General features: G+C 42.3%; 1 protein-coding gene and 1 long non-coding RNA gene across 3 annotated transcripts; both read right to left on the reverse strand.

Annotated features, from left to right (window-relative positions):
• Positions 1-24,253: 24,253 nt before the first annotated feature.
• GPR39 (G protein-coupled receptor 39) lies at positions 24,254-27,201 on the reverse strand. The gene is made up of 4 exons (XM_068196788.1): positions 26,032-27,201; positions 24,943-25,957; positions 24,742-24,746; positions 24,254-24,319 (listed from the first exon to the last, which is right to left on the reverse strand). Exons 2-4 carry the CDS (start codon positions 25,808-25,810, stop codon positions 24,254-24,256), a joined length of 939 nt encoding a protein of 312 aa, XP_068052889.1. The 5' UTR covers positions 25,811-25,957; positions 26,032-27,201.
• A 4,288-nt stretch (positions 27,202-31,489) lies between these two features.
• LOC137476854 (uncharacterized) lies at positions 31,490-42,982 on the reverse strand. 2 transcript variants are annotated; one of them, XR_011000663.1, is made up of 3 exons: positions 41,566-42,982; positions 38,762-39,054; positions 31,490-32,131 (listed from the first exon to the last, which is right to left on the reverse strand). It is a non-coding gene; the product is annotated as an uncharacterized lncRNA (long non-coding RNA). The 2 variants fall into 2 exon arrangements; XR_011000664.1 differs by lacking the exon at positions 41,566-42,982 and adding an exon at positions 39,370-39,883.
• Positions 42,983-53,100: the final 10,118 nt, after the last annotated feature.

The raw sequence follows: 53,100 nt of genomic DNA on the forward strand, positions 1-53,100 counted from the left end.
TAGCAGAAGTTTATGGTAGCAGAACCATAAAATCAAGCTTGGAGCAATATATAATTGCAGGAGACTATATGCTTGAGACCACTGATTTAAGCAGAACCGAGTAAAACCTTAGTGCCTTCAATTACAGGCACTTGAAATGTCCTGCCTGTCGCAAGCATTTCCAGGGAGAAATGAGACAGAAGGGAAGCTTTATCATTACAGCCTTGGCATTTACTCACAACAACATCATCATACACCTCTCCTGCTTATTGCCAACAACACTTCAGTGGCTTCTGGGAGTGCTGCACCCCCAGAGACAAAAGGGAAATTTCACCCTCGCAGCTGAAATGACTCAAGGACCTCGTATCACTCAAAAGGAGGCTGGGGGAAAAAAGGAGTAAAAAGCAGCTTACTCTTGTGCTGAGCCCTCAATGAACCTCTGGAGGGTTTCTTACTGCTAAAGAGGAAAGGGTGCTGCAAAAGGAAGGTGAAGAGGAGCAGTGCTGACTTCTAGACTGGGAACTTCAGGGTAATCTATTCTAGCAATTCCTCTCTCTCCTCTTCACCAGCTCACCATTAATCTGCCTGGTCCTCCTTAGTCAAGATGGCAGAGGGAAAAGAAAGTTTTAAATCACATGTCCTTTCCCCCAGCAAGGCAAATGAAGGCCAACCACTCTAAATAACTGTGTTTTATTTATAGGATATTTACAACACTTAATGATGCTTTAGCATTTTTCTGTAATGGTCAACACATTTTGTCCCCTGGAAGACTTTTAAATTAAGCCACATTTTTTGTTTTGCTCTGGCTTCCACCTGAAACACTCCTCTGGGTCAGGGATATTTACAACACGGATGTTTAGAAAACAGCTTAGAAGGAATAGGCAGGTGAAGAATAACACTTCTTCTAACCTGAGCTTTAATAGGTTTTCAGAGGGCTTTAATACATTTTTCCAAGTGTGAATGTGAGTACACTCCTTTGGCCTCGCTGACACCGTGCTCTATCAGGCGAGGCAGGTGAAGGGGAACAGAGACATAGAGAAAGCAAAGAGCACCATTTAACCCAACTATGCAAGTTATCTTTGAGTAAGCTTTCCTTGGCTCTCAAGCTCTATCAAGTCCGCAAAGATTCTCCGAGCAAGAAAAAGGAAAGGAAGACTCACCAGGAGAAAACCTCAGTTTAAGTGATTTGATTTATTCATAACAGCCAGCCCCACCATGGCACACAAAGGACAATGCAAGGGCTCTGTTATTGCTGCATCTTTATTTTCCATTAATTTTCCTGATCACAGAAGTTATCACAATAAGAGAACAGATTTTGCTCTTATGCTGTCTCTTCTTCTCCCAGTGACAGGAATAAGATGGGCAAGCCAGAAACTGTGGCCAGTGTTAGAAAGTGTAGCCACACCCAGGAAGGCCCTTAACCAAGAAAACATCACAAAATTAGTGACAAAAGCACATTTCATGTGGGAGCTGTTGGAACTCAACGATAGTGCAGCAAATGCATTTCAGAGATCAGTAAGGAACAAATAAAGGTGACCAGAGCAAAGCATCACCACTGGGACTCCACCTGCCTCTTCAAGGCTGAAGCATCCATTAACTGCAGGGCTCAGGAAGATGCCCAGTAACTTTCCAGTTCCTGCTTCCTGAGGTCCATGATGTTGCACATTAGGTGCCCAAATTGAAGGAAGACTGGAATGAGGTTAAAGCTATTAAGCTTCAAAGACGTGGTAAAGTCTAATCACAAATCTGGAGGAAGAGCAGGAGAAATTAGAAGGAATAGAGTAGAAGTTGTTTCCTATGAGTTTCTCCCCTGCAGAAGTACCTGTGATATATGAGGTTGTAAAAGGCTCCTTCTAGATGGCAGACAGAATTTTTATCCTAGTATGAGAAAAACCAATATAAGGCATGTTTTTAAATAAAGTAATTGATTAAAGTTAGTTTTTCTTTTATACCTGATTAGACCAAAAAGCTACATCTGAGAGGTTTGACAGCGCTTGGATCTCATGAGCAGCACATCGATTGGCTGCATGTTAAATTTAACAAAATAAAGCCAAGTTCAAAGCTCTGCAGACATGCACAGCAAGGAGCAGGGCTGCCAGAACACCACCTGTGGGTGAGCAGTCCATGGGGACCACATCCCTGTGTACACAGCACACCTGGGCACCTGAGAGCCCCGGCAGCACTCTGCTCTGCTGAGCTGCAGCACCTGCAGCCCACAGTGCTTGTTTTGTTGCATTTATGCAGGCAAAGATATACACGGCACTAATAGCTAGAGATTAGCATAATTTCTCAGTATTCAAGACTGCTGTCTTATGGCTCCCAGCTTCCAGAGGGAAACTCAGCCTGCAGCCATGAGATATGCCAGGAGCAGTGGATTTTGATCACATTCCCAGTATTCAGGCACGAGGCACTAATGTCTTCTTATTCAGTGATTATGCCATCTTTTGTTGTAAAATCCTAACTTGTACTTATTCAGCAATTCTGTCGCTCACTTTGTGCCCAGCCTGAGCCCACCCAGTGGGAGCACCAAGGGCACTGTAGGCCCTGAAGAGCTCGTGCATTAGAGCTTTTGCTATGTTACTCATTAATTTGGTGATGCTTTCTTGGTTAAGGGCTTACCTGGGTGTGACTACACTGTCCAACACTGGCCACAGCTTCTGGCTTGCCCATCTTATTGCTGTCACTGGGAGAAGAGACAGCATAAGAGCAACAGGGGATGAGCCAGCAGGTGCCTGCTGCAGGCCCCCAGGCTCTGCAGAGCTGCAGTTGTGACAGTGATGCACTGAGATCTCCAAGGCAAGCTAAACATCCACCCGTTCCTCCAACAGGAAATCTGAAATCCACCCTGCGAGGCATGGGGCAGAAACTGCTTAATTCTGCAAGGAGACTCAGTCGTTGCTGGGAGGTGCCAGCGCTGAGCAGCCACAAGCTCCTGCAGCCCAGAACTCAGGCTGGCTGCTGCTGGAGGCATGCGAGGGAGAGAGAGAGGAGCAGCCAGCCCCGGCTCAGGCTTTGCCTGGGACAATGTCAGCGTTTGCATTTAACCCCTTTCTGACCTCTGTGTGAAATGAAGGTGCCTGGAAGCAAAGCAGAAATAGTAATGAAACAGTTCATTGCTCAGTTCACAGTAAGCAAGGACATCAGAAACTTTCACTACAGAAGGCAGCAGCCACAGTCAGATCAGTCTATTTGATGTTTGAATTAGAGGTTAAGGGCGGAGGAAAAGGAGACTCTCGTTGTTTGTGATAAAACTCATCCTTCTCTCTGGATACTGCTAAGCCATCCCTGGCAGGGATGGACTTTCATCCCTGGCTCAGACTTCTGAAGAACAAATCTTTTTGCATTTTGAATGCACCAGATGGTATGCCTTTACAAAACTGGCCTCCAGGGAAGATACCTCTAAAATCCCTTCCTGCGAGGACTTCACTCTCTCCCGCCTCCCCCCCAAATCACTCAGTCCAGGCTCTGTGTAATGTGGGACAGAAGCATCTGCCTTTCCTTTGGCAATTGCATTGTGTTATGCTATTAAGAAATATGCCCAATCTGCCTTCTTTTCAGCTCAGTATATTGTACTTCTCCTAGATTGATGGATACCTCAGACCAAATAGTTCTGCATGGCCTAGGCTGGGGTAATTGGATTACATTTATGTGAAACCCAGACATTCTCAGGGGTGATTTTCTTTTTCAGACTGCCATTAGAGTCCCAAGGAAAGCAAGTACAAAAGACTAAACTAATCTCACATTAAACGGGATTTTTTTTTTTTGATTGAGTTGCACAGGGCAGTTGACTTTTAATAGGAATTCCACATCTAAGAGACTAAAAAAATCCCCAAACTCCCAACCCCAAAGGAAGGACTTCAAACCATGAGAAATGAGGAAATCTGCATTAATGCCCACACAAGTGCTCAGGGTCACCCTGCTGTGCCCATGGGTGCTGGCAGCTGGTAATTCACACAGTGGCAAAATCCAGGGTAATTGACTCTACTGTAACAAATAAAACACACTTCGAAAGAGTCTGAAATTATTATCACGATGGTGTGGAAGTGTCTGAGGCACAGGGAGAAGGCACAGCTCGGAGAAGGTCACTCAGTGAGGCCACGGAGGAGCTGGGATCAGAGCCTGAGTCTCAGACCCTGAAGCCAAGGGCAAATGCATTTGTGGCTGGCAAGATGTGCTGGGAAGATAAGCTGGCAAGGTACTGGCAAACTCACTGTTCTAACTTTGCTGTGGCAGTGGAAGAGGAAAAAGCCTCAATCTTGAATATTAAAAAAAAAAAAAAAAAAAAAACCAAAGATACTTGTGACACATTTTGAGTGAAATATTTTGAATGGCTGCTGTGGCCAAGGATTCATTTGGATGTGCCTGCAAGGACACACAGGGCACAACCAAACCTGCCAGTGAGAAAGTGCAGCAATCACTCCTCATTCCCAGCAGAGGAGTGTCCTCACAGCACCTGGATCTGCATCCTGTGGCTGGCCCAGGACCAAGGAGATTTCTTTGAACTCTGTGATTTCCAAAATGTAAATAACCATTTTGTCCTCTGACAGGATTTTGTTAGTATTTCCCAAGGGAGAAGATATTCTTGCTTGAAAATGCAATTCAGAAAACACTTTCAAGGCTACTCTGAAGCAGAGGGGAGAACATTCTTTCACAGACATGAGGGGTATTAACTATTTTCCATTATCTTACTAATTGTCTCATAACATCCCAGCAGCATTTATTTTTCTTAGTGCAATGCAACTGAATTACATCTGAATGGGGAGTAATTAAACTAGTTAGCTCTTTTTATTTTGCCTCCCTTGCAGACACAGACCTAATTTGGGTTCATCTTGAATGCTGTTGCTATAATGTGAGCTGTACTTGGAGCTGAGCAACAGAGGACATGGAGTAGTAGTTCAACCTGCAGGGAAAAGAAACACGGAAAAATCCAAGATAAATGGAATCAGAAAGGCTCCTCTGATTGGATTAGAATCTTTTCCTTCAGAGCACAAGACCTTCAGCAGGGAAATATGGATTGTGTCTCAGAAATTAGCTAATTTGTAGTTTTTTGCCTGTGCTCGTAGCCCTGGCCAGAAGCAGTGATGGAGCCTGCAAAGAGAGTAATCAGGAGGGGGGAATGAGCCCAGAAATGGATGCAGAGATCTCACAGTAGTGTCACAGGAGGCAGCAGGCTGAGAGCCAAACCACACCGCACAGGTACCTCCTGCTGTGGGTGCAGGCAGCACCAGTGACCAGAGCTCAGCTTGGCTCAAGAGCGCAAAGAGGCGCTGATTTCAGCCAGGTCTTACACTGCAGTGGAAGGTCACTCTGCTCAGCTGCTGGCCCTGGGAGAGCCCCAGTGCTGGGAGCAGCTAGCTCTTTTCCTTCACCTCTCCTCTCACACAGAGGCACTTTTCTGCTCCCCAAGCACCCAGGGACCAACGAGCACTCAGTGAGTGCCTGTGCTGGCTGAGCCGCCCCACGTACACACGCCGAGTTTGGTGTGGCTTGGGGCACCCCCAGCACTCGCACAGACTTTTCCCTGGGAGGCTGTGACATCTTCCAGCCTGGATTTCTTTTCCCTCTTGGCATCACCGAGTTTGTCATTCAGTCAATGGTTGATGTCATTTTTATGTTTGGAGAGGAAATTAGTCAGAGCTCAAGGATAAAACAGCAGTGATTTCTGGTACCCCACAGGTACAGAGAAATGACATTATTGTGTATTTGTGGGAGTTAAGATGTGTCACCACGGATGTGTCACAACCCTGAGAGCCTCAGAACTAGGCTGTGCCCTCAGTTCTTCCTTCTCTCTGCCCTAGATGGATTTGCTATTTATGGGGTGGGAGGAACAGGGCACACCTCAGCTGTTGATTCTGCAGATAAGAAAATACCTCTTGGCTTTATCTCCTTGACATACTTGAGGCTTCCTTTTCCCAAGTGATCAACTATTTTGTGACTAATCTTTGTCACAAAATAACTAAACAATAAAATCGTTGGTATAAATACCTCTTGCTTGATGAGGAAAAAAACCCCTCCCCACTCCCCATCTCTTTCCTTCCTGCTCCCTCCCTATAAGTGCCTGGTCACCCCACACTCAGCCCCACTTCAGATAATAAGAGGGAATAGAGAAACACAGGAGGAAGCACAGGACAAGAACTAAAATGCTGAAGAAATGGAAGAAATTACTTCTTTCATCAGGAGATTTTCTACCAAAAACAAACAGAGATTTTATTTTTCTTTTTTGGGTTTTAAGGACAGCCCTTGAGCTCGAGCCTAGAGCTTTAAAAAGAGTCAAGGAGAGCTGTTTTTAAATCAATCTGTTAAAATCCATTCCAGAATAAGCTGCTTACATGGTTTGTACAAGTCATGTACTAATGGGAAGAAGGAAAATCTAGCACTGGAAGTCATAAGAAGAAGCTTGTTGGACCAAGCATACCTTATTGAAAAAACAGGATGTAGAAAGTAACTAGCCCAGAAAATTACTTTTGGTTTAAATGTGGTGTTTCTAAATTTGCTCCAAAATGAAAAAAACCCTGTTAATTTTAAAACATTCTTCTTAAAACTGAGCAACAAAACAAACTCAGTCTTACATGGAAAGATATATAGCTTGGAACAATTAAGAATATTTTCTGTAAGAAATAGAGCAATATGACAGTGAATGTATCATTGACAAATTTACCTATAGATCTGTATTATGACAAACATAAAAATCTATCTACACTACAATACAGCTCTTCATAATAGGTTTTGATAGCTGAATATGTAGAAGCTGTCATGAATACAAATGGAGGGAAACTTGCTTTCCATCTATTCTGCAACACAAATCTTTTTGTGTGTCACTGAAATAATTTCTGCTGCTTTTTAAAAGAAAAGAAAAAGATACTGGGAATGTACTCCTTTTTCCAGCTACACCATTTGAAGCTCTCATCCAATTTTTCTACAGCAAAAGCACAGAGAACCTGAGGGCAGAGTCTCTGAGTGTAAGGGCTACAAATTTAGCAAAGGTATTGCTAGTAAACATGTTTATTTCACAGGGTGTAAAGAACAGAATTTATATTGTTAAATATAATTGTAGTGATGGTGTCATTGGGACAGAACAACTTAAGGTAGGGGCTGGGGGAATTGCATTTAATCCTATTTACTTTTTATTTTGGGTGAAGAAGGAAGTAGGAGTTTGCTACTACTGAGCAGTGAGAAAACTGCTGTTCCATAACTGTGAAGGGCTAAAAGTAGTTATTCTTTTAGAACCCTCATTACAAGCAAGTTAAATAAAAAATAAGCCCGGCCATACTGTAAGCAAAATATATGCATACACTTTGGTGTGTGGTGGTGAGGCATGGAAAAAGTGTTTCAAAAAGAAAAATCTTCACTGGTTCTCCAAAAGAAACAGAGGCAGCTGGACAGCAGGATAAAAATCTGAAGTTGTAAAAGCTTTAGTTGAACTCAGAATCCAGACTTATGAAAGGAATAAAATCTTTACTATGCTGTGGATGGGCAATTTCCCATAAAGAAAATCTTCTCCTGTCCAGTGCTTTCTGTTATTAATCCTTACTGTGTCTCAGATTATCTTCATCTGTAACCCTTTAGAAGTAATACTGCTTTATGAAGCTGGCACCTTTTTTTCTAACCAGAGAATTAAAAACTCCTCTTAGGCTGGGCTCCAAAACCAGAGTGCTGACAATATTAGCCCTTCCTCAATCACACTGTGCACACACCTCTGGTCAACAGACTTGGGGATGTTTTCAGGCAACTGTCCTGCCTGCTGAAGGAAGAGCACAAGAGCCATATAAAACCCCATTATGGCTGGGATGTAAGAGAGAGCCATAGATTTTATGCACATAATACATTCCTGGCTTATAGCATTTTATAAGCTACAAAGAGGATGTTGTCTTTGAAGCATAAAGTGGTGGACACTTGGCTGTCACTTTTGGTTTTATGGGCATCCAAGGGGAAAACAACCTCTCTCAAATTGAGCTGGTTGTCAATTGGCTGATGAGAAGCTCAAAATTACCCAAAAATGTGTGCTTCCAGCCTAGAAAGCCCAAACCACATCCCAGGCTGCATCAAAAGAAACATGACCAGAAGGGCAAGGGAGGTGATCCTGCCCCTCTACTCCACTCCCATGAGACCCCACCTGGAGCTCTGGGACCCCAGCACCAGAAGGATGTGGAGTTCTTGGACTGATTCTAGAGAAACACAAAGAAAATCAAAGCATTTTGGTTTTCTCTGTAACCTGGTTTAGTGCTGGGTGACCCTGCCCATAGAGGACAGTTGAAAAGAGATTGTCTTTAAGGTCCATTACAACCCAAAACATGCCACAATTCTATGAAATCACAGCCTATATCCAGCCCACAGCCCATTTTCCACGAATAAACAATGAAATTAAAGGCAGGGGAGACTTCAAAGTAATTCCTTGTATTATCTGCAGGTACGTACCCATACACTGCTGTTCAGACAGCTGGGGAGAAAAAGATTGCAGGTAGGGCAAAAAGGAAGACCAGTCTCCAAAAACTGTTTAATTACTCATTTTTTGGACTCAAATCAAGTGCCATGAGTAAACTGCATGCCTTTATCCCATTTAGAGATCCCACATGTTTGTTCATTGCTGATTGCCCTAGAACTGGCATATTGCTGGGAGACAGAAAAAGGAGGGGAAAGGAGAGAGAGGTTTCAGCTTAACTTCTTCACATATGGATATCATGGGCTCAGAAAACCTGCACTTCAGATGATGGTCTTTTCAAAAGTCCAAAGTATGTGTGCAGCAAGCATTGAAGTGACACAGCACTCCCAGAAGTGGCTGTTCCTGTGGAGCAAGGGGTGCCTGAATTAAACTGCGCGGTTTCTCCGCTCTCTTAATTCCATCACGTTCCTGTGCACATGAAACTGCATATTAGGAATTATCCAACTCAGGATACTCTATGATTCTATGATTCCATAAAGCCTACACTCCACGTGCCATGGGATGCTTACCCTCCTAAATGCAGAAAGTTTAATGCACCGGTGTGTCTGGATGTGCAGCTCTATGAACAAACAAAGCTGCAGGCTGTCCCTGTGTTATTCCAAGAGACAATCACACAAAACAGACTCACCCAGGAGAGCTGCAGTCAGTCCATTTGGAAATACAACTGCCCATCAATGACAAACCAGGGACTCTCTACAGCAAATAGTTGGCTCAAGTTGGGAAAAAAAAAAGCCTCCCAACAGCTCCACGCTCAAGTGAAAGAGAGGAAGTGCTTAAAGCAGAAAAGTCCCATATCTAAAAGAGATAAAAATGAAGACTCTTCAAATGCAGATCAGGGAGAGATGAGGTTTTGTAACACTTCCAAGGGAAAAATACAAACAGACTGCACTTCAGAGCCTCAGCACAAGTAATATTAAGGAATTTTCTTCAGAGAAGCAAAGCCTTTGTCTAGTCTAATCTGCAAATACACAGAAGTTATTTTACCTCTGAGCAGCTACAAGCTGGTGCAAATAATCCTCTTCATCTTCCAACACCAGCATCAGAGGTGGCTGACAGTGAATGTCTACTAGCAGCATTTCTTGCTACTCAAATCCATCTGCCTTTGACAGCTTACTGCAGCTCATTTTCATCTAGTAACCCATGATCAACATCGTAGAAAATGCAACACATGTTGGAGCTCCTGGTAATCATGAGCTCCTCAAATATAAATAATTGCTGTTACAATGAAGATTCATGTATGTGCATTTTTGGGAAATGCTAAAACTTGCTACACAGTTGTCATGGAGCCTCTGGTTCTCAGAAGCAGCTGGGCCATTTTTGTAAATAAACATTTCTTATCTAGTTTCAAAATATTTGGTACATGCACTTAAAATGTAACTGCTCTGTTAATAAACGTTAGAGGAGATCAACTTTATGTATCAAATTTCCTTCTCACCATTTTTTCTGACTCTACGTAGATTTTGTACATTTTGACATAGAAATTATTTGTTCTTGTCTGCACAGTGCATCAACAGCAGGACCTGGTCTCAGATTGGGCTCCAAAACATTGTTTTGTGATAAATAATCTGCCAGTTACATCACTGAAGTACCCACATTTATATAACTCAGTGCTGCTTCTGCTAATTCAGGAGAGGCTGCCCGATGTCGTTGTTCTCAGAAGCTGGTGGTTCTAAATGAGGAGCATACAGGTGCTTTGAATTTTTTTAACTTGTTATTATGGCATAATTGGTTGCTTGCAGATTTAAATTTTATTCATGAATTGTCTGCACACCTGCAAAATGTAGGAGATTTATTTTAGCTTGTCTTTTTACAACTGGTCTGAGGATGAAATGCAACTCTGCCATAAAGTTCACCAGCTGCAGAATTTTTCTTCTGTCCCATAATACTCCTTAGATGAGGTTCAAGTGCATTAGCAGGGAAGTTTCAGAGCAGATTCTTTTTTATTTTCCCCCAGCTTTTAAGTGGTGTATGTTCCTCCCTGGGTATCTACACAGAACTTGCAAATACTAATGAGAGGTGCGTGTTGTTCCTGTGGGAAGGCAGACCTAATACTGAAACTCTGCTCTGCTAGGTGCTCATGTCAACAATTTCATTTGTTTTGGCTAGAGGTGTCCATGATTTACTCATTAATCCTGAAATAGAATTTTCACTAGTTAGTTAATCTAAATGGTAATAGTTAATCTAAAATGGTGCTACTACATTTAAAATAATAATAATGTGTTTAAGAATCTCACCATTTCTTTTCCTCCACACACGGTTTTACACACCTTTAGGAACGACTACCAAGCATGAGGAAATAAAGTGCTCCCAGCCCAAAGAATACTCCAATTATACCTTAAATTATGTAAACCTAGTGAGTAACTTTTAACCAGGTTAAAGGTGTTTCTGTCCAACAGCCAGCTTATTAAAGTTTTAAAAAGGGACAACAAGGAACAAGCCTGAAAAATCTCCACACCCTCGCAGCTCCTGAACACCTCTGACTGCAGCCAGAGTCAGCTCACTTTTCTGCCTGTCCTTCCACGCCGTGAGGACAGGTGGTTGGAGAAAAAAGAAGATGCAATTTTTGCAAGGATGGACCTAGAGAGCGCAACTTAACCTGCTTGGCATTACTAACAACACAGCCTCTACAGGCAAATGGGGAATAAATTCTCATTAGCCCAACATAACACGTAAGGCTAAAGCATACAAGTCACTTTATGATGATCTGCTGGAAAATAACTGTCAGCCATAGCACCCTGATCCACCTGGTGTCACAATAAAAAAAGTGGCTTCACCCGTGTTAAATTTTATATGAAAAACAGTTTTGTTCTGCTCAAGCTATCAATTTCTAATTTAATTATGCTGAATATTGAATTTTACTTGTGCAAACACAAATTGTCAATACATTATTTCATGCCTAAGGATTTTAGGTCCTTTCCTCTAAGACAATGCATCACAATTTATTGAATATCCATAGCATTGACCAATTTTTCTTCTTTGCCTGTATACCAGAATTACTTATTGTAAAAAACTTATTTTAACGCTCAGATGATGACAAAGATATGTCCCCAATGTTATTTCAAGGATATACTTAAAAAGCCCCCAAACTTTTAGTAATAAATAAGTTGCACGTTCATAGGAGAGAAAGCAGAATAATCACTCAACTGCTTTAAATAAATTGTGGTACCCTAATGCTAATCAGCTTTAGTAACCTCAGAAAAAAAGGAAGTGAATGTACATTCATTTATATTCATTAACTAGGCAGGTTTTCTATTTCAGGAAAGCAGAAGGGTTATCATGAGACTTTTGTTTCTATTCCTCCCATAGAACATCAGTCTTTGCATCAAAAGCATGATGTTTCACTTTAAACAGATTTTTTCATGCCTCAGAATTTTCTCCTCAAAACCACATTGAGCAAAAATGATCAGAACCATTGATACATTAAAACAGTAGGAAAATTAAATACAGAAGATTTGAACCCTAGGGACACTTGGATTTCTTAGTGCTGCTTCAAGGGATAAAGAATTTGAAAATCGTGATGTAAAGATGGCAATTATTTCTGACCTGAAATGACTTGAAAGCAGAGTTCAGTAGAGTTCAGTCAGCAAGATTTTTGTCACCCAAAGTCTGAAATGCTTTTAGCCCTACTGAATTCAGTGTGGTGCTCTCCAGTGAACACTGACAAGAGTGATGTTTGCCCCACTCTCCGGGCTCTTGGGGCTTTTGCTGGACAGGTCATTTCCCAAAAGGTGCCTGACTCTGCTCAAAGACTAAAGCAAGCAAGCCAAACCCCACCCTGCTGCTCAGTGAGAGCGACGTGCCCTGAGATGTGGCAAGTGGATTGGTGAGAATGGCTACCCTAATCAGTCAATACTCCCATGTAAATATGTTTATATACACACATCTGGGGTATCTATAGACATGGACCATTTTGGCACTCCCTCATGTCAAAAAGTCACATTTTGTGGCCACATGAGCCCTGAGGGAAGCAGAGATGATGTATCTCTCAGCTGGCTGCTTCCTTTGAGCTGACTCCAGGTACTGGGTGGGCCTTGCATACCAAGGTCAAATGCCACAACGTGTATACTCTTAAGGGAGGGTTTCCTGATCAGTGCCAGAGAGTAAAATATTCCTTCAATGCAAGAGGAAAACCCAGGTCATCTTGGCTTCTCTTGAGCCATTCAGTGCAGCTGACCAATCGCTTTCTTCTGCAGGACAGGCTAGTGGGCAAGAGAGGCAAGGCGCACACCATAAATTCACTTTCAGAGTGAGAAAAAACCCTTCCCAATGACTGCTTTGTGTTCTAAGGCAAAGAGAATGAGAAAACGAAGCATCACAAGACATCACAGAAAAATACATATTTTCCTCTTGTCTCTGTGGTTCTTAATTTGGGGAGTGGAGGGGTGCTTTGTTTTGGTTGGTTCATTTGGTTTCATTTGGTTTGGGTCTGGGTTTTTTGTTTTGGTTTGGTTTTTTTTTTGTTATTTTTAAGGCAGTTCTTCATTAGAATATAGCAGAGCATCCTGCTATGGATGAAGCACAGTGGCCAAGGGGTCAGGCTATCAGCTTCCAGTAATATAAGACAATTCAAGTGAAAAGTGATATATCTGAAAGACAGAAAATAAAATGCAGAGCTTTATTACCAAGAAGGTGAACCAGAAAATAGCATACAAAGAAATACAGGCAATTCAGTAGTAAGGAGAGAGGGAAATTCACCTAAGCACTGCCATGGACAGGAGTCTCAGCAGGGGCTCAGACATAATGAGAAGGACTATTCCCTAAGACTACTTGGACCAACATCAAATACCTTTAATTTTCACTGATGCCTATTAAATTGAATTAATGCAGTGGAGCTGTCTCATACCCCAAGAGGCCCCTGGCACAAGTGCCAGCTCCAAGAGCAGAGAATTCCTCTCTGGTTTCCATTCCCAAGCAGAAACATCAGTGTTTCATGGAAGGCTTGCAGGAGCCCGCTGTGGCTCCCTGACACTAGCCATGCCGTGTGGGCAAGCTGCCTTCCTCCTGACATCTTAACAAATTCAGGAGCAATTCTTCACCTTGATTGCTAAAGACTAAAAGCAAAACAACCATAATCAATTACAGCATGCAAGGCCTAGGAGGAAATTTAAAAACGAGCTCTCAAGGTCAGCAATTCAATGGAAATAGATCCTTGCTGACAAGAGGCAGAGCTTCCCTGAGCTGGTGGCTACATCTGCAGGACAACTGCACCATGTGCATTTTCAGCATGTCAGAGAAGCAAACAGGAACATGTGGAGCTGATTGGCAGCACACAGAAGGGTTAACCCTCAATTCCACGACAGAACTTAACCCAAATAAGGTCTATGATATCAAGTCTGAAGGGAAAAGAAATCAATTCTGGTTCCCATGGGTAGGATTTCACCGCTTGATTAGAGAAAGAAATGAATCTTTAAAGCATACTTACAGGAAAGGTATCTTCCATTTTCATGAAAGATGGGGATGGCTGCATCCCAAGTTAATGAAATCAAGTCTTCTGTGCCTGTTTGAGGATTTAATCTATTTGAATTATGCAAATATCAAATATAACTTCATTGTATAAAACTTCAAAATGAGAACACTATCCATAATATCCATGGGGGCCAAAATTATATCCCCACTTCCCAAACTTAGCATTATTTCATTGAAGGCCAGAAGGAGGTTGTGAGTTTGTCCTACAGCATTGTGTTCCAGCTATGACAGTCAATTTAGAGGACATTCCTGCCTGTCAGCAAATAAACATTAATTCATTTCAAATTTCACCTCCATTTGATAAGGTTAAAGCAATTCTCTCGTGGAGATAGGGGCTCAGAGGCAGGGTTTTGAGTGGCAGTCATCAGGCACAGGGTGGCTGACAGCCACGTGGGCTGGGAGGAGGGCACCAGGGCAGCCTGGCAGAGTGCATCTGGGCGGCAAGAGGAGGAGCAGCACAGGAATATCTTACCACGATTCAGAGACAAAAACATGCAAGAAATGGCTCCTTCACCTACAGGCAGAGATCTGGATGTGCACCAAGGGAGACTTGTGTGGTCCCAGGCCACCTTTCTCAAAGCTCCCTTTTGGAAAAAGATATTTGAAAGGTATCTGAAATGTTCAGCTTGCATAGGCTTGCTGGACCTTGCAAGTTCATCAGTCTCCCAAAGAAGGACACAGAGACACACAGGCCACATCAAGGAGCACCAAACATGACTTTTCCATTCCAGTCTTTTCCTTCCAAACCAGCAGAGTCCTTGGCTTTATGGCCAGAGACGTGTCTCCACTGCCAGCACAGGCAACCACACCACAGACTTGCAGAAATGATCACATTCTGTACCCCAAAAACTGAATGAGTTCGGTCCCACTCTCCAATTGTAAAACTGTCCCTGGCCATGTCCTTCTCATGATTAGAAATTTTCTCATTTCTGTCTTTGCTCATTCATGGTCCCTGTAGACCTATTAGTTCTTGTGCCAATGCTCTCATTTAGATCAATGCAGAGAACATGGCAGTATTTTGTAATATCAGAGTGTTTGCACTGTAGGACAATGTTTCCTAAATTGTCAATATGTTCTTGGTAATAGAAAAGAATGCATTCAGATGTTGGCTTGGACCAGGAGACAAATAGAAAGGGGACATTTAAATTCCAAGTTGCTATCAAAAAGCTTTTTAGAATTCAGTAGACGTGTACATGAGCAGGAGGCAGGAAAAGGGAAGGGAATCCAGCCAATGGAAAGCTTCAGTCTCCAGACATTAACTTCAAACAATGAGTTCCCAAGGCTGCCTCCAAGTACACCAGGTGGGGAAAAAATTCCAAGAAAGAGCACAAGGGAAGCACTGAAGGGAAGAAGAGGAATACAGTCACAAACCTCCCCAGGCACAGACACTGCTCCAGCTGAGGGAGGATGGCCCTTTGTGCCCACCAGAGCAGCTGTTTCAGAAGAACTTTCTCATTTTCCTCTTCTATTGCTGTTTTTTGGTTGGTTCTTTTTATAGCAAATCTATAGTCAGCATGGATTTAAAGCTCTTTAAATGTGGACTTAATCAAGGGTACTACAACTTTCAGACTCAAGTCTCTAAGCTGAAGAGGAAGGTGCACAGGCTGGAGGGAGCGTCCTTGCTCTGCAACTGTAGGCAATTGCAAACTGCTTGACATAACCTGACTTAAACAGGCTGGGCTCCTTGGGCAGTGTCTGAACATGCTTAACCTGCCAGGCTTAACCCATTGCACAGTGAAATCAGACTGATTGTGCCCAGAGTCACTCTGCATATGGCTGTTTCTCAATCCCTTTTGCAGGGTTTTCAAACGAGGGTATAAACCAGATCTTCCTCTTTCCTTGGCACTCACTGCCCCACTGTACAGATAACTCAGAGCCAGCTGAATTCTTCTGTTTGCCATGTTAAACGATGCAACCTCTTTTTAGCTTCTGTTAAAGATCTATCTCTCCATTCTCCAGCCACCTCTGTAGCCTTTTTTTCCTCCAACCTCAATATGGGTAGTTACACATTGCATTTTTTCGAAGTTCAAGTTTAAAAATAAATATATTCTAAACCATTAAGATTCACTTAGCTACAGAATCATCATTCAAGATTCAAAAGTTTGTGTATGTCTGAAAATGCCAATACATGCTTTTACGCACTTTGGCAGAAGCTGATGCCATCATTATTAGCACAAAGGCTTAGGTATTTTGGCTTTCAAGACAAAACAATCCCTTAAACACCATCTTATGGACACCTGTGACACAACCCATTTCTCCCATTTTAGACAAACATTTCTTTGAAGCAAACAGAAAGGTCTGTTGAGTAAACCTGTGACAGAGAGTCAGAAGGCTTTTAGCAATTTCACTGTCTGAAGGACAAGGGCAAGCACCAGCATGCTTGCTTTTGACTTCTCTTTGACCTTCATCACACAACACTGGTTCTTATCTCATGGTTAAAACCTGACATGTTAACAGTTGTGTTCACAAGAAAGACCGTTTGAATATCTGTGTACTCTGCTGCTGGCGTACTGCAACCTTTAGCTACCTTAAAAGTTTTATTCTGATTTTTGGTTCAGTGTTAGCAGATTCAAGAACTTTCTTCTACAGAAATCTTTAAGCATTACTAAGAGATTCAACTGGTGGGGACCTTCATTCTCAGTGTCTTTAAGGGACAAATGTCAGCTTGATTTTCAAACTCAGGGAGCACAAAAGTTGTCTTTATTGGTGAGAGAGACAATGTGAGGCACAGGAATTGTAACATCAGCAAATACTGGAGCTTATCAAACAAGACACATTTTGGTGTACACACAACAGAGGTAAGTAACACTCAGAAATGAACACCTTTTTTTCTTTAAAAGTTTACATTTTAGGGGCAGAAGGATGTGGGGAAAAAATAACCAAAATTTGAGGGAGAGCATTTCAATCCCTTTTTTTTCCTCCTGTGTACTCAAAATTTTTGTTCTACTATCTTAAAAAGCTCACGTTCCTGTGCCTGGCTGAAGGCAGACAGATTGCATGCCTGGTTTTGCATATACAGAAAGTTTCATATTGGAAGCAGACATACTGGGACAGACCTAGGACTCACCTGCCCATTAATTTCTCTCTGTGATGATCCCACATAGAGATCTGCAGGAGGAGGAACCAGGGATTTTCCTGTTCTATTCACACCAAGGTCTTGGCAGTATCAGGAGTTTCTAGAGTGGAGATTTTATCTTGTTCTTGTCAGCACTATCCTTCAAGGTTATATTTAACCTCTTTTAACATCTCATTTTTACATCTGGCTTCCACAACAGCAAGTTTCACAATTTAAATTTTGTGCCTTAGGGTAAAAGGGCAGTTACAGCAGTAACTGCAATTACAGCAATTAGAAGAATTATATAGATTATTATATTATATAATTATTATATAGAAGGCATAGGTATATACTGAACTCCAGGGATTTGGTTATGAAGGAGCAATCAATAAAGTTTTCTAATATTTCTTCAAATCAAAATCACCTTCAGCAGCACCATACCAGACACACCACGAAAAGCCTGGGCATGAGGTAGCTGCTCATTTAGCTGTGTAAGACAATCATTACACTGAACAAAAAGCAAGCTGGCAATAATATATGGAGGAGCAAATCGAGGTGGATTTGCAGAAATGCTGTGTGAGCAGTGACAATATATTTACACTACCCTCTGAGAGGGGCTGAGCTCCTTTGCAAGGTTCAGCTAGAGATTGGAGCAGATGCTGCCTAATCAAACACGGGAAAAGAAAACCATTTACACCGAGGACAAGGATAGATGGCTAAGAAATGTTATCTTCTCTAATGAACCCCTGTTGTTTTTATACTGATGATTAAAGTTTCGTTTCCTGTTAATTGTTACACCTGTGCCTCTGTTTGCAGGTGGTTGTCAAGTGCTTTCTGAGCACTCACAGAACTCTCCCTGCATGCTTCTGTAACAACATCCACCTGCTGATGGATCCCCAACTCTAACCTCATATCTGCATTTCAACTTAATTTCCCTATTCCAAAAATTGATAAGAACAAAAATGCTGGGTGCTTTTAAGAGGGAATTAATGCAACAACAAGAAACTCAGAGACAGCTGAAGAGGAAACATGGAAAAGTTAGCTCATCACAGTACCAGACCTCTTTCTCAGTTTCACCTTTCCTTGAAAGTCACAATTCATAAGATTAAAAGGTTCTTGGCAGACTCATTTAATCCATAATATTCTGGCCTTGATATTACTCATCCATGAATAGCAGAGATCAGAAGGATAACTGCTTTCTCACCTAAGCAGTATAAGCTTATGATACCCTCAGAAAAAGGCTGGAAAACTGCTACAGCACATTGTGCCAAATAGAATTTGAAATCTCTGTTTATCTTCAATGGTTTAGGAACTCACCTGCTACAATGAAAGAGAAGAAGTCTTTAAGATACTGGTCAGTTCTCTGTTTCTTACACAAATGTTGCCTCCAGTAAACCAAGAGGTTATGTGGGATAATCACAGAACCACAGAATGATTTGGGTTGGAAGGGACTGTAAAGCTCATCTTGCTTCAACCCCCTGCATGGACAGGGACGCCTTCCATCAGACCAGGCTGCTCCAAGCCCTGCCTAACCTGGCCTTGGACACTTGTCCAAGTCCTTTGGAAGGCATCCTGTCCTTCAGGAGTGTCAGCCACATCACTCAGCTTGGTGCCATCTGCAGATGTGCTGAGGGTGCACTCAGTGTGACACCCTGTGTCATTAAGATAATAAATAACAAAATTGAAAGCTTCACTAACAAATGCACAGATATTAAAGTTCTTCCCCATTAAAATTCACAGGCTTGCAATCATTGTTAAAAGATAATGGCCCCAACATCAGATAGGAAAACAAAAGATTTAATTACAGGAGCTGTGGTATAATTTGAATATGAAACAACAGAGGATTAGATAATGCATTTAGTTTTCACAGGTGAAGATTCCAATAAATTATCTGTAAACTTCCCACAAATGACTCCTACCTACTGAAACTGGGGAGTTGCAAGAGCAATCTACATTTGAGATGACATCTTGCTCAGAAGAGAGAGCAAGAAAATAGAGAAACTGGGAAATTAATGCTTAAGACATTAATCTCTTGACCAAAAAATAAGGGCAGTAGAAGTTAATCCACTTCATACCTGTAGCAACATCTGTATTTCTTCACTTCGAGAGAAATAAATCTTCCTGCTTTCTTATCCACTCAGAAGAAAAAGACATTTTCCAAGGTTTCTACTTGTAAGAAAACATGTCTTGGGGAGGGTTTGCCATGATACAGAGTGTATTTTTCAGAAGCTGAGGTGACATAGCCTGTCCTCAACTCCAAAGGCAGCAGTCCCCGGCCTGTTTCTTGGCTTAGGTTGCCACAGTGAGGGATATTGCCTGAACTTCCCTAATTCCTTCTCTTAGCATTTACCTAGGAGTGCCAGAAGAACCGAGGGCCACTAGGTTTATTAACTACAGCTTGTAAGAGAGAAAGAGAGAGATTAATAATATTAAATTTAGGGCCAACATGGGTAATGGTCCTTAATGAGGCTTAAAGACTTTGGGCAGCTGTAAGTATAGGGCAGAAGTACTTCAGGAATCTTAGCTGGGCACTTATTCTCTGGGCAGCACAGATGCTGAAGCACAAAGAATCAAAGCTGTAAGTCCCTACAGAGCAGGGGAAATCCCAGCTTCCTTGTGGGCATAGGGTGAAAGACAGAAGCATGGCCACAACTCTAACAAAGCACCAGTTAAGCACTCATTGTCCTCATGGGTTTCCCATGCAAAACAAGAACTCAGGTGTCCCCAGACACCCTATCTGCCAAGGTATCATATATGGGGAATTATGTGAATTACATTAGTGGTGAATCTGCTCCTCTGACTACAGTATTTGCAGGGTGAGGTTGTTTTCAAAGCTGCAGACTTTTCATGATGAAGCAATTTTTAAGTACTCTAATGCAAAGTGTAATCACACATTGATTTTTCCATTAAAACTACAAAAATCTTAAATACCTTGGGGGTGCTGGCCTCAATTAGTCCCTATTCTTCGATTCTATTTCTCTTGGTGTTGTTTTGCCATCCCTCAGTGTAGGAGGAAAGGAAGAGTGTCCACTTATGCCAAAAGCACAATCTTCTATTACATGAGTCCAGTTAAAAGCAGGAGTAGATAAATTGCTTTCTGTACAATAGGGAGGGAAATTATGCTGGGCTCTCCATATGTTCCTTTTTAAATTGCTGTGTGGGAAACCTGAACATACAGATGTCAGATGTCTGGATTTTGGAAGTTTGCCTTGAGTCTATTTTACTGTGGTTTTTTTTTTTTTTAACTGACAGAAGTTCCCCCGCTCTTCAGAGGAGATTATTTGTACACAATTGGCCTGAGAAGCCAACATCCCTCAATGCAGCTTTTCCATTGTCACCTGTTGAATAGCTGAGCTTCAGTTTTGTGCTACCAGCATTCAACAGCACTGATTGGTTTTGCCACTGACACCAGGTTAATGCTTTTGCAGAGAAGAGGAAGACAAATTTTACTGAACACCAGCAGGAAAATAATTTGCTTTTATCACTTTTCCAAGAAGCAGGACCTAAAAGAAAAAACTTACTAGTTACAGAGGGTGGATGCCCCAGACCCTGGTCTGTTGGTCTAAGTGTCCACCCATGTCAGTGCACTGAGCCTTCTACTTGTCTTGTGGAATTCAAAGGCCTGCTCAGGAAAACATATGGATGGAACCACCATAGAAAACACAGAGAGATTAAAATCATATCCAGCTTACTTATCTTCAGACACATCTGCAGCAAGGTGCCTGAAGAAAGGCAGCTTGATGGAATGATTAAAGAAATGAACCAAGAGGAGTCAATGAAGCTGAGTTTAAAGAACGTGGGCTGGAGCTGTGTTCTGGAACCTCATAAATTAGGTTATTCTTTTCATTGTTGTTCTATCCCTAACCTTTAGCTTTTTCAGTAGGGAAAAACCCAAACAAATTCCAGCCTATGAAGAAGCATCTAATTTTCTTGTAACAGAAGTCTATTGTCGAATTACAGCGGGCCTGAGTCATATCTAGATGACAACCATGCGTTTTTCACAACTACTTGAAGTACTCTGAAGTAATTTGCCAAGTGCCTTACAAAATACACTTCTTCAGTGATCTTTGGAGAGGCTATTTCTATACAAAATACCTTTATTCTGAGCAGAGCATTGAACTGCCAGCAGCAGTATATGGGAAGAAAATGGTGCTCTATCTGAAGTTCTAAGAGATCCTTTGAAGTTCTGAGTCAAGGTTTTATCTAGATTTTTTTTAATCTATGTAGATTTTTTTTTTCTTTTTACTTAGAGACAGGGACTCTCTCTCATTCCATGGCACTCACCAGTGTCAGGAAACCTCTGGCTGCTCTTGCCCTGTAAAGCAGACCTGCCCTGAAGCTGGCTGTACCATACCACATCACAGGAAACCACCACTGCCACTGCCTTCAGGTTGACACTCAGTGTATTTGACACACTTAAGTGTTACACCACATTATAAAAATTAAAAACCTCCACAACACTGCCTTTCTCAAATGAAGGCACTGCTGTAGGTTATAACAAATTCCCTGGCCTTCTTATTAAAAGAGCTGTAGGATATCTGGTGTCCAAGCAAAATTCGTCCTTCATCAGATGGTCCCAAGGCAGAAAAGTTGCAGTTCTGTATAGGTGGGAAAGAGGGAACAGTGGGAATTTCCTGCCTCACATGTCCCAGAGGAGCTGATGGTGCTGGATGGTACCAACAGGGCCTGCAGCTAGGCAGGTCCAGCATCAGCTCTGGCTCCTGCAGACTGCTGCAGCTACAGCAGTGCTTTAATTCACCTCCACCAACACTTCCATAGCAGCCAGATCACTTTGATATTTCTTTCTTCTGGATGGAACATCTCAGGAAGGACAGATGTTGCATCATGGGCAGGAGATAGAAAAATGCTGCCTGGATGTCAACTGGCAAAGCACCCACCACGCCCAGCAGCCCCACTCAGCAGATCTGTGGAAACAGAGGAGTGCTGCTCCAAAGGGCCAGATGGAAGTGTATAATACAGAGAAAAAGGATGTGGCAGCACTAATGGACTCTTATTTCAATGTCTGTGCTGTGGTAGGCTTGAGGCTGCTTTATGCAAAATGGTCAAGGCTTTTAGCAGAAGCTCAAACTGAAGCTGCCAAGGGAAACATCTCTGAAGCTTTAGAACCGAAACCTTTTTCAGCTGAGATCATCAGAGCTCACTTTGTTGTAGAGTCAGGCCCAGTGTGATGACAAACCACACAGCTGGTTTTGTACAAACGTGCCTCTGGACAATGACCAGATTGGTGTAGCCATGGCCAGTGAGCAGGCACTGCTGGTGGTGCCTTCCCTCAGCAGCTTGTGTAGCTCCAGCAGCTCATCCCATACTGCTCCCCTCTCCCAGTGTTAACACTTCCTAAAGATTCTTAACTTTCAGCTATGGAAGCATTCTTTTTGTAATATTTATAATTATTGCATTAGTTGGTGCTCTTTTTTATGGAATCTTTCCTTTACATTCCCTTTCTGTATTTGCTACAATCCACTTACAACATTTATAATTATAAGATATATGCTCTCCAAGCCCACTTTTTCTTGAGAGCTCTCTGCTACAGTGCAGGGGCCTCAGTTCAGGTGTTGGGGCAGCAAGAGGTCCCCAGTGTCACCTTGTGACCATTTAGGCGGTCACTGCCTTCATGGCCATAAGAGAAAGACAAGATCAAGTAGCCACAAAGACTAAATTGATCCCTGTCAGGGTGGGTCAAGCATATTAAGAGGTTTTAAATACTGTTAAAACTTGCATTTCATGAAAGAGCCAAGTGTTTTCAGACTTATTTCAGCTACCCAGTTTCTGCAGTGTTGTCACCCCATCCAGAGCCCCTCCTGCAAGCATCAATACCATCTGTGGCAAGTAATCTTTCACTTTCAACATTTACAATTGATTTCCATGAATGTTCTCGAGTGCCACACAATAACACGACACTAAAAAAGCATTAGTTCCTCCCGGTGTCATCCTCTACTTAGCTTTTTCTCATAGTCAGATTTATGATTTTAATCTCTGTTTTATAGAACTTATCACTTCTAACAACCAGAAGAAAATGCTAAATTGTTTTTATTGCTGTTAGATGTACAAAGACACGATGCTATATACTGTCATTTACATTTCACATTAAAAGTGAAATATGCTGTGAATGTGCAAGTATTGGTTTTAATTTGACCCATCTGTTAAATGAAAAACAAAGAGGACTTCTAAATCACAATATTTAAATTTAGCAATTTGTAAACAATTTATATGTTCATTTCTTCTGGGTTAAAACTGCCCTAAAGCATCACTATTATGAAATCTCCAAATTAAATTGCTTTGCATTGTTCTTAGAAATGCAAGGCAGGGTTTCTTCCTCCTCAGTTTACGAATTTATTCCCCAAGCCAAGTAAATTAGCAAGACTTGTATTAAGAGTCTTGCCACTAAAATAATTTTGGGGAATTCACACAAGTATCTCCTGCCTCCAGAAAGCTGAGAGTACAGTGGAAGTGTCAGATACACTGGGTGGCAAATTCCCTTATCATAAAGGGCAAACCAGTTGCTTTCATTTATTCAGCACTTTTCCAAGTAACACTGCATCTCATATTCCATGCTAGAGTACTAGGAAGAATAATCAAGAAGGGGAGGAAAAGTCATGGCAATTTACCTTCCCCTCTCAACCTAGCCAGGACTTGGAACTTAGGTTTGGCTTTAATGTAGCTGTGGTAATGTACGAGGGGAGGGAGATCCACACATATCTAAGGATCCCCCAGGCAGCACTTCAAGAGCAGATCTCTTCTTCTGCTTTGTGCCACAGGTGTTTAGCTCCACTGCTGAGCCTGAACCCTAGAAATCCATACTGTCACTGGAGTGAGGGACACAGAGCTCTTTTAACAAACCACAGATGGGGCCTCTGCACACCTTGTGAGAGGAGATGATTTCTTCATTTTCATGCCAGCTTCATGGCCTGACACAGACCATGGCAAAAGCAGGACTAGATGAGGAAGCAGAGAATCCTCAGGAGAAAAAAATATTGAAAAGGAAGAAAAATATAATACAAAATCGAATCTACTTAAAGTTGTAGAAGAGGACAGATGCACAAATTTCAAGTCCTTCTCTGCCATATCAGTCAGAGCACCAAAAAGCAGCACAGAAATACTGGGTCTACTGTGCATTCCTACCCTAGATGGTTCATTTATTAAATCCAGCATCACAATAAGCAACCCAACAAAACAGGGACTAACAGTAATGCAGGCAGGACATGATTAAGGGTGCCTATAAGACTATCAACAAACGTGGAGACTGCATGGATCACTGCCCAGAAAGATTCCAAACTGGTGGAATGACAGCTCGATTAGGTTTTTGTCTGATGAATGTGGTGAGACAGATCAGAATCAAACATAATTTCAGGGTTACAGGCCTTCAAATAAAACCAGAGGAAAAAAATTCAAAGAGGGCAACCACAATTTGTGAGACCACCAAATCAACTCTCCAGTCCAGCTTCCTTAATGCTCAAATGCAACACAGCCACAAGTGCTGAGGCTGAGAACTCTCCAAGGAGCATCCTGAATTAACAGGGAAATGCCTTCAGAGAGACGAGCTTGAGATCTTGCAAGACAGTCTTCCCTCCCATCAGCAGCCTTACTAAATACACTCATATTTGTAATTTAGTGGGAAAACATCCAAGTAGAGCTACTTTCTATCCAGGCAACTGTTGCTTATTCTTACCCCAAAGGTCAAGCTGCAACAGCCTGTCACCCATATTGCTGCATGTAGGCATGTAATAAAATCTATCAAAAATAGCAGACAGTAAGTAGATTTTTCTTCCTATTTCCCTCCCACCTGTTCTAATGACAAAAAGAACCAAAAACATACAGAAACATCAGGCTTCTTGAAATGCATCATCGCAACCAAAAGTATTACCCCTCATTTTGTACCACTTTCAAACCCTTTGGGAGAGCTTGGTGAGATAAAAACGGAGGTTTCTGGAAAAGTGGAAAGGGGGTAGGGCGGGAGGGGAGGAGAGTAGGACATGGCTCTTACCCAGGAATAAAGTGATCTGTTTCCTGGAGCTCTTGCCCTCTGTACTTTCATTTTTCCTTAGGTACTGCTCCTGGTGCTTTAGTCCACCCTTCACTGCCACTGTCCCTTTCTTGTGGGTCATCAGGGCTTGCATCATGCTGTGGCACATGAAGGTGACAGATCCCAGCACGACAATGTACACAGCAAAGGCGCTGAAGATGCTGGCTTGAAACAGAGACCACTTGGAGGAGAGGCAGGTGCAGATTGTCATGTTGTGCTTCAGCTCAGGAATGTAGTGCCTGGGAGTAGGTTTGACACAGGAACTCGTTCTCTCGTAGCCCTCGATGATCTCCAGGGGATATTCTGTGCCCATGGCAAAGAGCAGGGGCAGAGCCACAATGACAGATGTGCCCCAGACAAAGGCAATGAGCAGCTTCACCGTGCGGGGTCCGGACACAGCCTTGAACCTGAAGGGGTGGCAGATGGCCACGTACCTCTCAAAGCTGAGCGTGGCCACGTGCAGCACGGTGGCATAGCTGCAGGCTTCGAAGAGGAAGTAGTAGAGCTTGCAGGCAATGTTGCCATTGGGGGTAGAAAAGGGGCTCCAGATGGCACTGAAGAATTCCACGGGCATGCCCAGGAGGATGACCAGCAGGTCAGAGCAAGCCAGGCTCACCATGTGGTCAGTGACCTCCTTCTGCAGGTAGCCTTTCCTCTGCAGGGTCCTGGTGACTTTGATGGTGATGCTGTTGCCCAAAAGACCCGCGACAAAGATGCAGATATAGATTAAGGCCAAGGTGATCTTGACCCACAGGGCCACCTCAAACTCTGGGACATGGCTGTGGTCAATGAGAGGAGAACAGTCTGAGGTGGGTGTCTCTCCTGCCATGAGCAGTCCCAGGGTAGAGGAGGTGCTCTCCTGCCCTCTCCAACTTCCAAGTTCTCAGCAAACAGATCCTTCCTCACTTTGCCGCTCTCCCTGAGCCACACATGTCCGAGCAGTCAGGTATAAGGAGTGTGTCTCAACCAGCCACACCTGTGGGGGTTGTTGGTTTGTGAGCAACAGCCTCTGAGTCAGTAAGTTAAACAGGAAAATGTTTCAGCTCTTACCTTTCTTTATAGCAAACACCTCTTGTGCTTTTTGGATTTTCCTCCTCCTTTCTCCATAGGGTGAAGCCTCTGTTCTCTAGCCCTACGTGGTGTGAACTGCTCTGCTTTCCACGCTTGCCTGTTCCCCAGCAAGCAAAGCAGCTTTTGGTCCTGGCCCCAGCAGAAGGAAGTCAGAGTCTGTGTGGTTAACTGTTAACCATTAACCAAAATCTTGGCTATCCTTAGTCAATGGCAGCACAGCAGGTTTCGAGAGAGGGAAAAAATAAAAAAAGCAAGCCCCTCATATCTGAAAGTCACTTCCTGTTAGAGGAAAAGGTGTTTGTCCTAAAACTGTGGTTTGGTTGTCAGGCTGAGTGTGTGAATGGCACTGAAGAGAACGTATCTCCTCATGAGTTTAACATTCCCTGGGCTTCAGACTTCACTGCTGCATGTGTTACTGCCCACATGCTTCACTACTTCACATTTCCTTTAATGAAGACCTCAGCATCTGCAGCACTGGTTATGGAGCCTGTGCAGCCACTGACTGATTTACATCAACAGGAGGTTCTGGTTTTCAGCTGCTGCTAATGAACTGGTAGCTTCTTAAAATAACTGCTTAGACAGATTCTAAAGAGGCTTCTTGGAAGTTATAAAATAAGATGAGCTCTAGATTTAGACATGTGGATTGTTTCCCTTCAAGTTTCCATCGTCTCTGTTAGATAACAGAAATAACCAAGTCAGTAATCCCAGTCATGCCAATGCTTTCAAATAATCTGGAGTAGCAGGGATGCAAATGTTCTTCCCCCTCCTGTGTCTCACCCAGGGAGATAGAATTGAATGCAGTCTTTAGTTTTAGTTTCAAACCATAGCACTGAAGGCTCCCAAGGTAACCCCTGGAAACATTTAATTAGAGGGTGTGTATATAGATTAGGAAACCTTTAAATTACAATGCAAAACGACAGTACAGCTTTTGCAGCTGTAATAGAGAGAGGCCCAGAAAAGTGATCTGCTCCAGTGCCAAATCTAAGAACAGTGGGCTCACAAAGTGATTTTTATTAACTAGACAAGCTCATGTGACACTTGCAGTTCATGATAAAAGAGAAACATTAGGAAGTTGTTATTAAACAGTCTCCTCACATTCAGTGGTTATCACTGTACCTCAGCAGCCCAAGTACGCAATGAACAAAAAGATGCCCCAAACAGGATAATCAGCACCTGTTTCTGTGCATTATTTATGCACTTCTGTTTCCAAAAAAATCACCTCAAACCTGGCAGAACTTCAAGCTGTGTAGTCCCAGTCATCTTTCCTTACCTTGGATAATTCACATTTGTTCTGCTCAGACAAGCTTTCTATTATTACCCCATTTCTTTCACTTAATTTTACTTTATAAAAGTGTGAACAAAGATTACATATGCATGACTGAATTGTGGAAATGAAGCTAATTAAAATTTGCTGCTTACCATCAAAAGGGAAAAGGGAGAGAGAGAGAGCAAAAGAGAAGGCCCAATAGGATTAGATCTCCCCCTTTTTTTTTCCCACACCAATTATAAAATGCAGAACACAATTTTACGTTTTCAATATTATCTTTAGAACATACACAAAGTTTATTAAGTTTCTAATAAAGAGCTGGTGCCACAAAGGGGATAGGAAGGAAAGTGACAATTGTGGATAATCATAGATGGAGACCATTAAAAATAAAAAAAATCCTCCATGGGTTACTGGACTAGATAAACCAGGAGTGAGTATTCCAGAGTAAAATGACTACTGTGGGTGATTACAGAAAGATATATCTTCCTGGAGAGAGACATTTCTCCACAGTTAAATATGCTTAATGCCTCTTTGTGGCCTGGAGGTTGAGAGCTCAGTCTTTACCCCGGTGGATGTGATACCAGTTTATAAACTTAGGATTTTTGTAATGGTCCCACCTTAGGCATTTCATTAAGTTTTCCTTGATATTTTGTAGCAGTGAATACCATGAGTTAATTTCTGTGTTGTTGCCTTTCCCACAGCAGTTCTGAAGGTGAATGTGGTCTGTGCAGTTGTACCTGGGAGAACATTCCAGGGAGTCCCTCCTGACCCCATTTGTTGCAATTGCACACCATGACTTCAGCTGCTGAGGAGGAGGCAGGATCATTAAGGACAGAACCCACTGTATTTCCCTCTCAAATCAGCAGCCATGGATGCTGCACACTGCCAATCACCTGTCAGCCCCTTGGTGAGAGAGCTGAGCCTCCTGGGGATGCAGATCCCACGGGCTTGGGGTGCAGCTGGCTCTGTGTGCCACGCACTCAGCCACTCCATGCTCACACAAATGTTTGTAGTGATGCAGTTGTTGGTAAGAGATGACTGGGAATGGAGCACAGAGCATTACTGAGATGGAGCACAGATTGCTGTTGCTGTAGTGCAAAAGCTGATTTTTCACCTTCAAAGATAACAAAGCTGCTGTTTTATCCAACACAGTGTACAAGGTTTCCCAGAGGGCTGTTTTGCTTTCTTGCTTGGTCCTTGGATACCACCATGGTGAAAAGCCTTTGGGGCAGAAGAAAGCAGAGCTTTACCATCCACACCCTGTGTGATCCATCCATCCAAGCTGCCCTCGTGCACCTTGCAAAGCTCACCCACCGCCTTGCCCCTCACCGTGCCCGTGGACCAAACTTCCCAAGAGGAAAAACTGTCAGGTAGCAAAAAACCGTAGCTGGAATGAATGTTGGAAAAACAAACCCATTGGACAGGTGCTGTTGCATTTGGGTAAGCAGGTTGCAGATTAACCCTTTCCAGCGTGCAGGGCCAGGCTGCTCCTGCCTGCCCAGTCTTCCCCTGCCCGGCTGCGCCAGGCTGGTGCAGCATCACCCCGGGGTCACTGCCCAAGCGCCGCACAGCACAGTGCCAGGCTGCTCTGACTGGCACTCAGGCACTGCCACACTCCGTTATCTCTGCAGAATTATTTCTCGATAGCTGCGTTGTGAATATGCAAATCCACCTTAATTGGCTACGCTAATCACACTGCTCCGACTGGTTTCTGTTCTCGAACTGTTCAAGCTACTTGACGGGAACAAAGGAAATATCTCAGTTTCTTGCTTCCCTTAGCTTAAAACTCTAAAACCTAAATGAAAAAGGAGAGCTATCTCAAAAGCAAAGAAAATGAGGCTGTGAAAAGGATTAACTTTTTTTCAGATAAAAACACATTGACTGTTTTTTTCTTGCCAGTCTTTACCATTTCCCATCTCAGCGAACCTCTTGTCCCCAGAATAGCTGTGATACCTTTGTCTTGCCAGTATTTGTTTAGAGAAAGTGAATCCTGGGCTTGTTCGATTCCCTTTGAAACACAAAGTAAACAAAATGAGATTGCTGTTCTGCAGTGACAGCTACTCTGATCTGCACAAGCAGAGGGGAAAGTGCTGCAGGAATGAAAGGAAGAAGCAACACAGACAGAAGTGAAATGTCTGAGTGATTTTAAATGTTTTAAGAAATCAATTTGCTTAAGACAGCCCATGTTGGCTTTGTAAATTATTTTTCATTAGAAATTTAAATAATTAAAGACAGCTCTCAGATAAGTTGTGGCTTCTTTCTATTTTCTGGAATCTAAGAAGCCTCTTTACCCTTAAGACCCCTTTCTATTCTTCTGGTGAATTATTCTTGAATCATATTTTTCTCCTTTGGAAGATTATTGTGATAGTTCATAGTATAAATAAATACAAGCCTTTTGTGAAATTTATTTCTTATTAATTTCCCTGGGAGTTTGGGTTTGCGTGAAACAGTTTAGCAATTGTTCTGTTAAGAGCTTGGCTCCTTCTCTTCTGGCAGCATGAGAGACTGGTTTATGTGAGCTGGGCAGTGGATCTTCCATGTAATCTGAATATCAATAATGAATTCTAATGGAATTAGATTACCTCCACAAAGGTGGCATGTGGAAAGCTGGCATCTTTTATTCAGCTATGTGCAGTGCTACCTGCTGTAATGCCATCCTCTTGGAGCAGTGCATTGTGAGTGTTTGCTTATTTGGAGGAAAGAGACAGAATTTCAAGAGTGCTTCCAGGATACACAGTGAAAAAGGTCTCTGCTCCAAATCATTCCATCTAAATAAATAGATGAAAGCACTTCTCTGCTTGCAGTGTATTTTATAAATTGACAAGCAACATGAGAAGAAACTGGGGACAGTGAGAATAAATGGTTTATCCAAGATACAGAAAATCTGTGCAACACCTGAGACTCCTCACCAATACACTGGATTCCTGCTAACTTCCTCACATGACCTACAGCACCCAGACTGCTGAGCAAGAAATGCACTTCCACATGCCTTCACTGGCTGCTGTGGTGCTTTTAACTGATGTTAATTCATGGTAATTAAAGCACGAGTACAGCACCAAAACACATAACACAGTCATATCTGGAACTGTTGAACAATGCACCACCTGCTGTCTGATCTCCCTGGTAAATCAAAGACATTAAAGCTGTTCAAAGCCTTCACTCAATTGCAATGCTGTCTGAAGTAAACCAAATGCACCAGGAGGTCTGTACTTTGCTGTGATTAGGTGGAAGAGCACTTTGCCTGGCAGGGAAGTGAAAGGGTTAGTGCTCCACTCTTGGAGTAAGGAAAGAGATGCCCTTCTCTGTCCCTTAACACAGCAGGAAGTGTTAGCAGGCTGAGAAGAGGCCACGAGTCCTGGCCCTAAATGGAGAGCAGCTGATTAAACAGGCTGGAAAGGGCAGGTAAATCTGGAATGAGATGGTCCTTTTTGCATCCTTTGGGCATGAGGCACCAAAGGAAATGAGTTTATTTATATCCCAGGCCTGACAATGGAGCTGTAACTTACAACCAAACCGAACACATACACTAAGCCCAGATCTCAATAATCACTAATCAACTGTATTGAACTCATATCCTGAAATATCTGTCAGACTTCCCTCTCTCTGAAGCACAGTGGCACCAAAGCACAACATTTGTTTTAACAAATCTCTGTCTTGGGGAACAATCCCCAGCACACGGAATCAAATCCCATTTTTCTCTGTGTAGCTTCTAAAGTGCCACCTCGTCCAAATAGATGTTAGTGGCTGCAAAATACAATTCAAAGCTTCTATTTGAGAGCATACTCAGTTCCTTGTGCCATATTTTAATTGAAACTCTTCTGTGCAGTGTACTTTTCCAGCTCAGCTTTTAACAGAGGTTCATGCTTTTGGGTGATGCTATACTACTCCCCTAGAAAAAAAACCTTAAGATTTCTTTCTCTGAATGTAGCTCACTGCTGAAAGTGACAAGACAGAGAGAACTTCTGGAAAAATGCATCTCACATCCTGAATTGTCCATATATTTTTTTTTTAATATCTGCAAGGTCTATAATCTGTGAAAATGGTTGTCACATGCAGGTACCAAAACATTGCAGATCAGAGCTTAAAAAATGTTGATGGTTTAATCCCATGCTCCTGAAAAAAATCTTTATAGAAATACTAAACCTTATCATTGGAAAAAAGGGCAAAAATGATCTCCTTTCTTGCTTCCTGTGCTTGCCATTTTGTCACTGTCAGGACTTGCACTCACGTGCCCAGCTGAGCTATGACAGAATAATTTTGCCTCTTTTCAGAACTCAGTTGATGAGGGTTAGCCTGAAGTAAACCAATGAGAGCTTTTTGACCCGATTCTAAGGAGTCCTAGCAGCACATCACCACAGCAAGGACACTCCTGTCACCCTGCTCCTTCTCATTCACAATACACATGATGCCAATATCCAAAATATCTAACTTCTCCCTTTAAGAATCTTGTGTTTTACCATTATATAGTTCATTCCCTTGCAGAAACATCAAGAAATTAAATTTTAAATAGCTTTTAAGAAAAAAGGCAGAGTGTTTCACCTGTTGCTGTGATCTGGGCTACAACAGGTAGCAACAGTCACCTCTGGATACAGCAGGAAAATTAATATTATACAGTAATTTATGCATCTAGGAGATGCCACATCTAGTTTCTAAGTAAAATGTGTAAATTCTGACAGAGATGAAATCTGGCCAGAATGCAGGACTTCCGTTCTTGTTCTCAGCAAAAACATTAGGTGAATTTGGCTCCAGGATATGCTATCACCACCAGTGTTGACTCATGGAGGATTGCATTTTTTCTTCAGTGCATTTTAGCTGTCATTGAAAAGCAGAGGCAAATATTAACAGTGTAATGGGATTGTTTGGCAATTTAGTCCTTTATTGATAAATGCAAGTCAAGCAAGGAAAATATAAAACAAACAAACATGCAAGTGAGTTGATCTAAATTAAGAGCACACACTCTACCTCAGAGTTAAGGTTTGTATTGCTTGCAGTGCTTATTTCTGATGGCCTTGCACAGTGTGTGTGTGGTTCATCATTTGCTTTGGGCATGCACTTTATCTGTGTAACTTCCTTTATTCCAGAAATTCTATTAAACAATGACATGGGAAGTGGCTGCTCACTGTCCTACAGATCTAAATCCCAAAACTGAACAGGGAAAATAGGAAATGGGATCCCAAACTGTTTATTTCATCTGTGTTTATGTGGTCCTGCATTCTCTGCAAGTGATTGTTTAAGCACAACAGGACCACCTATCAGTACATACCTATGATCAATAAATTGTTATGACTTCACACACCAGGCAAGCAGAGCTCTTCTGTTGGGGAAAAATACAGAAACACCTTTGTCTGTAGTGACCTGAGTGCTTTTATGTAAATTTTGAAGCATGAATTATATAAAGTTAACATGAAAGTATTTTAGTTAAGCCTTTTTTCCTCTTTGATCTCTGAATCTCTAATTCTCTCCCCCTCATCCCCAGCCCTGTTGACAATAGTTTCTATCTTTGTTCCGTGCCATGCTATTCCTACTAAGAAAACATATGCTTTGAACAGCTGGAAATGCCAACCTGCTGCCACAAGGCCTGTTGTGACACCTGACACTGTCACCCCAGGAGTGCCTGCTGGCAGTGAAGATCTTCCTCACTGGAACCAAGACCTGATTGATGCCCTCCTAAAGCAAATGTGCAAAATATTCCTGTTGCCCTGGGAGTCTCTCTCATCTCTGTTGACGAAAAGGGCTCCCAGCACAAACACAGCGTGGAGACAGCATGTAAAAATCTCTGTGAGTGCATCAGCTGGCATATCCCACACATTTTGTGAATGTTGCTTTGATTGCCCAACTGTTGGGCAACTTCTCTTTGTTATTGTAGCTCCCAGTCTTAACTTCTCCTTGATTTAAGAGCCATCAGGAAGAATCACTGCATGCAGAAACCAGCTAGCAATACGGACTGCTCAAGAGTCATCAGTGTTACAGGAGATCCATTCAGATGAATAAAGGACTCAGGTCTAGGTCAAAGGAAATAACTCTTCCAGAATGGATTTGCCTGGTTTCCTCCTATTGGTAAGGGATAGAAATTATGTGGAGACACTGTCCACAGTCCACAGATAGTTTCTCCAGATGCTACCCAGAAAGAAGAAACTGGAATTTGTAAAAATATAAAGTTTTAATTCAGACTTGTATATTATCTACAGGAAGGAAAGGCTTTCTAGGGCAAAAAAGAAGAAACCTGCAACTGTCAAATATCAACCAAAATCCTAAAGGCATGATAAGTCAGGAAGGTCTTCTAGAAAATGTTTTGTGTGTATTGGCAAGATTAGAGTTGGTCTTGGGTTTTGTCTGCATGTCTACATAAGCAAAGTTTAAAAATGCATTTGTAAACTGCATTTGCAAGTGCAAAACATGCATTTGTGTGAGACTTGCATGGAGCTCTGCAGGTGGATGACTAGCTCAGGGCCTCTGCAGCTCCACTGCAGCTCTGGAGGCTGCACAGGACTTACAACAGACCCCACTCCAATTTTCAGCACTCATCTCCAAAACAAATTCTCAGTAGAGGACCTGCACCCGAGGATACACTTAGAGAGACAGAGCTGAAGGGCACCTTCCACATAGGAAACCTGCAGAGTGCAGGTTCATGAACATCCTACTCTCCTCCTAGGGTGTATGTACACAGCTTGGCAAAGGAAAGGAAATAAGGGAGCAAACCAAGAGACAGGTCTGAGGATTGGTGAGTGCCAGAGGATAATTGTTCTCTTGCTTGGATCAGGCTCCACAGCCTTGCAGTGAGAAACTCCTTTCTGCTGAGGGTTCTCTCTCCTCTTTTGGCCCTGAATTGACAAAGTCTCCTACTACCAACACGGAGGTCTAGCTTGACTACAGGGGTTGTAGGAAGCCCAAGACAGGGGACTGCTGCTCTGGAAGTTATGTAGTGCTACCATAAAAATAAATGTCAGTCTGAAATCTAAGATTTCACTGTGTGGTGAATTCAGTGAGAAGGAGCTGAGGAGCCACTAAATGTGATCAAAACAGCCATTCTGCTTTGTTAAGTGAAAATACAAGCTCTTTTATTTGCTTCCTTTGCTACTGGCAGAGATAATTTGCCTCCCACTCTGAAACAGTTTGGAATAGAGTATCACACCCATTGTCTGTGCTGTGTAAAGCACCATTGTTTCATTCCCTCTGATTGCAGCATCACCTGTGAAAAATGCTGTTTCCAAGGCATTGCACCTCTTACCTGGAAGCTGTGAGAAATGACAGACCCAGCTTCTCAAACTGAGGGGTGTCACATCCTTCCCAGGGAACTTGGGATGTGTCCCTGAGAACTGCTTCTCTTTGCTCTGTGTGAAACAGAAGGAAGCACCTCCCATGAGCAGGGAGAGTTCCCTCTCCCTGAGCAGGTGGCTGTAAAGCCCTTCCCCCTTTTATCCAGACTGATAATTCCTGACTATTCTAGCCTTCCAAAATATTTTCAAGTAGTGTAACCCTTGGGAAACAAGTTATTACAGATTTCTACAGTATGCAAGCTCCAGCAAGTCATTGCTCTTTTTTTCATTCATATGCTTTTTGAGACCATTTACATCACTACTATGTTACAAATTGCTTAATAATTGTTTTTGACAGGTTAAACTGGTAGTGAGTATAAAAGAAAATAATCCCAAGATAGTAAACTGAACAGTTCAGTTCTCTAACACATTACACTACTGGAAAGCCTTAAGGAGCAAACAGGATGGGAATCCCACAGACCAGGGTTAGATATAACACAGGTTAAAAATGAACATTATTCCCTAACCTTATAGCATCCATAGGAACCCAAAACTCTTGTGCAGAATTTTAGATTTACAACATAAATAGAATGACTGCATTAGAAGGCCATGATTTGTGTTACCATTCCATAGAAACACTTTAATTCCTTTTTATCTCCTATGAGATCCTTCCCAAAAGGATTTCTCTAAATTATACCTTCTGTCCTTCAGTGTTGTGGATTAATAATGCTTCGCTAATGAGGATTAAATAGCTCAAGAACTCTGTGATGTGTGCAAACAGCCTTAGCAAGATTTGTATTCAGAATCAAGAACTTTGTTCAATTTTCAAAAACCTGGAATTATGCTGCAGAACTTCTTTAGGCAAAATTCAACTGCCTTCAATAAAAGCTGTGCTTTTTCACTCTTAGGCTCATTACATTGAAGACCAGAAGGGAACAGGCTGGTTGGATTCCATGACAATCCCCCAGTCCCCCCACAGTGAGCACATTAGCTTCTGTTTGGCTGAGATATCTGTACCCTTCTTCACCCAGAGATCTCAAGAGATGGAGGCATCATCATTTCTTGTTGTAGTTCCTTAAAATGTGAGTACAGTTTCTTATTTGCACTTGTTTGATTTCTGCCTTCAGACTCTACATCTTGTTGTGACTCTAATTTAAGTCAAACAGCCCTGAAGAAGGGACTTACACTCTTTTCCAGTCACCCATTTACTGTCACCTGTGTGTGGTCTTCCTGATTATTTCTTCCTCATACCAAGATATCTGGCCCTGGTCATGGTTGTTTGTTTCCTACCTGGAATCCAACTTTTTTCACCTGTCAGGTTTCCCGTGAAAGGCTTTACTGCCTTTAGCCCCACCAGGGTGGTTCACCTGGGAGATACCTTCCCAGTCCTAGCAGATATTTCTCAGCTAACACTTCATTCTTCCTCCTCCTCCTCCTTTCTGCTACAGAATCACCTTGGCAAATGGCACTGAGTTTCAATTCATCTTCTAGAACATCTTCCAAGCTGCTGTTTTCCAGGGAATTCTCCCTTCTGCAGAAGCATCTCTTACAGGTTGTCTTTTGGTTGCATTTTGTGCACAGGCTCAGATTTATCGACTAAACTGTAGAGCAAAATGGGATACCCTGCCCTCATGCTGACCACTGCCCCAGGCTTTAATCCATGTACTTGCAGCTGGATCATTGATGAAAATGTTCAGTAGTTTCAGATGCTGTTTGAAGTGTGAAATATATCCAGGTTTTTCTGTTTCCCAGAGGGGATGCCCAGTTCCAGCCCATGATTAGCCCGAGCTCATCAGTGGATCTGCTGCATTTTGTTTAATGTTCTCCCAGCCAACCTCCCTGGAGCAATTTAAGAGTTCTGGAATAATTACCAATGATATCTCATTTTTGAGATCTGCTAGCTCATTTTCAATGCATGGTTCACTGAGGCTGCAGAATGCAAAATTTTTCATCAGAGTATAAGAAAAATATTATCAATATGTATATGACAGCCATTATCAACACATTTATAATCTCATTCAAAACCTGTATTCCTGCACAAGCTATATTTTTCAGAAAAACTCTGCTGATTAATATTTATTATATTTCTGTCCTTTGAATCTCTATCATTTAAATCCCTTATTAACTTTTCCATTATTTTGCCAACATAAGGATGAGAGTATAGATTCTTACCCATGTCAAAATTTTTAAATCTTTGGAAAATGCTATTACATTAGCTATTTTACCCCACATTTCATGATTTTAAAAGAGTATCACAAGGCCAGAGATACCATCTAAAAATCCTCTTTTCAGTTTTGTAGAGTGCAAGACAAACAGGTCTGATGCTTTGTTTAAGTCTTCCTGCTGTGATATCAACCAAGAAACTTCATTGAACATTTCTGAATCACTACAGACAATTTTACTGGAAACAGCCTAACACTTGAGTTGGGTCTGGAGGATTAGGCTGTGATTTGACTGGAATATCCCATTGCATCACATGGCTGTATTTAATTTCTAAGCTCTGCTGAAAATTAAATTTACTCTGCTCTGCCTGCATAGCAAATGGGTGGATACCACAATCCTACTGCAATCAACTGCAATAGTTCTTCAACAGGTTTGGGTCCAACCCCAACTGAATTATGAATGAAAAAAGCTGCTGAGGTGAGCTTTCCAGCTCCCCCACATCTCCTTACTATTCCTGACCTAAGAGCAGGGAGCCAGTGTGTGGAAAAGATGAATCACTTCCATCTGCAATTTGAGCAAACTGGTGTATTAGCTGTCCTGAAGGCTTTTGGTACTTGGGCAGGTGTGGATCTGTTTTACAGGGTTTTGGGAGGAATGCAAAGAGGTAAAAGCAGGCTGCAGATACTAGATTTCTACTTTGTGTTACTAAAGTCCTCCTAGTTTAGCAACATCTGTATAAATAAACACTGAGGCACAAGTGGGTAACCTGCTACCCAAGCACTGCAGAGACTCTGTGTGGAAGGATTCTTCTTGGAGCTCTGTTGTTCTGGCTTAGGCTGCTCATAAGGACAGTTGTTTGCTTTTACAGCAATAAAGGATTAAGCTTTCATGTTCTGCTGAAATAAGCCTGCAGTCTTTATGCTGCAATGCCAGAGCTCTTCATCAGAAGCACAGACTTAGCAAATCACACAATAATTATCAGTTTTACCTTATCAGAAAAGTTAACATGAGCACACTGCTAGGAAAAGTCTGGCTGGTTTTAGTGGTACATGGGCTGTGTTTTCCACACCAATTCTGATCCTGAAGTATTCTGTAATGCCCAAAAGGATGTCATGTAAGTATCTCATTTATGATAGTGTCAGTATAAATTCTGAAGCAAAAATTGCAAAGCTGGATTTCTTGTTTGACAGTAGATTTCCAAACAGTCTTTGTACTGTGGTCATGTTTCAGTGCTGAGCTGTACAATTTATCCTAGGGATGTTATTGCACACTCTCAGATTACTGTGAACTTCAGACATTGGTATAAACATTTTATTAAGTTGTTCTAACACATTGCTGCTGTGACGAAGGTCTGGAAATAGAACTGATTTGGCTTGAATGTTTGAGTCAGATATTCCTCGATGGCCTCAGAGAAAACTTTCAAAAGCCAGCCTTTAAGGGGAAATGAAAGTTGTGTGGAGATTTTAGACTCAAAGCTAGGCACATAAGAACTGAAATTCCTTGCCACACTGGGACAAACAGCAAACTGTGTGACACAAGCTCCTGGCCCCAGGCAGCTCCCTGCCAACAGAGCTGGGCTGGAACTCTTGCCCTGCCTGTCACTAACATTAGAGAGGCAAAAACCAGAGGCAATCCCCTGAGGCAATCTCCTGCCCCTTGGACTCACTGCACAACACAGACTAAAGCTGCTCTTGAGCAAGATTCACCACGAAGCCAACTGGGGCAGAAGGAGTGTTGGAGCAATGACCTTCTTGCTTTTAAGGCCACGTTGTCACATCTTCCTTTAACTGCTGTGAAAGTCGATTCCACCTTTGGCAGCACCAACAACTTCTGAGATCCACCCTGTTCCCCAGGCTCCAGTCCCAGCCTGGGCTTTCCTGCCCCACAGGCAGGACTGGGGTGTCTTGGTATCAAGGGGTTAAACCAAAATCAGTGCATCTGGTGCTGGTTAGCACGGGGCAGTAATAGGCATAGGTTTAGCTCTGGCTTATGTGGGTTACATTCTTAGAATAAGGTACCTTACCTGAGTGGTGACTGAGCCACAGCCTTGTAGAGGGCTGAAAAAGTGGCACACCCATCACTAAGCTCTTTCTTCCAGCTCCATGAGTGATCCTGAGTATTCCACAGCACTCAGATTAAAGCAGAAGGAGAAAGGAAGAGCTGGCACTGTCCTCTAGGGACATTTGGCTTCGTATGTTAATGCTGACAATTTTAATTACACTTATCTTTTTTATTCCTCTCTCCCACATTGCAGAAACCCTAGCCAACTCGGTGGAGAAGCAGAAGCAGACTGGGAGCAGCAGACTCCTGCTTTTCCTGGAGGTAATGAAGAATATTATTTACCTATTGAACACTAATATGATCTTAAGTAAGAATGTGCAGATTCAATTTCATAACCAGCTAGGAAAATACACACTGTCTGTGCTTGGGATTGGATCCACAGGGCCACTGAAGAGTTTGGCAAATGGCTTTTTCCACATTTTCATGTGTATATATCAGTGGTCAGCTCCATACGCATTTTCAAAGGCTACTGTTCATTTCAGATAGCTCTTACCATTTCAGCTCTGGGAAAGAATCTTGCTTTTTGTACCTCTATGAAGTATTATTTAAAAGTCAAAGACTTATGGTTACCTGGCAACCTATAAATGACGCCTTTGGAAAAGAAACCTGGAAGAAGGGACCTATTGAATATCAGTCATCTTTCCACATTGGAAATGAAGCTCTCTCACAAAAGATGTCAAGTGTAAATGGGTCTTTCCACTCTGGGACTAGTTTAAAGTTAGAATTATTAGCAAAATACAAAAATATAAATATGTTTATATGAATAAACAAGGATGGTAAAAACCTCTTCCTTATCCTGACCTTTTCACGCTCCTAGCCTGGCCTGTAACTTCACCTGAGCTGAAAAAAGGTTCAGCTCTTTTTGCAGGTGCAAGTGTTTAATTAATTAGTTAATTTAACCATAAGAACAGTGAGAGGAGTATGCCTGAGTAGCTGGTGCAGCCAGGGCATTGCAGTTTTCTCCGTTTCACCTTCAAGCCTGCACAGAAAGGCTGCCCTTACCCATCCCGTTCGGACCTCAGTGCTGGTGTCTGTCCAGTTAACAACACATTGAAAAAACCTTTTCTCTTCCATTGCCACTGTAATTCCACAGCATAACCTAGCTCTAGATATGAGCTAGAGTTCATTACAAGAGTTAGAGGAAGCAGGATGGACACTGAAGGGTGAAATGCCAATTTCAGAGCTTTCTGAACCCCAGGGAGAGCTGGGCCACCAGGGCTGCTCTTCCCTCGTGCCACTCCTTGCTGAGCACAGGAGGAGCTCAGGCTGTTCTCTGCAGATGCAGCAGCAGCAGCAGCACCCTCCCAAGCAGCTGAACACATCCAGCACACAGATGTCTGGTTTGGTATTAATAGCATTTCAGATGTACATTAGCGGGGCAGATGTACAATCTGGGACTACATGCAAATTGTCATTTAAGGCAGTAAGATAATCAGTAATAATTTCTTGCCTTTTATTGTTGCTCATCCTTCCTCCTGCAAGGAGGAAGCAAGGAAAACAAAGAAAATTTAAAGTAGCAACCTTTAAAAAAATACAAAACAACAAAACAGAAAAAATCTAAAAAAAAAAAAAAAACTGACTGAAGCATCACAGTGGATACAGTTCTATGGCACATTATCAGAGACTTGGTTATCTCTGGAAGTGCACTGCCCTTTGAAGTAAACAAACATTTAAACCTGCCATGTTGTAAAATGACTTTATTTAACTGAGGTTCAGACCCCACTTAACAGTTAGCGCCTATGAAGAAGACAAAGATCTTAAAATGTGTTTAAATGTTTCTTTTCACAGTTCCTATCAACAGTTACCCCTCAGCTCCCACAGAGGAGTCTGTTCTCTGCCCTCTGGGCTGACAGCACTGTAGGAAGGCAGATGTCAGACAGGACATGGTGTTTGTACAGTTATTTCCCACTCATGCAAGTAGTGAAGCAGAAATGATAAAAGCTCACCTCCCTGGTAAAATTCAGACTAGGTGGGATGCCAATGATCCCGCATTGTTCCCGAATGCACACTCTTATGAAAAGAGCTGTAAGACTGTTAGAGAATTTTTCACATATTCTTTGTGAATTGTATAGATCACCAGGAAAAACTGTAGGAAATAGTCTGGAAGAGGGGAAAAATCCCTGCCTGGCTTAACCCGACACGAAACAATATTCTTCAGACTGTCTTGGATACAGAATAGTTATTTTTAAAAAATGGAGTTTCTTCCTGCTATTTCACTTCTACTGTACAAACAAGAACAATAAAAGGCTTTGCAGTGGTGCAATCAACATTCATTCTTCCTGGCCCTTGTTCTTTGAGGCCAGAAGCTGCTGTGCTGGAAGATGCTAACAAGAAGAGGTTTGTTATCCACATTATAGCAATGACAAGTTCATCAGCACAGACAGGAAAAAGATCTGCCAGAGCTACTGTTACACAGTACTTTCATCCCTGGGGGGCGGGAGAACTACAGAATCCTGTGGTGGAATAATGACAATAATATCAGACTCAATTTTTTCATCCCCCAAAAACCCAAGCTCCAAACCTAAAGCTGTTTTTTCCATAGAAATGTCACATCCTAGAAACATCATAAAGCCCTTTTGATGGCTGAGAGCTGTGATACTGAATTCATGAGAGCAATAGAGTGCTGGCCTGGGCTCCATTGTTGGTGAAATGGTGGGAAACAATCAGATCACTGCTGACAACTTGAAAGCTCAGCAGGAGAAATAAGAAAGTACAACAGGATTTCACAAATCACTAGGTCCATAGTGATAAAAATGTTTTACTTACTTGTAGAGGAGGAAATAAAATTTTCCTAATCCTGAGGCACAGGCTGTGTTGTAGGTGGGTGCATTTGTCAGATCCAGCAGACATAAAACATTCAAGGAAGAAAAATAATCAAATTGGAAACACCTGCAGATTACAGAAGTATCAAGATGAAAGTCTACCAAGTATCATTCAGCCTTTAGAATGTGCAGATGGGTGTAAAAACCCCAAACCCTGTCCTAGTGTGTATTATTTAAAGTTACACTCCTAAATCCAAAGACCTTTTGTAAGATTCTTGCAGCTGAAATCAGAAATAAGGCTCCAGTTAACTTTAGCAGATGCCCACATGTATCCCATACAGTATAATTACTCATCTAGGAAATGAGGGGGAGGGAGGAAATATTTTCTATTATGATTATTTTCATTTTCCTAAGACAAAAACGAGCACAAGCACATTAAACAAACATATATCAAATAACATCAGGTACACTTCTTCAGAGATTTCAATAAAAACATTTAACAGAATGCAGCTGAATGCCTACAGTATAGTATCTGCACCATGCAGTGCAATAATTATGCACAATTAAAGCCTACTGTGCAATTTTGTTGCCATAAAAGCTCTCTGACTCACACCAATTGAAAGATCTAAAACGACCTACTACAGAATCACTTCCCACAATTAAATGCCAATTCACAATTTCCTGTTTATGGCCAAAATACATTTCCCACTTCGGTCTGATCTTTTCGCAGTTGTGGTGTTTAAAGTTCAGGCTCTGAAAAAGTGAACAAGAATTAGCATTAAAATAGCTTGGAGAACACTTCCATGTTTCATTTCTAGGAAACACAGCTCTCATTCCCATCTTGGAGGCTCATAATAGGTACTGAATAATCAGGACCAACATGAAATTTTGCAAAAATTCTTAGAAATATAGGAAAGCTGTGCTCCCACTCCTTGAGAATGAATAGTGCATGCTCATTTACTTGTATGAAATCCACAGTAAGTACAGGTTTATGTTTATTATTGTGTCTGACAATTCTTATGGTTTCTCTACAGAATACATTACAAAGTGTAAGAAATTTAAGACTTCAAAGTCTTAAATTAAAAGTAGAAGCACTTCCAAGAGTCAGAAATTTCCACAGATCCCAAAACTAACTAAAAGGCCCTATGATGGGAGCTGGAAAGGGAGAAATCCCAGGAGAACATAACAGGTATTTTAGCCTCTTTCAGTGGAGTGCATCTTAGATCTAAAAGTGATGCATAAAAAGAGACAAAATATATGCACTTATATTTGTGGATGTCCAGCATTTCCCCCAAAAGTGTTTTTTTATCCCCATCACCAAAAAAGGTGTTTTCCTGCTGGCTTCAGTGAGGTCATAATTTCATTCTTTGGAAAGTTTCACAACCAGGCCCCAAGGGATCCTGACATAGCTCTTGCACAGAAAAAAAAAAACTCACAAAGAGTCAGCTACCAGTGATGATAAAAATGTCAAATTTTTACCACAAAAATATTATTTGGTCTAAATTTATGCAAATACATAGATATTACTAAGGAGGGTGTTCTGATCATGAATAAAAAACAAAAGGAGAATCAACTAGAAAATCAGTGAAACAAAGAAGATATGCCAAGGTTAAAAACAGTTCCTTAAAAACTATTTAGATGTGGTGGTTGGTTATTTACCGATCCCTTTGGGGTAAATATGTTCAGTTTTTGTTAGGCACCCGTATCAAGAAGAACTCTAAACAATTTGCTGCTTCTCCTGACTTGCCTTCCTCATGGGCTCCCAAGATAGTGGGACACCACCCAGATCTCCTCAAGCTCACATGTGAAGAAATCCTGACCAGACAGGGAAGCAAAGATAAAGTAATCTGAAATACTATGTCCATCAGCTTGACACACCTACACACCACCAGGCAAGATCTGTGACTCCTGAGAACATCCTGTCCCTGGTAAGTATCCTTTTCCTTCTCTAAACTGCTCTCCTTACTGTTACCCTTTTTCTCCCAAGAGAACCTGGCTTAGGCAGCTAAGCCGGTGGCTTTGGGAGCTCAGAGCAGCAGAGAAGCTCCAAAAGCAGCAGTTTAAAGCAGCCTGGCTCTCATGCAGACTTGCAGTCCCAGAGTGGCTCAGGGTACCTTCTGTCACTGTAATTCTTCAGCTGTCAGGCTGCAAGCAAGAATTACCTCTAGATGAGAAATTTTTTCCCTGTTATTTTCTATATGTTTGTTTTATTTAGTTCTCATAAAAGGTAATTTTTGGGGAAACAGCAACTTTGGCCATTTGAATTCACTTGCTTTATTATGCAGAAGAGTAGTTTATTCAACTACTAGTACTATCTCAAAGACTATCATATGTGATGGATGAAACTGACTACATATCTAATTGTTATATTATTTTGCATTTAATACATTACATTTCAGGTTATTTAGCTCCCCAGTCTATATCTTAAAATTTTTTTACTGAAGTAAAAAGTTGCTGTGCTTGTACAAAGAAGCCAAGGTCTCTTCCTTGGAAAACTCCGATCCAAGGAACATGGAGCCATTAGGTTTGTTTCACTTTCAGAGTGCACCTATTCCATCAAAAATGACAAAGTGCTATCACATTCAGTCACCTCAGGCCTGGCTTGCAAGACAATACCATGTCCTGCAAGAAAGGACGAGAAAGGTTTTGGATTTTAAAATTCAGTGCACAGAATTTCAAATCAGAGAGCACAGCAGACAAGAAGACCTTGTCTGCTGCTCCAAAAAGGCAGGATTTTAGGCACAGAGCTCTGCCCAGACAGTCAGACAGCGGGAGCAGCTGGAGAGGACAGACAGAGATCTGTCACCCATTTGCCTCTGCTCGTGGAAGCTCAGGCTGGATTGCTGGGGAGGGAGTGGAGGCAACACCTTTCCTCCTACATCCCTGCAAGCAGCTGAACCCCCTGAGGTGTTACTGACCAACCCCAGGCTCAGGCTGGAGTGTTCAAGGACAAAGCCACCTGCAACTTTCAGCCTGAGCCTTAAAATCTTCCCAGCACTGGGACAAGCCCAACCCAACACCTGCCCAAGCCAAGCAAAGCCATCAGCAGCACAGCAAGAGGTGCTGGGGGTGAATTCTCAGGTTTCCCAAAGAACCTGCCACGTCCAGCCCCAGGAGGTGCTCCCAAGAAGCTGCTCCATGCCCCAGGATGTGCGGGGACAGAGCACTCCCAGCCTGCCAAAGCACACATGGGCCAAGCACCCAAAGTAGAGATCTCTGCAGCATTTTTCTGACCTTGTCTACATGGGGCAGACAAGGTCAGAAATATCACAGGAGGTCCCCCATGTTTTGGGGCACAGGGTGTCAGCTCTGTGGGGTGGTGTCCCTGCTGAAGCCAGGGGTAAGATAAATTTTGCAGGCATCTATGGAGGGCACGCTGTAATGTCCAGATGAACCAAAGTCAATGTCAAAGCAACCTCTGGAGACCACATAAGTAGATGAGCATGAAAGAGTACCAATATGAGCTTATGTTAGTAAGATTATGATTTCAAGGGCATATTTTGGCAGCTCCCTGAGACTTCATGTCACTTGGGCAACAGCAAAGCACTGTGTCCATGAGAACCCATGGGAAGTGACAACTGGAGGACAAGGTTATGGAAGGACACAGGGTAAGGCACTCCTTTGTGAGGAAAGAATAAAGCAACAGAGCTGATGTGATGGTTTTCCCAGCCTCAGCACTCCACGCTGTGCTGTGAACCCACACCCCACCCACGCCTGAGGGCCCCTGACAGGAGATCCTGGTGCTCGCCTGGCCCTGCTCACATCAGAGATCTGAAGCACAGTTGCAGGGCTCCCTCTCCACAGCTGGTGACTCCAAATCCTCCAGAGACAGACTCCAGAGCACAGCCCAGAGCTCCTGCTGCCTGCTGCTCGTGTCTGGGCTGCGGAGTTCCCTCTGTGCCAGACACGGACAGTTCCCACAGCTCTGCCACAGAGCCCACACGGGGCACAGCTCGGCCCAGCAGTGGCACCTGGGGCACTTCAGAAAGGGCCAAGGGCACCAGGGGCTGAGGGGACAGCTGTGGGGGACAGCCTGGAGAGTGCCCAGGGAGGGCAGCAGGGGGAGGAGGCGCTCACAGAGGAGGACATAGTACAAAATCAGCCAGGAGATGACCACGGCCCAAAAACTGTGTGAATTTACCAAGAGCTCCTCTGAACTAAGCACCTGAGGTGATTAGAAAGGGTGGCAGGTTTTAACAGCTAAGGGCTGTATGGGATAACTATACAAATACACCACCAGAGTCTGGTTTTGCCATAATATTTTTGCTTAGTTTCTATTATGCCATGCAGAATTGTAAATTCTATGCATTTAAGTCTATCAACACCAGTAAATATTACATGTGATTATTTTGTTATTGCACCTTACACACCTGAAGCTATTTCCTAAAGCGAGTTTGAATGACACACTTCAGTGAGATAATCCTTTATTGCAACATGTGCATCCTCTCCCTTTCTCCATGGCCATGTCTGTAAGACGAAGGAGCAATACTGAGCTGAACAGCAGGTATTGTGGCAGCTGTCAGGTTCAGCTTCCTGCCGTAATTGTGCAATTGTCTGGATATTTTAATAGTTTGGATATTTTAGTAATTGTCCATATTTAGATAACTCATACAGTGTATATTTGATAACATGATCTCTGATTGATAACTAAACCCCTGAAGAGAGAATCGGTTTCCTAATTCTTGAAGCATGCTTCACCAGAAGGTGTCTTCACCTTCCTTTCACTTGGGATGAGTGATAATCCTACTGGGTGAATAAAGCTTGACTCTTCATGCCAGACCTGCCTGCTGGTCTGGAAAATTCTATACAGCTGTTTGAGCAAGATGGACATTTACAGGCCATGGACCACAGCCAGGCAGTTCAATTAGTTGTATAATCTTCCTCTCAAGCAACTGCAGGCAAAGAAATTTTGCCAGACCTGGATTTGAAATAGCAGAACAGATGACCAGTAAAGGAAGCCATGAATAAAACTATCCCATTAATTAAGAGTAAATAATTATTGCAGTGTACAAAACTGATTCTTAAAAGGATGTTCTGCAGACAGAAAATTGCAGCAAGGAGGTACTTTGCAAAAGGATCAAGACTAGTGACAAGACTAGAGACTAGAACTCTCTTCAGGAAAATCAACATTATTAAGGGTCAAGGACAGTCTGCCTTTCTGTTCTCTTGGCACAATTTGTTAAACCCCATCCAGAAATTTATAACATAGCCATGAAATCATTAACCCCAAGATCTGTGCTTTAATCACTATTAGTAATAATATTAATATCATCCCAAAACCAAACAATTTTGGGAAATAATATAAAAAAACTCCATTCCAAGTACAGTGCAGATAAGAACTGCAGCAGTAACTAAGAGAGAAATGGAAAGACAAAAAGTAAAACTCTGCAATGATCTTAGGGTGATGGACAACAAAGAAGTTGCATTAAATACAAAGAATTTGTTCACATGATCCACGTTGGCTCATGCAATCAGCAAGGAGCAAGAGATTTCTGTTGTTCCTACTCTCACTTTTACTGTAACAAGCCTCAGGTATATCTCTTTATTCTAGTCACATACATTTCAATTTGCTACCAAAAAATCTACAGAAAAGTTAAAAAATCAATTAAACAGAAAATAAGCACCCTAAGGACTGCATTTAGAGACAGTTATTTACCCACTGTAGGGATTAACTGCAGATTATCCATTAAAATCAGATTTTTTTCATTGATGTAAATTTGCACAGCTCCATCCAAATAAATTGGGCCATGCCTTTGACTCCCAGTTGATGATCCAGCCTGTAAGAGTCTCAGAAGTGGGATTTTGTTCACCTGAACAGAGACTCCATGGGATGCCTCCGAGCAAAAAGTTTAAGTCAGTGTTCACAGCAAGCCCAGTTTCACACCACACCTGCTGAGATGTTTCAGCTCTCCTGAATTCTCCAAAAGGCTGCTTTGTCTGAAAAGGATGGTAAAAAACCCTTCCAATACAGCAGCAAATTTAGAAGGGGGAAAGGGACACCCTTTATTTAAAGCCCATAAAGCACAGAGAAACCTCAACTCAGTGGGACAGTGAACATGTGGGCGAGGGGTAATTTTTAGATGTTTCTTCAGAGGGTTACAATTTACATGTGAGTATGTATACTTTTTGTAAAAGATGCACATTTCAGACTCCCAGTTTCTGGAAGCCAGACTATCTCCAATGAGTAACTTGGTGCATATAAAGATGGGAAAAATCAAAACACAGTAGGTTTGTGGGAGTACCATGTGATTAAACACAAAACAAAAAGGACACCAGAGTACCACTAACCAGCAGAGTCCATCTACCAGTAGAAGAATTACTCCTGCCTAACCTGAGTTTGGTGATTTGCAGAATGCAGGAAAAACATTTTTAGAGGTCCATGAATAGGTTTAGAGGCAGCAAGGTGGCTCAGAGGAAGTAAATGTTCAGACTCAATAGATTGTGGGTGGAAAGTGATGAAATTATCTCTAGAAGGATGTTTTCAAAACGTTTTTCGCTAGGTACAGGTTTTTCTAAGACAAAAAAATAAATATGCAAACATCTCTTGGGTATTTCAATGCTGCAAGGTATGTCTGGTCTAAGGAGACTGAATATAAAAATTATTTCACTGCTGAAAGAAGAAATAGCTAAGAGAACAGCAAACATGGAAAAGGTTTGATCTTCCAGAGTTTTGGGAATTCCTGATAACTACCTTAAGGGGCAGAATTGGAGATGGAGGGAGAGGACTTGCACAGCCTTCACCCTATTTACCTCTCTTTCTACTCCTCTCTCCTTCTTGGCCTAGTCCTTTCCCTGGTCTCCCACAGATGTGAATTTTGGAGAGATTGGGCCCATTCCCTAAACACTGAATCTCAGCCACAGTTTCTAACATTTCTACATCTCCATTATGATAGCTCTGCACCCTTTGATACAGGCACAGCTTCTGCAGCAGCAGCAGTTGAGGTAAACTGGCATTTGTTACATTAAAGAAAAAAGATTTTTAGGTGTTTGGAGCAATCCCCACTCTCTTTTCAGACAGCTAAAAGACTTCCTCTAAAAATGTAACAAATAGTAGCTCACCTTCACTGGTGTCTGTCTGGGGGCACCCACAATGCAGGTCCTGGCCCAGCACTGATCTCTCAGTGCTGGCACCTCTAGTGGGGACTGATGAAGGACTTTGGGAAGTGAACTGACTGCTCAAGTGGCACAGGTCAGGCAGGGCAGGAGGAATTAGGGAGATTTAAGGGAATATGAGAGACAAGATGGCAATAACTGCTGCAGGGCCTGGGCTGAAAGCTGTAGCTATTGCTTCCTCAAGAACTGAGGCAGTAGTTCTTAATAGGAGCTGTAGTTCTTCATGGGAACTACAGCTTTCTGTCCAGGCCCTGAAGCAAATGTGCCAACAATTTGTTGTCTTGTTTTCACCGCCTAAAAAGAAATTGTAATCATTACCATGATTTTAGGAAGGGGAAAACCCAAACCACTGGTAGGTGAAGGAACTTTCCTAAGTACAATCAGTATTGTGTCTACTCACAACACTCAAAGCAGAACATAAAAGACTGGGTCCTTGGAACAGGTCAAATTCAGAAGGACACTATGGAATTGACTGTAGGAGTCTAGAGTTTCTCTAAGGGTTCATTCTGTTTTGAGTTTACACCCAGCAATCTTTACCTTGAAACTATCATCCTCTCCTGAAAAAACAATCCAAACAAGAAGCACGGTTGTTTTTAAACATATAACAAAATATTGTTATGTGGAACAAGCAGCTTTGTTTAAGAGTTGTCTTGAAGATTCACTTAAAGGCCAACATATACTTCAGATTTAAATAGTCTGGTATGTGAGGAGAAACTCACAAAACCAGGATTCTCAACTCCTCTGTACATGTGCCTCTTTGCTATACTGCCAGGGTGACTCTGCTGCCAATTTTTCAAACAATTTAGAATTGAACTGTCTTTTTTTTAAATCTGTGAGAGGAGAGGTGGGGGGGGAAGGGAAAAATGAAGAATTTATAAAGGGAGACATAAACGTGTCAGTTTTAGAAATCATCTGCAAAGGGAGGAGGTAGGTTGGCAAGTATAATGGCAGACCAGAGCCAGAAAGCAGAAATAGACCATTAAAAGCATTAACTAAGTGTTTTGAGGAATTACTTTGTCAGGGTGCCAATATGACATTACTATTATTTCATGACAGACTTGATGTGTCACCAAACCTTTATATCGTTTAGACCCCTAAAAGCAAATTAGTGTTTTTTAAAATAATGAAACACTTCAGTTTTTGAGTGTTTTGAAACTTTTAATCCATGACAATCTGAAGGTGATTCATCCACTTTTCACAGAACAGTTGAGACTCTCACAAAATTGCTCTGTCTTGAAGCTTTAACAAGAACTCACCATCTTACCCTACCCTTGAGTACAAAAGGAGCAGACAAGGAGAGGAATCATTTCAGCTTGGGCTGACTCCTTTTGCAAGAGCTCAGGTATACCTCATTTACTGCAAATCCATTATGCATCTAATTCCAAGGGCTTGCTCATTCCCTTCCATGGCTCTCCATCAGCTCCTGACAGATCATCCCTTTGTTCTTTTCTTCTCTAGGTTAGGCTGGTCCCGATTGCTCATTTGCATCTCAGAGAGGACACGGGCTTAGCCCATACCATTTCCTTGAGAAAAAAATATTTCAGTGAGACTCTGTTTTACCCTAGGAACACATTTTCCAGGAGCTTGTCTTCCTACACTTGAAACTCACTATGGCCAACACATTCCTGTAGGAAGAGTAATGAATCCAACTCCGTTTTTAAGCACTGGGGAAAACATCACATGAAAAAGAGTGACAGATGGAGCTGTATCAGCTTTTACCTAACAGGGAAAGGGGAGGTAGAAGTCAGTCTCAGTACTTTTGTCAAAATGTGTTCTTAACAAAAGACGTGTTAAATTACTAACACATGTCCGTGTATTTTTAAATATTTATACTATGAACTAATGACACCTCTCAATTAATGAAAAGTGTCTTCTGTACATTCCTTTGTGAGCAGGGAAACAAATAAAAAGGCAAGGAGGACTTGGGGAGAGGTGTGCATGAGACTCAACTCCATCCATCATGGTCCTTGCATCAGATTTCCTCTTTATCTCCCTTTGCTCTAAGACCACCACATGTCCCATGGTCAGAAATCTCTCATGGGGCAGCACTTTCCTGTTTGCCTGCAACACCACTGCCACAAGAGCCATCTGCTTATAACTAATTTTTTTTCCTTCCAAAAGAATTTTTAAAAAAGTAGATCTACTGGCAGATGAGCTTCTTTCTAAGTGGGAACACTATTACAGATAGACAGAATGTTCCTTTATGTTTATGCAGCTTCTCTAGCGTTGTGTAAACGCACACTCTGCAGTGTGATTACGAGTTTTCTATCACCATTAGCAGCAGGACCCCAGCAGTTAAATCTAAGAAGCCTAGAAAATGCCCCAACACTGGAAGATTCCCACAAAGAAAAGCCTATTTATATAATTAAGGAATCTTTATGATATGAAGAATTTCATCTCCCAGCAAATTATAACACATTAGGTAATATTGTCAAAAAAAGTCCTGAAAGCTTGCAAAGCCACAAACTAGAACTGGCTTTTCTTTCACATGATCTTGAAGTAGTGCCTGGGGTAAGAGGAGGGGGAAATGAGGGGGAAAGAGGAAGAAGTGTTCACACTGAGGTAGCAAACTATTGTTTCTTTGGAAACCTTAAGTTTTGTCCAAGTTTTTAAAAATCAATATAAATGGAATATACTTGGGTTGCTGATATAAATAAAACCCAAGAATGTCGCCCACATGCATACTGTTGATAGAAAAAGAAGTCTGAAAATGGGGTTTAAATCATCCTTCTCAGAAGCTTTAAACCTCACCTTGTAGTAAGTGACACTGAGCTTCTGGCAAGTGGCAGTTTCATGTATGAAATGTGCCTCCTAAAACTGAAGAGCATATAGAGTAGAACAAGATAATGTGTCAACAAATTACATCCTAAAGACTGAAAGCAATCCAGAGAGCCTGCACTAACTGATTCCTTTGTATACAGAAAAGTACCGGGTGTCAGGATATCACAGAGGACAGTTTAGATCTTAACAGCCTAACAGAATAACAACACATCGATTCACACTGTGGATAAGGAAAAACAAACGAACAAATACCCACAAAACAAAAAAACCAAACCACAAAACAAGTTCTGATCTCAGTTGTTTCCCCAGGAGCTCCTCCTGGGTCCCCTCCACATCTCTATCAAAGCCTGCACTGCAAAACCTACTCTCTGTGGTTCTGTCACCACCTGCCCCAGCCATTTATGCAGGCAGCTGTCCCCTCAGCACAACTCCTCAAGTACTGACAGAGCCGAAGGAAGTGATGCATTTTAGGGTTTTATGTTTTTTCGGCAGAACCTGCCAAAAATTATTCCACATTTTACTTTATCTCTACGACTTAAAAGGGAGGAATCACACAATGACTGGGATTCTAGCCATCAGTTAGGACACTAGAAAAAGAACAGGATTGTTATTGCCAACTTGCCTTTGAAAGTATATAGAAACTTTCTAAGTAAAGTTGCTTCAAATTCTTTATTTGAGCTCCAGAATTCCTTGTCAGGGAATATGAGATTAACTCCTTAATTAGTTAGTGGCAAAGCAAGTATCCCCTTGTTTTAATGTAAAAAGCTGCTTCTCGCTATAGCTGTGCAGTAATATTTAGGATCTCGGTAAAAAAGAATTCAGCTGTAGTTAATCCAGAAAAGCCTATGTTGGATTTTTTTTTTCTTTTTGATTAAGTATTTCGGTAAACGCCTATCACCCCCGAGGTTTTAATTATTAAAGACGCTGAAAGTTCAGCTGCAAGAAGAAAGGTCAATGTCTAGCCCTGGTTAACTGCGGGAATCAGGGACGATAAACAGGTAAATTAATTATCTTTCCACCACTTACACAATAATTGCCGAGCCGGAGCCGCGGGATGGGCACGGCCGGAGCTCCCCCTGCTGCTCACAGGCTGGGCGCGCTTTGCCATGCGGGCGCTCGCAAACAAAAACCACCCGCGGCCGCCGAAACACAGCAAAAATCCGCGTCTGACCGCGCCCGTGACCCGACTGCGGTGCTTCAGCCCCAGCGAACAACCCAGCCCCACGCAGCCCCAGCAGCGGCACTGGGGAGGAAGGGGAAGGGTAACAGCCACAAGTCCCGTGGGCTGGGATAAAGACAGGTAAAGTGGGAAAGCCAAGTGTGGCCGCAAGCACAAAGCGAGGCTGCATTCCCGGCTCCCTCTGCTGGGCAGGCGTTCAGCCATCCCCAGAGAGCAGCGCCCTGCCAGTGCAATGGGGACTCGGGGGGACACACACCATCGCTCCCACTGTCCCCTCGTCTTCCTTCCTATGGATGGGCTTAACAGCTAGCCTGCAAGCCAAACTGAGGTAGCAGAAGAAGAAACTGATAAAATACCAGTTTATCTATAACAAAGAAGAAAGCAAAGCCATTAGCATGGAAACTGATAAAATAAACACAAAAGATACTGGCAGTTAGAAGATACGTGCCTTAGGGAGCAGCGTAT

This window comes from Anomalospiza imberbis, chromosome 7 (genome assembly GCF_031753505.1).
Source record: "Anomalospiza imberbis isolate Cuckoo-Finch-1a 21T00152 chromosome 7, ASM3175350v1, whole genome shotgun sequence".
In the NCBI taxonomy this organism is placed as follows: Eukaryota; Metazoa; Chordata; class Aves; order Passeriformes; family Viduidae; genus Anomalospiza; species Anomalospiza imberbis.

Bases quoted from the DNA above. Each gene is read 5' to 3' on its own strand.
- GPR39 (XM_068196788.1), bottom strand. From the start codon at position 25,810: ATGGCAGGAGAGACACCCACCTCAGACTGTTCTCCTCTCATTGACCAC.